This window comes from Bidens hawaiensis, unplaced genomic scaffold (genome assembly GCF_021521415.1).
Source record: "Bidens hawaiensis isolate Kalapana, Puna unplaced genomic scaffold, B.hawaiensis_p1.1 tig00005588_1, whole genome shotgun sequence".
Lineage (NCBI taxonomy): Eukaryota > Viridiplantae > Streptophyta > Magnoliopsida > Asterales > Asteraceae > Bidens > Bidens hawaiensis.
The window spans coordinates 546066-618154 of record NW_027491362.1 but is presented as its reverse complement, the minus strand read 5'-3'; the positions used below and the strand labels follow the sequence as shown (position 1 = coordinate 618154).

The 72089-nt window shown below is 36.2% G+C and overlaps 5 protein-coding genes and 2 pseudogenes across 7 annotated transcripts; 3 read left to right on the top strand and 4 right to left on the bottom strand.

Moving 5' to 3' along the window:
* Positions 1-16570: 16570 nt before the first annotated feature.
* On the bottom strand, positions 16571-18816 carry LOC143630237 (cation/calcium exchanger 4 pseudogene; annotated as a pseudogene).
* A 6153-nt stretch (positions 18817-24969) lies between these two features.
* On the top strand, positions 24970-27236 carry LOC143630182 (protein STRICTOSIDINE SYNTHASE-LIKE 4-like; annotated as a pseudogene). Its single transcript, XR_013153113.1, has 5 exons — positions 24970-25482; positions 25640-25835; positions 25925-26226; positions 26302-26434; positions 26503-27236. The product of XR_013153113.1 is annotated as a protein STRICTOSIDINE SYNTHASE-LIKE 4-like (transcript).
* A 935-nt stretch (positions 27237-28171) lies between these two features.
* Positions 28172-29699, top strand: LOC143630235 (protein STRICTOSIDINE SYNTHASE-LIKE 5-like). The gene is made up of 5 exons (XM_077099302.1): positions 28172-28423; positions 28512-28727; positions 28803-29110; positions 29197-29329; positions 29415-29699. The coding sequence occupies exons 1-5, from the start codon at positions 28271-28273 to the stop codon at positions 29676-29678; spliced, it is 1074 nt and encodes a 357-aa protein (XP_076955417.1). The 5' UTR covers positions 28172-28270; the 3' UTR covers positions 29679-29699.
* Positions 29700-29750: 51 nt separating this feature from the next.
* On the bottom strand, positions 29751-34119 carry LOC143630236 (ATP-dependent DNA helicase Q-like 3). Its single transcript, XM_077099303.1, has 18 exons — positions 33602-34119; positions 33404-33519; positions 33017-33100; positions 32784-32924; positions 32642-32676; positions 32474-32557; positions 32267-32355; positions 31957-32109; positions 31770-31866; positions 31608-31611; positions 31374-31523; positions 31206-31298; positions 31070-31135; positions 30863-30996; positions 30697-30785; positions 30420-30547; positions 30240-30346; positions 29751-30144 (listed from the first exon to the last, which is right to left on the bottom strand). Exons 1-18 carry the CDS (start codon positions 33747-33749, stop codon positions 29766-29768), a joined length of 2097 nt encoding a protein of 698 aa, XP_076955418.1. The 5' UTR covers positions 33750-34119; the 3' UTR covers positions 29751-29765.
* Positions 34120-37697: 3578 nt separating this feature from the next.
* Positions 37698-41890, top strand: LOC143630234 (uncharacterized). Its single transcript, XM_077099301.1, has 12 exons — positions 37698-37853; positions 37942-38154; positions 38255-38344; positions 38423-38539; positions 38611-38880; positions 38949-39108; positions 39174-39251; positions 39336-39427; positions 40616-40786; positions 40869-40943; positions 41029-41133; positions 41209-41890. The coding sequence occupies exons 2-12, from the start codon at positions 37993-37995 to the stop codon at positions 41524-41526; spliced, it is 1638 nt and encodes a 545-aa protein (XP_076955416.1). The 5' UTR covers positions 37698-37853; positions 37942-37992; the 3' UTR covers positions 41527-41890.
* Positions 41891-41970: 80 nt separating this feature from the next.
* Positions 41971-42688, bottom strand: LOC143630213 (uncharacterized). The gene is made up of 3 exons (XM_077099282.1): positions 42649-42688; positions 42241-42362; positions 41971-42177 (listed from the first exon to the last, which is right to left on the bottom strand). The coding sequence occupies exons 1-3, from the start codon at positions 42686-42688 to the stop codon at positions 41971-41973; spliced, it is 369 nt and encodes a 122-aa protein (XP_076955397.1).
* Positions 42689-45114: 2426 nt separating this feature from the next.
* Positions 45115-47440, bottom strand: LOC143630233 (photosystem I chlorophyll a/b-binding protein 6, chloroplastic-like). 2 transcript variants are annotated; one of them, XM_077099298.1, is made up of 5 exons: positions 47246-47307; positions 46995-47177; positions 46863-46900; positions 45355-45869; positions 45115-45265 (listed from the first exon to the last, which is right to left on the bottom strand). In XM_077099298.1, the coding sequence occupies exons 1-5, from the start codon at positions 47290-47292 to the stop codon at positions 45245-45247; spliced, it is 804 nt and encodes a 267-aa protein (XP_076955413.1). In that variant the 5' UTR covers positions 47293-47307; the 3' UTR covers positions 45115-45244. The 2 variants fall into 2 exon arrangements, with proteins under 2 accessions (XP_076955413.1, XP_076955415.1); XM_077099300.1 differs by lacking the exon at positions 45115-45265 and having other exon boundaries at positions 45322-45869; positions 47246-47440.
* Between the last annotated feature and the right edge of the window lie 24649 nt (positions 47441-72089).

Here is a 72089-nt window from a genome sequence, read left to right as displayed (position 1 = left end):
AAATGAGTAAATCAGTTATATGAAGGTTACCATCTAAGATCAAGAATCCACTTCATTCTTTCTTGATGATTATTAAGTAAACATGTGATAAACTTGCCCTAATAATATATGATAGAATAGCCCCTCATTTCTAAGTGAACATATTCTATGACATAAAAGAAAGTAGCATGCATATTTTCAAGTCCACCCTTGCTTAATCTCATACTACCACGAGAATGTCAATTTAAGTACGCAAGTAGTTTAGTAAAGTAGAAAGATTAAGATTGACTTCGATTTCTCAAATACCAATTCTAACAAATTCGGGTGGTTATAGTTTAGTCACACAACTAGATTTAATTAGGTTATAATTACACATTACATTAACATATGCTTTCTTTAACTAGCATGATAACCTAAGCAATCGTTTTAAAAATGTTATTTTAGAATTACCAAAACTAGAGAAATAGATCATAGCTTATATCTCAGCATTTCTAAGTGCAATATAAGGATCCATGTTTTATCTTAAATAAGTTATCAAGGTATTATTTTTACCATTTCTAGTCTCCAAAAACATGAGTGAATCATGAATGATTGTTAATCATCAACCATGATTTGTTGAGTTAAATTGATAAACATTTTACATCAAAGGATAATTGCAAGATAACCATGTACTTTACTAAACTAAATCACATATTTAAGATAATCATCAAGTAAAGCAAAGCTTCTTCATAGAAATTAGATAGTAAATGGAGTTTATATCACACCCCCATCTTAGGCCTAGGAGTGCGACCAACAGTTGGTACCACAATTGTAAATAAATCTGAGTTGCGTTTGTAAGCGGAAGTCTTATAAAACTTTAAGGATCAAAATGTAACATTTATATATACATTCAAAAGACGGGATTATAAAACACCAGTCAGAGTTGTTAACAAAACATTACTTGTTTATATTTACAAACCACCATATTCATATGTTAAGTTTACACAAAATAAATCCGAGCCATCGGATATCATAGTACTTCGTTCCAAGCTCTAACTTTGTTCACCTGCAAAATGTAAATAAAATACGTCAGCAACGAATGCTGGTGAACACGCTGACGCAAAAATAATTTCTTTTACTTTATCACCCCTCGAGACTACGCCTGCCTCGGCCCATCGTGGCTTAGGAATAACAAAGTCAAATGACACATTATAAACTTGAGCCTCTACTCTAGGTCAACTCAGCAAACACCGCAGCGTTTGACTTAGTTAAGTACCCGTAAATATACACATAAGGTCGTACTCCCTGCAGGAGAGCGTCCTACGACCAAGGGTGGTACGGCGTGCCCACCGCGTAGTACCACCTATGTAAGGATCCAGAAACATGTATACCACAGCCTAAGGGATAGGTTTATACCCTTATTTATAACGGTTTTAGGAACACGTGGTTCCTTGAAACAATTTCACATAACATGTTTGACTCGTTTTGAAAACAAGTTTGTAAAAGTTTGGGGGCGTATTCACCTTGTCGCTTTGGGATCGGCTTCACTCACCGTCCGAGGGTCTTTCCCTTATTTATCTCGCACCTATGGTACGAGTATAAACATTTGTTAGTCGGATACACGATCCGGCTTAAGACCTTTAGTCTTATTTTATATCTCAACCTCGATAAACCTTTAGTTCATTTTCTTTTACTTGAAAACCTTTATTTTAAAAGTAATTTATAAACCTTTAGTTTATATTTAGAAACAGACGTTTCTTCTTCTCTAAGAAACGTATTTTTTTTCTTTTATTATTTAAGAATACTCATTATTTCTTAAATAATAATTTCATATAAAGAATATACATATATACTTACACACATATATACGTATTTAATAACATCCATCATTCATTATTTCATTCATTTCTTTGTTATGTTTTCTTTTCTTTTCTTTTATCGAGGTATCGAGTATAACCTCGACTTAAGGCTTAAGCCTTGAATATAATATTGTATTATATTGATTTATTGTTACGCCTAACCTTATTGGCGTATTGGAAACCCAAGGAACTCGAGCAGCACTTCAACGCCGCTTCACTTCTCGATCAACTTTTGGTATGCCAACGACAATACCAATCTTTAACACTCGACGACACGCTTTACGAGATTCATCGTCATGACAAACGCCTTCTTGGTATATGGGTGGAGGGTGGCACAAACTTCAAGGAAACGTTGATACACAAGCGAGAAATCAGGATACGTTTATCGAGGAAACAAGGGACGAACTTCGAGGTATGTTAATAAGGCTAGAGAGATGTTAGAGAGAGAAAGGAAAGCTGATTTTGGTTTGCCTTGAATGAGATCCCGGACCTGCTATTTATCGACATCATTTTGGATCCCATCGCGGTACGCGATGGGTTCCTTGTCAAGCCCGTCGCGTACCGCGACGTAGGCTTGATGACGCACACAATAGGCCTGCCACGTGTCGACACGTGGCAGGCGTTGTGACGCATGGCACCACGTGGCGGCACGTGGCACACGTTGTGCCACCGCTTGCCACGTGGCACACTTGTCGCAACGTGTCAGGCCACGTCATCGCGTATCGCAATGACGTTGGTTCAACGGCGATCGCGTATCGCCGTTGACAACTTCTAGAACGTTTGACCAAGTCCCATCGCGGTATGCGATGGGCCTGTCATTTGTCCCGTCGCGTATCGCGAGAGGACAAGAAAACAGATTTTTCGCTTTAACCCCTATGGTTTGTAATTTGGCATATTTAGCCCTTATACTTTGGAAAATTGACATTTTGAACTCGAATTTTCCTCGATGTTACATCCTCCCCACCTTGAAACAAATCTCGTCCTCGAGATTGCTTTACAAGAACAAATGTGGGTATTTCTTTTTCATTTCCGATTCGAGTTCCCAAGTATATTCGGGCCCTCTACGCAAGTCCCATTTAACTTTCACAATTTTCAGCGTTCTTCTTTTTAATTTCTTTGTTTTTGAATCTTCTATTTGTATTGGTCTTTCAACATATTTTAAATTTTCATTTATTTCAACATCTTTTAATGGCATAACCAAAAATTCATCAGTCAAACACTTACGCAGATTCGAAACATGGAATATCGTGTATTCCTTGCATTTCCTCGGGCAGTCGCAATCGGTATACAACAGTGCCGATTCGTTCAAGCACCTCGAAGGGTCCAACGAATCGAGGACTCAATTTTCCTTTCTTACCGAAGCGAACTACGCCTTTCCAAGGCGAGACTTTTAATAAAACTTTGTTACCGATATTAAACTCTAACGGCTTACGACGGACATCGGCATAACTATTTTGGCGATCTCGTGCCGTCTTAAGTCGTTCTCGGATTTGGAGAATCTTATCAGTGGTTTCTTGGACTATCTCGGGTCCAGATAATTGATTATCTCCGGTTTCAGACCAACACACGGGCGTTCTACACTTTCGGCCATATAACGCCTCGAAAGGTGCGGCTTGAATACTTGTGTGATAACTATTATTGTACGAGAATTCCATTAGGGGTAAGTGGTCATCCCAACTTCCACCTAAATCAATCACACAAGCCCGAAGCATGTCTTCCAACGTTTGAATAGTCCTTTCACTCTGCCCATCAGTTTGCGGATGATAGGCAGTGCTAAGGTTAAGTTTCGTACCAAGAGCTTGTTGGAAGCTTTTCCAAAAGTGAGACGTAAATCGACTGTCTCGATCAGAAATTATTGACAGCGGTACTCCATGCAAAGCAACAATGTTGTTCACATAAATACGCGCTAATATATCCATTGAGTATGACTCATTGATGGGTATGAAGTGTGCGGATTTTGTCAATCGATCCACAATTACCCAGATAGTATTGTGTTGTCGAGTCGTTTTCGGGAGTTTGGTAATGAAATCCATAGTAATTAACTCCCACTTCCATACAGGAAGTTCGGGTTGCTGAAGCAATCCCGAAGACTTTTGGTGTTCAGCCTTGACTTGCAAACAAGTTAAGCATTTCGCCACATGCGAAGCGACATCCCTTTTCATCCCATTCCACCAATAGTTTGCTTTGAGCTTGTGATACATTTTGTTGCTCCCGGGATGCATCATTTATTTGGATTTGTGAGCTTCATTAAAAATTTTCTCACGCAAGTATCCAACGATTGGTACCCAAATCCTATTACCGAGTCTAAGGATACCATCGTCACCTTTGACTAACAAGTCAATGGTGTCGTTACATTTTTCATCGGCGATTTGGTTTTCATTGATTTCTTGAGTTTGAGCATATTTGATTTGTTCGAAAAGATCAACTTGAAGTTCTAGACGTAACGCTCGAACTCTTTTAGGTTTCTCATGTTCCTTGCGACTTAAGGCATCAGCCACGACGTTGGCTTTGCCTTCATGGTAAACAATCTCGCAATCATAGTCATTGAGCGTTTCCATCCATCGCCGTTGGCACATGTTAAGCTCTTTTTGATCAAATATGTGTTTCAAGCTTTTATGATCAGTGTACACGGTAAATCTTACTCCATAGAGATAGTGCCTCCATATCTTAAGTGCAAAGATTATGGCGCCTAACTCTAGATCGTGAGTCATATAATTCTTTTCGTGTACTTTGAGTTGACAAGAGGCGTAGGCGATTACTTTCTTACGTTGCATTAGTACACATCACAAACCGGAATGAGACGTGTCACTAAATACAACAAATTCTTCAGTACCTTCTGGCAAAGCCAGTATAGGTGCTTGAGTGAGCTTTTGTTTAAGTATATCGAACGCCTCTTGTTGCTTTGTTCCCCATTCATGTTTAATGTTCTTACGAGTTAAAGAGGTTAGGGGAACAGCGATTCGAGAAAAATTTTCAATGAACCTACTGTAATAGCCGGCCAAACCTAAGAAACTTCGAATTTCGGTTGGCGACTTTGGGACCTCCCACCTAGAGATAGCTTCAATCTTAGCAGGGTCCACTTGAATACCGTTGACGTTGATGATGTGACCAAGAAATTGTACCTCGTGTAACCAGAACTCGCATTTCGAGAACTTAGCGTACAACTTCTCGGTTCTGAGAATTTCAAGCAAAGTTCGAAGGTGGACTTCATGATCAGCCTTTGATCTAGAATAGATAAGTATGTCGTCGATGAAGACGATAACAAATTATCCAAGTAAGGCTTACAGATTCAGTTCATCATGTCCATAAACGCAGCTGGGGCATTAGTAAGTCCAAACGGCATGACCGTGAACTCATAATGTCCATACCTTGTTCGAAAAGCAGTTTTCGGAATATCCTCGGATTGAACTTTGAGTTGGTGATAGCCGGAACGAAGATCGATTTTAGAAAAGAAGCTAGCACCTTGAAGTTGATCAAAAAGATCATCGATTCGAGGGAGTGGGTAACGATTTTTTATTGTGACTTTATTCAACGCGCGATAATCGATACACATCCTCATGGATTCGTCCTTCTTCTTGACGAATAGAATTGGCGCTCTTCAAGGTGACGAACTCGGTCGAATGAAGCCTTTCTCAAGAAGCTCATCGAGTTGTTTCTTCAACTCCTTCATTTTAGTTGGCTCTAAGCGATATGGAGCTTTGGCGATCGGAGCAGTACCGGAAATAAGATCGATCCTAAACTCTACTTCACGATCGGGAGGAATTTTGGGGAGTTCATCATGTCCATGAACGCAGCTGGGGCATTAGTAAGTCCAAACGGCATGACCATGAACTCATAATGTCCATACCTTGTTCGAAAAGCAGTTTTCGGAATATCCTCGGATTGAACTTTGAGTTGGAGATAGCCAGAACGAAGATCGATTTTAGAAAAGAAGCTAGCACCTTGAAGTTGATCAAAAAGATCATCGATTCGAGGGAGTGGGTAACGATTTTTTATTGTGACTTTATTCAACGCACGATAATCGATACACATCCTCATGGATCCATCCTTCTTCTTGACGAATAGAATTGGCGCTCCCCAAGGTGACGAACTCGGTCGAATGAAGCCTTTCTCAAGAAGCTCATCGAGTTGTTTCTTCAACTCCTTCATTTTAGTTGGCGCTAAGCGATATGGAGCTTTGGCGATCGGAGCAGTACCGGAAATAAGATCGATCCTAAACTCTATTTCACGATCGGGAGGAATTCTGGGGAGTTCATCATGTCCATGAACGCAGCTGGGGCATTAGTAAGTCCAAACGGCATGACCGTGAACTCATAATGTCCATACCTTGTTCGAAAAGCAGTTTTCGGAATATCCTGGGATTGAACTTTGAGTTGGTGATAGCCGGAACGAAGATCGATTTTAGAAGAAGCTAGCACCTTGAAGTTGATCAAAAAGATCATCGATTCGAGGGAGTGGTTAACGATTTTTTATTGTGACTTTAGTCAACGCACGATAATCGATACACATCCTCATGGATCCGTCCTTCTTCTTGACGAATAGAATTGGCGCTCCTCAAGGTGACGAACTCGGTCGAATGAAGCCTTTCTCAAGAAGCTCATCGATTTGTTTCTTCAACTCCTTCATTTTAGTTGGCGCTAAGCGATATGGAGCTTTGGCGATCGTAGCAGTACCGGAAATAAGATCGATCCTAAACTCTACTTCACGATCGGGAGGAATTCTGGAGAGTTCATCAGGAAAGACATCAGAAAAGTCGGAGACTATAGGTACGTCCTTTATCTCCTTTGGCTTTGATTCTTCAGTGACGTGAGCCATGAATGCTAAGCATCCTTGATTTAGACATTTTTAGCTCTAATCATAGAAATTATGCTAACTTGGCCAGCGTCTTTGTCCCCTTCAATTCGAATAGTTCGTTTATCATGGGCTTGAAGTTCAACGGTATTGCTATTACAGATGATACGGGCATGGTTATCGGATAACCAATCCATACCAAGTACAATATCAAATCGAGCCAGACTCATGGGTAACAAACAAATAGGCAGAATGTAACCGGCTAACAAGATTTTTCAGTTTTCAAGGGCTTCGAAGATTTTAACGATTTCGCCACTAGCAGTCTCGACGCTTAAAGTTTTATCTAATTTTGTTAATGGTTCGTTTAATAGACTACAAAAACTATAATCTATAAAACTCAAATTGGCACCCGAATCAAATAAAACTCTAGCATAGGTATCGTTGACTAGAAACGTACCGGTGATGGTTTCCGGCATGTCAGCGGCTTTCTTTGTGTCGAGTACGAAGCCTCGAGCGTTTCCTTTCTTATCCTTGCCACTTCCACCCGCACCACCAGTAGCGGGTTTGTTCTTTGGGCACTCAAAACTCAGATGGCCCATCTCCTTGCAATTGTAGCAAGTCATCTTCTTTCTCCAGCAATCAGCAGCCGCAAGACCCGTACGGTTGCATGATTCACACACCTTCAGAGGCGGAGCAAAGTTGCATCGACCTTTGTGATACCTTCTATAGGTCTTGCATGGCGTAGCGTTTGAATTGAATTAGCTTTGGTTTATGCCTTTGCCTTTGTAGTTAGCGCCTCCACTTGTTCTCCCTTGAGTTGTTGTTGTCGAAACTTTCTTGTCCTCTTCTTTGTTTCGAACCATACCGCCCATCAGATAACCAGCTAACTCCATCGCAGAGTCAGCGGTTTGTGGTAAGTGTGACCTTACCATGTCGCGGATTTCCTACGGCAATCCCCAAATATATCGAGTGACTTTGCTGGACTCAGGGTTAACCAGATGGAGAACCAGAGGGCAGTATTCATGAAACTTGGTGTCGTATTCACGAAGGTTCGTCCCTACGACCTTAAGATTGAGAAATTTCGTTTGGATCTGGTCGGTTTCATTCATGGGACAAAATTTTGCCATCAATAATGCCTTGAACTCATCCCAAGTCAGGCCATACATCACTTCCCTCCCTTTGCTCATCAACAGAGCATTCCACCACTCGAGCGCTTCTCCTTTAAACATTAAGGCGGAATACTGAAGCTTCTCTTCATCAGTACACTTACTTGTTATCACTATTGTTTCAATCTCCACAAGCCACCTCACGGTTGAAATGGCACCTTTGTCACCATGAAACTCTTTCGGTCCATAGTTTTGAAGTCTTTGAATGAACAACCGCCGATTTTGAGTTTCTTGAACTCTTGACGAACGCCTCCATCAGCGTTTGACTCATGAACACTACCCTCATCATGAGAGGGTTTTGGACGGGATTTTAAATATTTTGAAGGATAAACGGATTGAGAGTGTTTGGTTTGTCTAGATTGAGAATGTCGAGATTGAGATCTAAAATCAGACTCTTCCCTAACCGCTTTCTTAATCATATTTTGAATTTGGTTTAAATATTTATCGGAAATGAGTTCTTCTTTTTCTTTCTCGGGGCCTTTCCCCTTGTCTTTTATTTCTCTCTCTTTTCGAGCATTCTCGTTGTTATTACTTTGCTCAGACATTTTTCTTTTTCTTTTTCAATTAAGTCTGAAAAATTTTAACAACACTTCTTTTATTACACACATGTTTTATTACACATATATATATCACAAGGATATATATATATATATATTTCATATTACACAAACGTATATATATATCGTTTCAACGATATATATAGATTATCCTATCTTTATTCTAAGAACGTTTCTACGTTCTTTATTACACATATTTCATATATCATACAAGCTATATTACACATAACTTCCCATAGCACACATCATTTTCAACCCTTCAAAAACTTCTTCACAACCTTCGTCATTTTGTTGCACTTACGAAGGAGTGTTTCTCCCACCTTCTTCTTTTTCTTCTCTTCCTCATCCACCTTCTTCCTTCAATCGTCGGTTTCGTGTAGAGCACGATCCAAATGTTATTCATACGACTGCGGGACTACGTTGGAGTATCCATACTGTGGAGGTGGGTCGCGGTAACCCAATGTCACCATCTCGTAGTGATTCCTCGGTTCTGTATACGGAACGTAAGTCATGTCGGATGCAAGGTAGAGATAGGTTTTAGCAGCACGGTTTTGCTCTCGGATTTCATCAGCTTGTTCTTCTTCTGCTGGGATCATACCTTGGAATGGTGGGAAGCTTGACGAAGCTTGGTTCTTGAGTTTCCCAAGGTATTGAACATATGGATCAACAGAACCGTAGCTTGGATTTTGGGAAGTGAGTAATCCATCCATTGATATCTCAAGATTATCGGGATGCTCTTCTTCTGGTTCCAACTCTACCTCAGGATTCTCCTCTTCTTCGGGGTCCTCCTCTTCCTCTTCAGGTTATTTCTCTTCTTCGGGCTCTTCTTCTTCAAGTCCATCTTCTTCCATGGGTTGTGTGGTTTCATTGTTTATTGGGGGCATCTGGAAAATTTCACAGGGCATCATTACCCTCATTTTAGGTTTGCGGGACGGTCCTTCACCATTGTTTGGTTGGGAATTGACTTCATTAAAAGTGGAGCTTCCAGTATGCCATTGTTGTTGGTCAGAGAGGTATTTCATCCAGTCGGAGGATGGGTGAGAGTTTGGTAGGTACCCGGTTGGATAGTATTGCGGTATCTCCGAGGGTTGGTAAGTGGGGATCTCTGTTGGATGGTACGTCGGTATTTCGGAGGGATTATACATCGGTATTGTTGGTGGATGTTAACTTGAGTGTCTTGGTGGTTCAATTCCTGTTTTGGTGGACTACCGGGAACGTCTATTGGGTAGTGTATACTTCCGGGTAATATACGGGTTTGGTCAAATCATGTTCCACATCTTGGTTGAAGTATGCTTCATAATAACCATCGCTCATGTTGTCTTCGGGATAAGGTTCGGCGATTCTGGCTTCTTTTGCCTTGCGTACAAAGTCTTCTGTATGAGCTTTGAATGACATCTAATATTATGGGTGGTTTAGAATGTAGAGAGGGAAAGAAAGGTTACCAGCCTATCTTATCCCTAAAACAATTAAACAATTATTTCCTATACTTGGATCGAAGCTTAGGTATTGTTTTATGATACCCAATTTGCTAAGATCGATGGCTCTGATACCAACCTGTCACACCCCCATCTTAGGCCTAGGAGTGCGACCAACAGTTGGTACCACAATTGTAAATAAATCAGAGTTGTGTTTGTAAGCGGAAGTCTTTTAAAACTTTAAGGATCAAAATGTAACATTTATATATACATTCAAAAGACGGGATTATAAAACACCCGTTAGAGTTGTTAACAAAACATTACTTGTTTATATTTACAAACCACCATTTTCATATGTTAAGTTTATACAGAATAAATCCGAGCCATCGGATATCATAGTACTTCGTCATTCCAAGCTCTAACTTTGTTCACCTGCAAAATGTAAATATAATACGTCAGCAACGAATGTTGGTGAACACGCTGACGCAAAAATAATTTCTTTTACTTTATCACCCCTCGAGACTACGCTTGCCTCGGCCCATCGTGGCTTAGGAATAACAAAGTCAAATAACACATTATAAACTTGAGCCTCTACTCTAGGTCACCTCAGCAAACACCGCAGCATTCGACTTAGTTAAGTATCCGTAAATATACACATAAGGTCGTACTCCCTGCAGGAGAGCGTCCTACGACCAAGGGTGGTGCGGCGTGCCCACCGCGTAGTACTACCTATGTAAGGATCCAGACACACGTATACCACAGCCTGAGGGCTAGGTTTATACCCTTATTTATAACGGTTTTAGGAACACGTAATTCCTTGTAAACAATTTCACATAACATGTTTGACTCGTTTTGAAAACAAGTTTGTAAAAGTTTGGGGGCGTATTCACCTTTTCGCTTTGGGATCGGCTTCACTCACCGTCCGAGGGTCTTTCCCTTATTTATCTCGCACCTATAGTACGAGTATAAACATTTGTTAGTCGGATACACGATCCGGCTTAAGACCTTTAGTCTTATTTTATATCTCAACCTCGATGAACCTTTAGTTCATTTTCTTTTACTTGAAAACCTTTAGTTTAAAAGTAATTTATAAACCTTTAGTTTATATTTAGAAACCCGACGTTTCTTCTTCTCTAAGAAACGTATTCTTTTTCTTTTATTATTTAAGAAAACTCATTATTGCTTAAAAAAATAATTTCATAACAAAGAATATACATATATACCTACACATATATATACGTATTTAATAACATCCGTTATTCATTCTTTCATTCATTTCTTTGTTATGTTTTCTTTTCTTTTCTTTTATCGAGGTATCGAGTATAACCTCGACTTAAGGCTTAAGCCTTGAATATAATATTGTATTATATTGATTTTTTGTTACGCCTAACCTTATTGGCGTATTGAAAACCCTAGGAACTCGAGCAACACTTCAACGCCGCTTCACTTCTCGATCAACTTTTGGTATGCCAACGACAATACCAATCTTTATCACTCGACGACACGCTTTACGAGGTTCATCGTCATGACAAACGCCTTCTTGGTATGTGGGTGGAGGGTGGCACAAAATTCAAGGAAACGTTGATACACAAGCGAGAGATCGGGACACGTTTATCGAGAAAACAAGGCACAAACTTCGAGGTATGTTAATATGGCTAGAGAGATGTTAGAGAGAGAAAGGAAAGCTGATTTTGGTGTGCCTTGAATGAGATCCCGGACTTGCTATTTATAGACATCATTTTGGATCCCATCGCGGTACGCGATGGGTTCCTTGTCAAGCCCGTCGCGTACCGCGACGTAGGCTTGATGACGCACACAATAGGCCTGCCACGTGTCGACACGTGGCAGGAGTTGTGACGCGTGGCACCACATGTCGGCACGTGGCACACGTTGTGCCACCGCTTGCCACGTGGCACACGTGTCACAATGTGTCAGGCCATGTCATCGCGTATCGCGATAACGTTGGTTCAACGACGATCGCGTATCGCCGTTGACAACTTCTTGAACGTTTGACCAGTCCCATCGCGGTACGCGATGGGCCTGTCATTTGTCCCGTCGCGTATCGCGAGAGGACAAGAAAACAGATTTTTCGTTTTAAACCCTATGGTTTGGAATTTGGCATATTTAGTCCTTATACTTTGGAAAATTGACATTTTGAACTCGAAATTTCCTCGATGTTACAGTTTAGCTCATAATGAGCATGGTTGTGAACATTAAAGAGATGAAGATACAAACGCATGATCAAACTAGAACAATCTAACCAATTGTGGATGAATCTTCCTTCTACAATGGTGACAGATGATGATGATGATAGCCTCCAAGCCTTCAAACTCTCAATAAGACCTTCAATATGAGTGTAAAGTGGGTGTTTTTATAAGAGAAACCCGTATAGAAGTTTTCTTCAAGCACACCAAATGAGTGTAACATGCTCCTCTATTTATAGGTTGTCTGGGTGATCAGGCACGACCCCGTGCTCCATGAGGCGCGCCCTCGTGTCCAAGTGTTCAGTTGCATTTAATGCTCTGTCAGATCGTACATGATGACTCACCACGGGGGCGTGCTTCCTAAGGCATGGTCCCATGTTTTTGGGTGTTTGTTATATCTTCTTTCGCCTTTTCTGAAAGTTGATCACAGCCCCGTGTTCTCTAAAGCACGGCCCGTGTCCAGCTGTCTAGTATTTTATCTTTTGCTGCAGATTTTTGTCTTTTCTGAAAGGTGAGCACAGCCCCGTGTTCTCTGAAGCACTGCCCCATGTTCTATAAAGCATGGGGGTGTGTTTTGCTGTTTTCTTTGGTTTTCTTTGATTTTTCTTTGTCTTTTCATTCGTTTCTTCATTTGAGGCTTGGATTCACCTGAAAATACATTTTAACAAGATAATTTGTTATTTTAACTATATTATACGATAACGCCCTGCTTGCGGTGCGCGCATATAGTGTATATATGTGTGAACCCTCGGGTGGGCAAAAGTAAAATTGCACTAATTTTGACGTTATTTTACTAATCTCGTGAAAATAACGTTAAAAGTGGCGGAAGGTTAATCAGGCATCATGTGGTGGCGTTGATAGCCGAAAGACAAGGGCACATGCACCGATCAGCCGGTGTCCCGATGATTGAGTGCTATGTGCCTTATGTCCAAGGCTTGATGCAAAACTACTATCGAGCCGGGGGTCTCACCGGAAGCAGCCTCTCAATCCCTATGGGATAGAGGTAAGGCTGTCTACATCTTACCCTCCTCAGACCCTACCATAGCATTGCTATTGGTGGGATATACTGAGTATAATGATGATGATGATGATGATGATGATGATGAACTATATTATACGATAGAAGTTGTAGTTTTCAGAGATTATTTGATGCTAAAAAGATGTATATTTTTATATACACCAATATCCATGATCCTAGTGATTTTTAAAACCAAAATAAAATTTTTTTATGATAAAGTATTATGGTCATGAAGAACAAATTATGAACATTCAACATAAAATCAAAACAAAAACTATAAAAATCACAAAATTTAATTGTAAATGCTTTCAATCTTAAGAAAATAGTGTATTGAAATATGAAAATTATAGAGGATTAGTCCTCCTTTTATATTGAATTTTTAGAGTAGTTATGTTTTATAGAATTTAAGAATTTAAATCATGTTTAATATAATTAAAACATAGATTTAAAATAATTTAATGGGGTTTTCAAAAGGTTTAACTCTTTTAATCAATTTTATTGAATTAAAACATTCATTAGTTTTTATTAGTTAAATAACATATGAAAAGATGATGATGATAATAATAATAATAATAATAATAGTAGTAGTAGTAGCGGTTCAAGAATAATTTAAGTAAATTGCATGAGATATGTACATAAATATATGATCTTTATTATGAATGTTTAGCATGAGCATGCAATACTAAAATGGTGATGAAAAATATAACTGCATAGAAATGATCACATGATTGAAAGGTGAATTACGAGTAAGTTCAAAATTGACGAATGTCACATACAATACATGAAATGAAACTTGAGATTAATTAATAACATTATAAAAATTATATATATAAATTAAAACAAAGCCAAAAGTTTTAAACGGATCGTATTTTCGGGTTTGAAAAGTAACGAATATTACAACACGTGTCCGTAACCATGAGTATAGGTATAGATATCGACCATGGACTATGTACGCACTCTTTGTGAGAATAGGATTGTACGGATGTGAATGTGCTTAGAATGTTGGCTGTGAATATTTAGTAAGTTGTGTTTGTATGTAAGAGCAGGTTGCATATGGTAAATGTTTCGTTAGATACGTATGTAAAATGTATGAATATGTAATAATGACCAACTGCTTATTAAATTATAACTCACTAAACTTAGCTGACTTTTTAGTATGCACACATATTGTTGATTAAAGAAAGTGAATGAGCTTGGAGTGCAAGTAGAGCTATCCACATAGTGTTGGCATTAGGCATCTAAAGTATTTGCTTTAAAAGAAACTTATATTTAATCGTTAATTTATTCCGCTATAGTTTTAAATAAACTCTGATTATTAAGCTATGTTTATATGTAAGTCCAATTAGTTAGGTGTTCGGGTTCGGGGCGTTACAATATATTTTTGAATTATTATGTAATCCTTTGTTATTATAATTAATTTTTTTATGTGAACGTATGTTTATATTTTCGAATTAATATGCAATCCTGTATGTTCCTTAGTGTTGTTTATGTTCGTTTGCATGTGAGGGCAAGATAAAGTTATTTATGGAGGCTGTTCAAAGTATGTGAAAAATACAAAAAAGCCTCTTAAAACTAAATTAACTATTGGTTGGTGGATGGTGTTAACGAGCTAGACTAAAATTGATAGTCAAATGGAAGTATTGTATCATAAAAGCATAAAATAAATTATCCACTAAAATTTATAACTTTAACAAATCACATGAACCAAATCGAAGTGGGCTCGTGGGCTATTTCCAGTTAATGGGTTTCTCTCAAGTTGAACTGCCGACTTCTCTTTATGTTCCACCGTTCCTCGTTCCATTTGATTTATCTTTCTTTCGCCAACCAAACAATTCAGTTTACTTTTATTTTCATCTCACATAAATAAATAGCCACGAGGAATTGAAGGCCCATTAATTCCTTTTTCTTTACGTTGAGCTCAAGATATTATTTTATCTCAAAGTTATTTAATTCAGCATGTTTATATTTTTTTCAACGACTTCATTGTTGACTTCAGTGTTGATTGTTGAGGAATTTTGAAAGGCTTCCCTTCCGCATACAATCCACCTTATCCGAGGAATAATCCTAAAATAGTGTTTTTTTCTATTAGTGGTATACATTTGGTTGGAATCAAACCGGGACCTCAGGATATTCCAATAAATTTTTTTCACATGCGTGATTCGAACCCAACTAGCATTTGACAATTGAACCAAGGATCATCTATATTCAGCATGTTTATATTTTCTTTTGCACTTCATGACCAAATAAATAACTCAATTTCCTTTTAGCCTAAATATATTTCTATATAGCCTATTTCTTTTGTTAACTAGAAAATATTAAAAATAATTTAAGTGATATTTATAATAATATGACGACAGTTATATGAAATAAAGTGTATCCAAAATTTATCGACCAGTTTTAGTTTTATGGTAATGATACACTTTTTTGGATGGGCGCTTGGTTATAAATATTATTATTTTATTTGAAAATGAAGAGAAGTGATGAATAGGTGACCATTTTCTTAATATTTTAAAAGAGAATGAAGTGAAGTGTGGTGTGATGTGTCGCTGATGTGGTACTGTAAAATTAGAAGTAAAATGACATCCATACCCATTAGCCTAAGCAATGCATAAGTGTGACAAATGTCATTCAAAAAAAGTGTGGCAAGTGGCACTAGCATAGAACAATGCTTGCTTTTATTGAAATGTGTGATACCATTTAATGAAATTTGGCTTTTGTTAAAAGAAAAAAAAAAGAGAGAAATGATTTTTTTTCTCTTTTTGTAACGACGGAATATTATTAAGATAACAAATGATGATAATTACAAGAATTTAAAGAGCTAAATACAATAACTGCCAATCTGCAATCCAGCGTAAAGTCTCTTATCCTTCAACTTTGGACAATATCAAACTCGATAATAATATTATATTCTCATTAATCAAAACTCGATGAATATGTTTTTTTAATCCTCATAATAAATCTCATTTGATTATTGATTGCAGCCTCTACACTCAATTAATTATTAACTACTCTTTTGTTTTTATTCTTTTTGTTTCATTTTGTATGCAGCTCCCAAAGAACTCTATGCGTGATGCGTCCATCTCCAAATTAACAATGACAAGGACACAATCTGTGAATAAAGGCTATTAAATGTTACGTCTGATTTTAGATTTGTGTATGTATAAAAATGAATTTAATTTTCACATATTAAATGATACTTAACCTTATCACTAAACGTAAGGGCGTGTTTGGGTCGGTTTTGAGCTAAATTCGAACCATGAATTGAAATTTTGGTTTTTAATCTTTTAAAAACTGCTTGGTTTTCTGTTTTGAGTTCAGTTTGGTGTTTTATGTTTTGCCTTTTGGGCCGAAAAAAATTGACTTAAAATAATGCATTTGGGTCTAAATCGTTTTTTGTTAAGTTCTTATGATAAGTTATCAAAAGATTTTTATATTTAACCCTTTGAATACCATTCAGGTGTCATCTTGTGATGTTACCAAATACAATAATTACACAAATTAATAATTTAACGAAATTATGCATTTGTTATCAGCTGATTTTCAAAGCAACCAGCAAACCAAATTGTTCACAGAGGGAAAAAAACAACCAATATGAAGATATAAAAAAAAACCTGCCACAAAACCAAACCGAAAACACCTCCTATTGAACCAAATAAAATTATATACCCGCTACTCGCTAGTTAAGACAATAATAGAAGTAAAACAACAGCAATCTATGATTAGATAAAACCATCCAATAACTATACAAATTAAAGTAACTACAAACATACTATGTGAGCATATATTATGTATACAAGCCTATACCCTATATCTACTCCTTCACCAAACCGTTAATAAGTTACGAGTTACAACCTGATCATGTACCATTGTCAAGTGATCCAGAACCTATAGACATCCCTAATCGTGTTCCTAGAAACATAATGTAAATCACCATAAGACCCATCCCAAACGACTTGGTTAACTGCATACCGTTTCTAGGCAACATTACCAGTGCCCAAAGCAAGCCGAGTATTAGAAACCCTATGTTAACAAAAAGCCCAACATCACCCGACATTGTATAAGATCCGGGCCTCTGTGACCATGATCCCCAAGCCAACAAGCGTGTTGAACATAGGACCCGCGTAGCATCCAGACACGGCTATCTGCGCACCTTCACCTCCATGGACCGCTAATGCCACATTTGACATTAAGTCACCCATTGAGTTACCCCATGCTAAAACCGTCAACCCAAGTATGATGGGTTGATCCCAAATATTAACCCAAACGCCACTAATAATGCTACTAACTCGTTAGCTATCATGTAGAACCAAACTATACTCATAAAGAAACCACCAAGAACCCATGGAAGCAACCACTTTTGAGGCGGCTGGTCCGATCGGGTGCATATGAATGCAACCCCGCCTAGCACGCACCCAAGAACCACAGCAGCTAAGTAGATAAGACCTATGACTAGTTGACTTTGACTCTCGTTGTGTTCGGTGTTCCAAAGAAACGCTAAAAGCAAAGGTGCAAATGTAACGCTGCCAACCGCATAACCTTTTGACCATCTTTCTTCTTCTATTATGGGAATCGTTAACCGTCTTGGAAGTGTTAGCGGTAACTCTAACCATGAAACCAACTTGGAACACGAAAAGGACGAATCTTTATCTTTATTTTCCCGAATCAACCCGTCATCATTCCATCCCCAAATATGGTTTGTGACATCTTCCGAACCTTGTCCAACAACTTCCGAATAGATTGCAACATTCGAACTCCACATCCAATGTGGAACCTTGGACTCAATCAAATGCGGCACGTCATCCGATTCCGCAACCGACACGATCCGATTCAAGATCCTTACTTTCAACATTTTCATCATCATCATCATCGACTTGCGTAACAGCCAACAACGGTACACAATTCTCCCCTTTCAAAACACCAACTCTTCGTCTAAAGAACTCGTTAGCAGCGACTAACGTAGCGTAAACAACATAAATCGAAACAAACGCGATCGCACCACCTATACTAACATCCCCAATAAGCAAGATGACAGCAAGAGACACAACAGCAAACAGAAGCACACAAACATCTCTAACAAAACACTTCTTATCAACACTCACAACCTGATCCGACACACAAACCGAAATCGTCCCAACAACGACACCCGTCACGAAAATCGCCCCACCGAGAATACTACTGAGACCAACATCACCATTATCCGTACCCGCAAAAGCGGCTATGCTAGCAAACACATCAGGAGCACCATTCCCTAATGGAAGCAAAGTCACCCCAGCTAAAGTAGGTGATAACCTCAACAAATTAGACAACTTTTCAAGAGAACAACAGAAATAATCAGCAGCAGTGTTACCCAACAGATAAAACAGAGCAGCTAACCACACAACAAGCACAATATACCCAACAGAATTATGGGTTTGACAAGAACAGTAAAAGAAACTCAAGTAATTAAAAAACCCATCTGAATTACATTGAGGGTAAGCCATCAAGAACTCACATTCACTTGCAAAACCCTCATGCTGATTCAGCCCAGTGCAATCAGGTGGGGTTGTGATGGACAGTTTATCCGTGGTAAGAAACCCGACCCGGGTTGAGGTCCGATCATGGGTCCGGGTGTGAAAGCAGAAAACAAGAAACACAAGGGTGAAAAGAACATGTAAAGATCCACGGATACGATCCATCAAGAACATAAACAATCAAACTTTTATGATCTTTCTTTCAATTTGGGGCAAAATCAACAAAACCCATGTGACAGGTTTCAAGATTATTATTATTAATGGGTAAAGAAGATGAAGAAAGAAAGAAAGATGATAAAAAGGGTTGTGATGGTTGGAAAGATGGCTTGTGTGTTTGGTTTTTGTAAGGAGTGTGAATGTGAATTGAATGAAGTAGTAGTTCACATATTTAGGGGGTGGGTGGGTTAGTGGGCTGTCATTTTCATGTAATTTGTGACAAAAGGTTACCGGCAAATGATTTATTAATCATATTTTGTTATAGGTGATTCTTCCGTATCTGATACGAACGAGTTTAGGGAATTTAATGATTAATTTTGTAGTTTATACACAAATGTATAAGTTGGTCTGGTTAAAATAATATGTAAGTTGGTATTATATGATGCTATATTTGGGAAACTAATGATTATGTCATTTGTATTTTATGTAAAATACAAGGATATTGTATAGTAAGTTATAAAAGATTATTAGTAACGGCACCTTTAATTACTTTCATTCACGTGTTTTGGTTTCATTTGACGTGCATAAACCTCCATCTCTTAATATACATGATTGTTGAGGAATTTCCGAATGAATTAACTGAACTGTTTTAGAGTTAGTTTGCATTTTCGGACCGAAAGTATTTGGTGGTTCTTTATATATATCAATTGGATAAAACTCAGAAGAGATCAAGAACTTTGTATGTGTTTTGAGAGTAAATTCTATGAACTAAAAGGAGAGCGTTCGACCAAATGAACGAAATATCCAGATTAAAGTTTGGTATGCCTTTAGTAGTTACCATTTTGAATTTCAAGTTCATTAAAATTAAACATTATTTTGACTTATAATAGCTTAACCCCGGCCAGGGGTGCTTCCCCTCAAACCCTGTCGGAGGTTGTCACCCCTTGGACCTTGCTATCATGGGTGTTCTCCCTTTGAACCCCCGTTTGTTATGGGTTTCACCCTTAACACCATAATGCACTAAAACAAGCTTACGTCCAGCATATCCTGACTTTTTGAATGTATATTATGATTAAATTGATAAACAAGTCAATCCAAATATACTAAAATATCCAACAATAATTAGGTTTTCCTCATATTATCGACACAATCCGTTTTAAATCTTCATCAAATCTCAAGACATCTTTGAAATGATGTGACAATTGAATAAGGTATTTAATTCGTTCACATGTTTAGAATCAGTTTTATTGACATATTTGTGTTGTTTTGGATATGAGTTTCATAGTTGTAGAAAAATTTCTTAAGGAACAAGTAAAGTAACGTGTCTACCAAATAGTTTATGGATGGATAGAAGACTCATGGTATATTAATATTCTTATTAAGTTGATAAAGTTTCAAGAATATTTTAACCCGAAGAAATGATTTATAAGCGTTTAGAACGCGTATTATGTCAAGCATCAATACTTTCTTAGCATGTTATTTTAATCATATAGGAAAAGGGAAAGATGAAATTATTTTTTTAATAGGTTGTCTTAATTACAAATATGTCCTTTACGTGTGCGCGTGGTTTTTTTATTTAAATCACTTTTTATATGTAACGCCATCTAGTTTGGATATGAGATCACAAGTTCTACTAGGGACTTGATCGATTTTTCATTTCAATTTTTTAACTAAGAGTGTACGTAATGTGGTTCGGTGCAGTTTTCGACTAGATACATACCAAAACTTCAGTTTTTGGAGTTTTTAAACCGTTTGGTTTCGGTTTTTTTGGTTTTTCGTCATTTGAGCCTGAAGATTTTAAGCCGAAATTTTTTTAGCAAAAATAAATTAATTTAGATATAAATAATTTTGTTAATTGTAAAATTATAGACTATTATATATTTGACAAAAATATTTTAGTTACATATTTATTAATTTCTTATAAATTACTTAATACAATATATAAAAAAATTATGAATTCGGTTCGGTTCGGTTCGGTTCGGTTCAGATTTTTCGGTTTTTAACATGAAAAACCAAAACCGAAACGTTATTTCGGTTTTTACAAAAACATAAAACCAAACCGTCGGTTTTTGTTTCGGTTTGGTTTTATCGATTTGAACTTTTCAATTTTTTCGGTTTCGAATCGGTTTTTACGGTTTCTTACATATCCTTGATTTTAATTTCATTTTACATATAATTTTTTTCTAGCAATATTTGATATTTAGTACATTAAAAATATAAAGTTAGATGGTGTTACTTAGTTAGCCGTTCAAAAAGATACCTAACTGGGTTCATGGGCTAATAGCCTAATACTAATAAATCATGATCCTTTTCGTTAATTGCATTTTTTTTCAAAGTTTTGTATATTATGAATTCTCTTTTCATTATATTTTTTAATGACAAAGAATCTCACGTATCCTCTGATACGCGGGAACCGGATGGAATCCGTAAACTCTCACCCTTTGTCGAGTTCGAACCCAAGATTAAAGCCACGATTCCTTCATTCACCCAGATGTCCTTTGAATTGACCAAAGTGAGAATCAAACTTACATCTCCACTAAGGGACCTCTTACCACTCTTTTCATTCGATATTTCAATATTACGAATTCTCTTTATAAACATTATTATTTTAAATAAATTAAATGAACTAAATAGAAAATATATGAATTTTGGTTATTATTAAGTGATAATTTTGTTTCCAAATTAACTTAAATTGGAAATTATGGAATTTTTTTTCAATATTACCTTTTACTTGAAGTTAAATTTGAAAGATTACTAAACAGTATCTATGGTCATATTACATATATGTTTCAATTAGACCACTTATGTTATAAAATCAAATCATAAGAATAGAACACCAAATAAAAATTGAGTGACATAAAAGAAAAAAAAAAGATTCGAGTAACTTTAATAGAAGGCGTATAAGTTTTTTCATTATAGTAATATCAAAGTCGTACTTCAAATAAAACGCAAAATCACAAATAAACAAATTATTTTTTCCTTGGTGAATAATATGGATCATGATGACAAGTTCGTAAGAATATGTAGTCGGTAGACTAAAGACAAAAATGGAAAAGGCTATTTTTGGTGGTAACCCATGAAAGCATGACATTGTTGTTTACTTACTCTTTTTTAGATACATGACATTATAAGTAACATTGAATGATTGAATTGTTAAATAGATTGAATCATTTGTTGGAACAAAAGTTTCTACTTATTTAATTATATTTCATGTTCCATGGATTAATATTTTTGGTTTTCATGACTCAACACGTACGTATTATTTATGTTGGTGGTTGAAGCACAAATCCTACATGATTCAACATGCTTTATATAGACAGTATGTTGGGGGGGGGGGGGTTCAAGCACACAAATCGTACTTGACTCAACACACAAATCTTACGTGAGAACAATTCATGACTGCGTGAATACATTAGTGCATGATATTATTGATCATGTGTTTCTCATTAAACAAAGATTCAATTACTAATTTTAATAATGTTATAAAGTTATATTATGTGGTAAGATATTTTGAATTATCTCAATGACACAATGCAAGGCATCCTCTATATGTAATCAAGTATTCAAAGATAGAAAGCTTCTAAAACCATCTATATATATTAACTAACTAACCACTTGGCTAACTACGAACACATTAATAAGCCCATCAACAAAGCTTCGGCCAAAGAATGTCAAAACAAGAAGATGACAATTCTTTGGTCAAAGAGTAGGTAGATAAGTTAGAGGTATATGTACGCAGCTTCTATATAATGTACATAATCCAAAGAAGTTATGCAACAACATAGGCAATAGCACGATACAAACTTGGTCCTAACGAGCAACAACATGCTATTTCTTGCTCCAACTTATGTGGTTGAGCCCAAGAGAAAAAAAATAGCCTATAGCATAACGACGATCAACAATAGGGATGAAATGTTTTGGGTGAATTAGAAATTCCAAATCCCATACCTAACTATAAAAGTTTGTTCCATGTCTGGCCCAGAACATGTCAAGTATATCTGTCAGGTGATCACCTATCTAGCATTGGACATACTCACAGGCATCAGACTTTTTAATATACCAGGTAGTTTATTATTATTATTATTTTTTAAATTAGAATTCAGTACGTAGTGACGTATACGGTATGCTTGGTGTTCGATTTGAACATTTGGATTTGGGAATTGGGATGCAAAATCGCAATTAGACGTATGGTAATGACTAGTAAAATAGTATATAAGTATTAATGTTTTATATTTTTATTGTATCTAGGAATATTAGAATATAATAAGATATACCAATAAGTGTAAATACATTTTTGTTTTATAAAAAAAAACATGTCAGGTTACCCGGGTTTACAATCAAGTATATATATATATATATATATATATATTATTGAGTAATCGGACCGGATAAACAGGTATGCCACACATATGTAATTAAAAAGGATATTGTGTACATATGTGTACCAAATATGGAACTAAAAGGAAAATAATAATGTAGAAAAAGAAAAAGAAAAAGAAAAAGATCTATAATAAAGTGATATGGTTCCAACCGGTACTCGATTGGTCAAAGAAGATTAGAGGAAAACCAGATTAGAATACTAGAAAGATAATCAGATAATTTTCATAATTTCATTCATACCCAAAACAAATGCTAACAATCTATAAATAACCTTACATAGTAACTACCCACTACTTAACAACTACCAACTAACTAAACAAATAACCTACCACTAATTTAATCAAAAGAAAATACATATAACCAAAACTACTAGAAACCCACTATGTGTTCATGTGCATGGATGTGACACATAACATAAAGTCGATTTTGTATATTAAAAAAGTGCTTTTGAGTGGTTCGCAATGGTTTTCACGGCACTTAATTTTCAAGACCACTACCTTACACACTAGGGATGGCAGTGAAACCCGAACCCGATGGGAATACCCAACATAATTGGGACGGGTCTTACCCGTCCCATTAGGGTATGGGACGGGTTTGGGATTATTTTTTAAATTTTTCGCGGGTCTGGGACGGGTCTGGGATTTCTAATATACCCGATTACCCGATAACATGGACCCGTTTACCCGATTATATACCCGACATAATTATATACACACACACACATAGTAACAATAAAAAAATGGTATTTGTGTTCAATTGTCCTTTGTGTATCCTACATGAATATTAAAATTATATATATATATATATATATATATATATATATATATATATGTGTGTGTGTGTGTGTGTGCGTGTGTGTGTGTGATTACATCCCGTCACTCACTCATCCTCTATAAACTACGTAGATATTTTTTATATATTTTTTGGTATAATTTTATCTTTTTGTTGAATTAAGTGTATCATGAAACTAGAAAAATAAATTTATTTGTGTTGTATTTTCAAAACCCGATAGAAACCTGATGGGATTTGAGTCAGACATACTCAACGAGTATTTCTAATAAACTAACGGGTATACCCGAAACCCGCGGGTAAACCCGATACCCGATGGGTATTTACCCGATAAATACCCGACGGGTCTGGGACGGGGTTTTATATTCGGGTCCGGGTCTGGGAATACCTAGACCCCTCCCAGACCGGACCCATTGCCATCCCTATTACACACACATCTCACGTGTTAATAAATATTAGGATTTTTTTAAATAAGTTTAAACATATTTTGACATGTCCCTTGTTAATTTAAACAAATTGGATCCACCGCCCCTTTCATTTTGCAATGGTGGTGATGAACCCTGCAGGTGTCAACTTGTGTAAAAATTGCTCGTGTTGCGGACTTCTTTCCGTCAAGAAAACTAGCTTGGGAAGGACAAAGACTCAGAGAGAATGAAGAGTGGGTGTATTTTATTTACTTATTTAAGCGTAAGACAAAATGATCATTTTACACAAACTTAATATAAATTTTTAACGTCATGTCAAGGATGATAAATGAGCATATGGAGTGACAAAGTAGGGACTATAGCCATAATTTCTTATAGTTAAGTACGAAAACTGAAAATTTTACATTAAATAAGAACAATCCGCCTAGGCGCCTAATATACCCTAAAGTTTACTATAAACATTTTTGTTCCTCTAAACAACGACACAAACACGTATAAATGTTTAATCAATCAACTGACTGTTTGAAAACAATAGTCACAACATATAATTAATTGTCTACATAATATGCCTCATGATGTTAACTTAAAGAGGCAAAGAAAGTGATTTACAAATGTTACTTTATATATAAAATATTAAACAGACAAAGAAAGTGATTTACAAATGTTACTTAATATAAACATGAAATACTGATCAATTTAGGCAAGAGCATGTGTACACTACACTCATGACACTGAGCTGAACTTCTTACATCTTACATTTGAATTTATTTTCGTTCAAACATTTTGTAATGAATTTGGGTCCACAAATTCAAAGTTCTGGCCACAACCTTAACCCGTAATCTTGACAAAAACCACTTGTTGCTATAACACTGACACGCATGCATGGGATATCTTGTAAGTTTTCAACAGTGGTCCATTCATGAAAGGTGATCTTTCAATCTTCTTTGAAAGTGAATGATCAATTGATCATCACTATTTTAAACCATTTTCTTTTAATTATATAACTAATCTAATATTCTCCCGCAAGCTAAGGACCGTTCGTTAATCACCAAGAGGCTTTTTATCTTATCACCTTACAGAAATAACCACCAAACTTCAGTTATGGAGTATAGTGTTATTACAGTAACCTTTTTACTTGTTTCTGCACTTGCAGTTATACTTCAAGTGTTCTTCTACTCTCCTATATCTCCAGACACACTTGAGTTACCACCAGAAAACTCGTCACACCTTTTCACCCCTAATAACCACTTACAGGTCAACTTCCTGATCAAATATTATTAAAAATTAATTACTGTGTGTTTTTTTTTTCATGTTATTAGTGTACATCGTACTCAGTATATCCCACCAATAGCAATGCTATGGTAGGGTCTGAGGAGGGTAAGATGTAGTTTTAAAGAATTAATCTTTACAGGATGTAATTAAGCTAGGGGAAGGAATACTGAACAAACCAAAACGGGATATTGTATACCGCCACAAGAGATGGATGGATTAAAAGATTGCATACGAATGGGACATGTGAAAATTGGAAGAAGATTCATGATAAAGATACTTTACTTGGATTGACGGTCACAAAAGCTGGCGATTTAGTCGTGTGCGACTCCGAAGAGGTAATCCTGTGAGTTGCTAATCTTTAAATTCTTTTAGTTCTTTGATCTAAAAAAGTTTGATTAGATGAAACTTTATGTGATGGTTTTAGGGTTTGATTAAGGTTAGTGAAGATGGTGTAGTGACAGCTTTAGCAACTCATATGAACGGTGAAAGTATAAAGTTTGCAGATGATATTGTTGAAGCAGGTGATGGGAGCTTATACTTAAGTGTAGCCAGCACTAAATTTGGGTTGCATAATTGGCATCTTGATATGTTGGAACCACATGGTCAGCTTCTGAAATATGATCCGGTTACAATGGAAACATCAGTGGTGCTTGATGGCCTTGGGTTTGCTAATGGTGTAGCTGTCTCTTCAGACCAAGAGTTTTTGGTAGTATGTGAAACATTTAAGTGAAAAAAGTTTAAAATAAATTAACTTACAAAATATTTATAGCTTGAAAAACATTTGGGTTGCTTCTGTATCAGATTTAGGTGCCTAAAGTACTGGTTAAAGGAGGAAATGAAAGGAAAAGTTGAAGTTTTTATCGACAATCTTCCCGGATCACCGGACAATATTAATCTAGCTCCTGATGGGTCATTTTGGATAGCTATACTTCAGGTAATTAGATACATGGTATCGTTATTGTGACAACATGAAAGCTGATTAAAAGAGTTTACATAATGCAGGTGATCTCAAGCAGGGTAAAATTTGTGCATTCTTCTAAAGCAATTAAACACATTTTGGCAACATTCCCAAAGGTGTTTGATCAAGTTAGAACAGTTGACAAAAGGGCAATGGCGATAAACGTGGGGAGTGATGGGAAGATTATCAAGAGGTTAGATGATCCTAATGGAGAAGTGATGGCATTTGTCACTTCAGTCCTGGAGCTTGATGGAAATCTTTACTTTGGAAGTTTGAAAAATAACTTTATTGGCAAGTTGCCTATAAAGACTTCAGCCTGAAGGCCTAAGTTTTTATTATGTTTGCAAAAAGATGACTTTAAGAAGATGATATGAATTACCATCCTTGTTTTAATCATGTTTCTTATTAAAACCATAATTTAAAAGTCTTGTTGGGGGTTTGTACAATGTTTTTAACCATGGAATGGAATCATGACAACATTCTAAGATGATCTAAAATCACCGTTAACGGCCCACGTGTGTTTTACTTGATAAACGAAAGATGTATATCTGAAAGTGTAAGGATCTTGGTGAATGAAAAAGATTAGCAAGGAACTAAGATGGTGTTTATCTACAACCATCCACGCCACAAAGCAAGTTTGTGGCAAACTAGCAAAGATGATGTGAGTTCATGTATGTTTAGCAAAATATGTGTCATTGTATGTTCAGTCATGGACATAAAGATCAACAATCTTCCGCTTACACGAGATTCAAATACAGACGGTGGATAATGTGTAACAACATTTCACTGCCCCAACAATATATAAACATGTGTGTCACTAATCGATACAAGTAGTGATATTGGCAAGTCATCAGTTAGCCCTTTGTTTATAATACTTCGTTCAACATAAACCATGGATCAAGACTGAAATTAATTAACCAACACCACTGATCGCTATCAATTTAGTTTTAACATGAATATACCACTCTCTAAAAAAATGTGAGGTACGAAACTCATCTTACACGTTCTGTAAGTCCTATGTCATAACCTGCGTACAATGACCTTTGTTGTTAAGACAACAATTTCACTCGACTCACCTAATCGATTTAACTTATAAATTGCAGCACTAGTGCAGAAAAATAAATTTAGTTAAAAGAGAGTACTAGTCAATATCACTGAACAAGGAAGTCTTCTGAGTGTATTTTCTATAAGCCCTTTACATAGTTTTATTCAACGGAATTGATTACTGTGTCAACATCAACATAATCTTTCTTTATTCAGCCACCGATAAGATTGACGTGATGTTATATGATGTAGGACGGTGTCGTGCACGGCTCCAGCTTTTTAAATGACAAATTAAAACTCTCACAATTTTACTATCTTTCAAACTTCATGTTATTTTCTAATAATAGTAGATCATACACCAACTGACAAAAGCAAAAGGTCCACTACCCAGCCTTGACCCGCAATCTTGATGTTGCTATATATTGAGCTGACATGCATGCAGATATTTTGGAAGTTTTCAAGAATAATCCAAAATAATGGAAAAATTGCTAGATACAGTTTGGGTCAAAACAAGTGATTTTAAAAATATTAATTTGGTTCTAAGTTAGCTGAATAACAGTCCATTTTGACCCATTAAACATATCCTATCCAATTTGGTTATGATAAATGATAATTACCCATAATAAACCAAAAAATGGGGGATTGTGTTTGTTTTGCCAGGTGTATGACCTAGTCATGAAAGATGATTCTTCAATCTCTATAAGATAGAATGAATCAACAGAAAGCTTGCTCTTATCACTTTTCAATAATAACCACCAAAGTTCAGTTATGGGATGTGGTGTTATTACAGTAAGCTTTTTTCTTGTTTCTGCGCTTGCAGTTGTACTTCAAGTATTCTTGTTCTCCCCAATATCTCCAGACGCACTTGAGTTTCCTCCGGAACCCTCCTCACACCTTTTCACCCCTAACAACCACTTACAGGTGATCAACTTCTGGATCAAAACTTACTGTGTACGTTCTTCATGTTATCGCATGTTTTTTTTTACAGTTTGTTCTTTAATCTTTACAGGGAGTAACTAAGCTAGGAGAAGGGATACTGAATAAACCAGAAGGTTTGTCTGTTGATCAAAAAGGAATTCTGTATACTGCTACCAGAGATGGGTGGATCAAAAGATTGCACACGAACGGGACATGGGAAAACTGGACGAAGATACATAACCGACATACTTTACTTGGTTTGGCCGTCACAAGAGCAGGTGATCTGGTCGTGTGTGACACCGAAGAGGTAATCTTGCTAATCTTTTAAACTCTTTGGGCTTGTAAAAAGTTAAGAGTAAAATAAGCTCTTGTGATCATGCAGGGTTTGATTAAGGTTAGTGAAGATGGTAAAGTGACAGCTTTGGCAACTCATTTGAATGGTGAAAAAATAAAGTTTGCAGACGATGTTGCTGAAGCAGGCAACGGGAGCCTATACTTTAGTGTTGCAAGCACTAAGTTTGGGTTGCATGAGGTATACCTGGATACCCTTGAGGCTAAACCACATGGGCAGCTTTTGAAATATGACCCGATTACAACGGAAACATCATTGGTGCTTGATGGGCTTGGGTTCGCTAATGGGGTGGCCATCTCTTCAGACCAAGAGTTTTTGGTTGTTTGTGAAACATGGAAGTAAGTGAAATTTGCAAATAAACCTAAAAATGATGTGTGTGTAAGATCTAAAAGTCAAAAACATCATGGATTTGCTTATGTATCAGATTTAGGTGCCTAAAGTATTGGCTTAAGGAAGAAAAGAAAGGAAAAGTCGATATTTTTATCGATAATCTTCCTGGTGCACCGGACAATATTAATCTAGCTCCTGATGGGTCATTTTGGATAGCTATACTTCAGGTATTAGAAAGTTTGCATCTTTAATGTAACAGCGCACAGAAATGATTATCATTTGATGCTAATTAAAAGAGTTTACTTGATACAGATTACCTCAAGCAGGATGAAATTTGTGCATTCTTCCAAAGCAATAAAACACCTTTTAGCAACATTTCCAAAGCTGTATAATCTAGTTGATGCGGTTGACAAAAGTGCAATGGCATTAAATGTGGGGAGTGATGGAAAGATTATCAAAAGGTTAGATGATCCTACTGGAGAAGTGATGGCATTTGTCACTTCAGTCCTGGAGTTTAATGGAAACCTTTACTTAGGAAGTTTAAAAAACGACTTTGTAGGCGTGTTACCAATATGAACCATTATGATTGTAATTCCGTCTTGTAAATGGATCTCTACATATAATAATATGCACTGTCATAACAAGATTAGAAACAGTTTCAGACTACTGAAGTCTGCTTCGTTTATCCGGTTTCCTTTTCTTGACAAACTCAGAGAAAGATGGAATGTGTGGCAACTTTATATCACTGGAAGTGGTCTGTGAAGGACTTGAAACATTTTCATGATCTTTCTCATTCATCATCTTTGTTACCTGATCAGAAACAGATGGTGATACTGAAACTAAAGGTTCCACTTTTGCCACAATATCTGAAGTAGAATTTCGATTGACGGTAGCAAGCCGAGATGTTAAGTCTGCAGTGTTAACTGTTGAAAGCCACCTCACGGTACTTGCCACTTGTGATAAGTAAAATGATTTTCCAGTTTTCCCATATTTTTTGAAGCACTCATTTTCAAAGAATATGGAGGATGTTTCAGGGTCTATCCTGTACATCAAGCATAAAAAAATCGGTTTTAAAACACTAAAAAGAAATTAAATTTGGCAGGAAACAGTAAAAACAAAGGTAGATGGTGCGCATACTGCAAGTTCTCGAGACGTTGCTGTGTTTGCTTTAGGGAATTGAGTAATCTTTGCTTGCAGGATTCCCGTGTGGTTTCGTTTATAGCATTTTTGTCAAGTTTATAGTTCTGTGAAAGGTCAAAGGTCAAAGGTCAAACTAGAGTCTACTATGGAACATATACATAGACAGACACAAATTACCTGTTTATCATGGTCTATTTTCTGATAATATTTTTCTTCTGCCCGTTGCAAAATATCCATCTTTTCACTAACTTTTGATTTTGAAGGTAAGGCTGACTGTGTAAGGCCTTCCACAACATCAATACCATCTGGAAGTTAAATTATTCGACTTCAGAAACATGAAGTGAAAGCATAAGTTAACAATAAAATGATCAATTATATATCCTAACAGCCTTATAGGCATAGAACTGAGATCTTTAACAATGTTGAATCTATAAAATTAAGACAAAAAGTTTACCATCATCATCAGATATATCATCCTCAGACGCTTCGTCATCACGAGACCAATACTCTGAGAAATCCACATCATTGACATGTTTTGAGGAGCTGAGATAAAAGACTTGTGAATCATTACATAACAATTATTAATAAAAGATATATAGCTTTATAAACAAAGCTATTACCTGCTTATAAATATCTTTGAGGATCCAATTCTATTACCAAGGGAACACATGGCTTTAAGCTCCTCCAAGTATTTCTCCACTACATTTGGATTTTTGCATGCATCACACGTTTTCTTACACAGTGATGTTGACACCTACTTTGTGTGAGTGACATGTATTACTAAACTTAATAGATATAAATAATGATACAAACTTAGATTTAGCTACCTGCTCCCCAAAACTGTCTAGAATCTTTTTCCTACGACAACCAGATGTTTCACAATACTCAACCATCTGCGTTTCAAAAATTATTTTTATAAGCAAATTGACGGCGTAATTTTATAGATAAGTTTTACGAGTTAACCAAATTAAAGTCAGCAATTGACTTCTTTGGGGGCCTGTCCTGCGGACTTGAGGACTGCGACTTCTTGTTGTCTTCATTATTCAATATAAATTGCTGCAAGTATCTTACATATTAGTGACTAATAATCAAAGGAATAATTAAAAAACCAAAAGAAGGGCAGTATCTAACCATTTTCTTGCGGTCATCGATTCCATAGTATAAAACACTTCTAGAAGGTTGTTGATCACGACCAGCTCTACCGGATTCTTGATAAAAGGATACCATTGATTTCGGAATATTGAAATGGCAAACAATCCTAACGTCTTTCCTATCTATACCCTGATATTGTTGTGCAAAATTGGTTACTTGATACATAAATTAAAATAAAAAAAAAGATAATTGATTATTAAGGAAGTAGAATACCATCCTGAAGGCACACCAATGTCTCAAACAGATTAGAATTGGAATGCACCATAAATGCTCCAGATGAGTGACCAACATGAAGAAAGAAAAAGGATTACACATGAATAAAAGCTACTGCTTATCTGTGTTATTACATTATAATAGTAAAATAATTAACCATACCCAAAAGCCACTGTAGCCACTACAACTTGTGTCTTGGCAGAAATCCAATCATCTAAAACAGAGGTCCGTAATTTATTGTTTAGCCCTGCATGATATGCTGAAAGCAAATCAAGAAAATAAACATATTTGTGAGAGACTGAGAGGCACCTCAAAATGAAGCCAAATAAAGATGAGAAAAACTAAGTACCAGCACAAGAAATGCCATTTGTTGATAAATGAGATGCCAGAACATCACACATTGAACGTTCAAGACAGTACACGATTCCACATACATCTCCACAAGATTTAATTAGATCAGCCAAATCAGCATGTGGGTCGGTTAGAAGATCCTTGAATCGAACTGTACAACATCATTAAATAATTTAGTCAGTGACATAACAGTTATTAAGATCATAGTTCTAGCTTGTTAATGAGTCAAAATGGCACAAATATATGTGCCTTAAACATAAAAAGAACATGCGTGTATTTTGGGAGCAAATCAAGCTGATCGAACCAACCTTCATAATAGATATTTGGGCGGTTAAATGATGATTTCAGGACCAGAGGATTCTCCATGTCCAAGGACTCTATCACATCCGCCTGAACCCTGCATATAGTAAACAATTTCTCTAAAAAAACACTCACTGTAGAGAAACAAATAAGATAACTCATTGAAAATTATGGGTATAAAAGTAACTGTACATAGTAAGACAAATAAGACTCACTTGGGAACAGCAGTAGCTGTTAATGCTAATACTGGAATGCCTGGCAGACGTTTCCTCAAAGAAGCTAATTTTCTGTAGCTAGGTCTGCATAATTATAGAAGCTAATACAAGTGTAATTTGAGCTTGTAAAAGCAAAGTATAGAACTAAATAAAAACTTGAAAAATCACCTAAAATCATGGCCCCATGTTGAGATGCAATGTGCCTAAAATGTGGAGGAAAAAGAAACATATATAACATTATAACCAGAACTCGTGATGAAACAATCAGATGTGTATAGTCAACGCTTGACCAACAAAAGTACATGCATACCTCATCTATTGCAATCAAGTTCAACAACCCTCTTGAATGAATCTTTGTCAGCTTTGCCATAAATCCGGTTGTCGCAATCAGTTCTGGCGTCACATAGAGCAACCTCAATCCCGGATTACCAGATTCTAGTTCTTCATAGATCTGAAAAAAAAGTCATCAAGTACTTTGGAGCGTTTAAAAATAACACAAGCTTCATAATTCAAGATACTAATGTTAAACATTCGTCACGGTACCTTATTCCTAACTTGTGAAGTCTGAGTTGATGAGAGATATTCCGCAGCAACCCCTTTTTCCTTCAACGCCATAACTTGATTTTCCTAATGCAACGTACCACAATAAACAGCATTAAAAGCATGTTTGGGATTGAGTTTCAAAACAGCTTATTGACTTATTGACTTTTTCAAAAAGCTACTTTGAAAAGCCAGGATTTGTGGCTTTTAGAAAACAGGTTTTTAACCATTTCAAAAGGCTAAAATAAAAAATATTTTTGAGATTGCCAAATATATTTTTAACTTATTGCTTTTTAAAAGAGCCAATAAGTTGTTTTCAAACTTAATCCCAAACATGCTCTAATTATCGCTTAACAAAGATAATATAATCAACGAAACAAACAAACTCACCATCAAGGCTACTAAAGGAGAAACAACAAGCACAATGCCTGGTTTAGCCAATGCAGGAATCTGATAACATATCGACTTCCCGCCACCAGTCGGCATCAAACAGAAACAGTCTCTTCCTGCATCAAAAACTAGGGCGCAATTACACATTACACAAACTTAAATAAAAAAAAACAGTTACTTGAACAAATTTCAACAAACCTGATAATACAGCTTCTATGGCTTCCAACTGCTTTCCACGGTACTCCGAGTGACCGAAATGCCATCGCAGGAGCTTCGTTAAAGCTTCTTTACCGGAAACATTCCTCTCGTTGCTGATGTTTTTCACAGGAAGCAGTGCCTTCTTCATTAATAATACTGTTGCAACAAATGGTTTGTGAAATTGTAATTAGTTTAATAAGGAATTAAACGTTTAATTAGGGCGAAAATATGTAATTTTGTTCGTGTCTGTGAGTTCAGTTTATTAATAATGGATTAGGTTAATTAATTGTAATTGTTGAATAAGATTATTTAAGTGGCACACGTTTACATGCAATGATTTGAAATTGGGAATTACGAGTTTGTGTGTGCGCGAGGGAGAAAACCTTATTGAATGATTGATTCAGAAGTCCGTCGCCGGAGATATGGAGGAAGTACGGCGGTCCGGTACGGAAGGTTTTTGTGTTTACGCCGGAAAATCCAAGTTCATATTGGGGTTGATTGTTTATGCTTTTATTTTTTTATTTTAAACTGATTTAGGGGTTAGGGCTTCAAAGCTTTTAACAAGTTGGATTAGCAAACTTTGGTTACATTTTTCATCTTGTACGTGCGGTAGAAAATTACACCTTTTGTTATTTGTACGTCTTTTACGATAAATGTTACTCGTACATTAATTCATTCATGTTACGTTTTCATTCAATATCTTGTAAAATTATTAAAATATCCATACTTTGAATAATAAAAATGTAAAAGATTATAGGCCCACTTTAAAAGATTAAAACCACCCCGAGTCTCCTTCTTAAGTTGTTATTTCTAATCCATCAACCAAATAAAAGAAAAAATCATCTTCCAATTACAACGTTTGTAAGCTAATTCTCTCTTCCTTCTTCTTTTCTCGCTACTTTGATCTTCCATTGTTAGGTCAAACAACCAAGCTTATTTAAGTAGCAGCTCGTCTTATTCATATCCAAACTTCCTCCACACTTATCATATTCACTGCTAATCATTTGATTAAACGTGCACATTGATCGTTGTAACATGTTATCCAACTAACTCCTTTGCATACCACCTCTACGCCACATGTTGGACACGTCAACGCTAAACTGCCTCCCTACCTTGTTTTTATTATGATACCACCAAGTTGACTAACTCAACCTCAATACTAGCTTGAAATACCCTCAATCAACAAGCAACACTACTACTAGTACTAAACGTAACAATCACCAATCATCAATTGTACTCTAATTGGTCATGGTATTTGATTTCCTCATTCAAAAGAAGAATAAAAAGGAAAATCACAACATTTTCAAGTGAAGCGTAAATTAAGACGGGTAGTTTTAAGAGATTTATAAATTTTCAAGTAAATGGCACAAGTATAAAGAAGGACAAAGTAGTCTTTCTAACATAAAAACCCACGTGCATTCCATATTTTTCCAAAATATTTACAACATTTACCCCTTAACTTTAGTTAATTTTTGTTAAATTAAATAATAGTTACAATTTTAATCCTTCATCTTTTATGCATATATTCTTTATATTTTCACTTTTAATCCAAATTCACCCGCGATTTTTAAACGGTCATAAATTTTTCGTACGTTAATAATTTTTTTTAAAAATTACACCATAAAAGCGAGCATTTAATTATCTTTAATTTGAGTATGATATTGTTATAGTTTTTTTTTCAGTTAAAAATAACATTTTACGTATATGTATTTGTGGTTCGGTTTTGATGGTTTTAAATTAAACTGTGAGCCAAACTGTTAATAACGCTTTTGTCGTCGAAAATTAAAACCGGACCGTTGAAAATTTAACTCAGCAAAACCAAACCATTAGCAATGGTTAGGTTCCGGTTTCGTTTGTACTTCGATACTAAATTGAATTTAAAATAAGAATTATTAATCTACCTATACCAATAAACGGTTTCACGGTTTAAAACGGAACACTGAACACCCATAAATCTATTACGTGATTATCAAGGTTTGTATTCCCCGTTGCATCGCACGGGCATTCGTCTAGTTATCTACAATGTCACATTCATAGTTTACTATGGATCTCAACAAGATAGGAAAATAACTAATCATGATGAAAGAGAATGAAAGCCTTTGTCACGTTTCGTTTAATTGCAAACTACCGGTACCTAAATATGTTACGTGTTACAACAAAAACTTTTTCAACAACATATTAACATATATGTCCTCTAGTTTCATACACCTTGGAATTAGCTAAGGGGTTGTTTGGTATGGTCTGAATCTGACCCATTAGGCAAACGTCTGAATCGATCCGATTCATAGCGTTTGGTTCAACTCTTCGATCTGATTCGGTCAGATAATTACCCTCTGAATGGCTCAGCATGAAATAGATGCTGAATGGAATCGTGGCCAAATTACCCCTCCCTAGTTCATCCTCAAGCAGTCGCACAGCCTTCTCTTCTGCTCTACTAGTGTCCGACGCACACCACCACCATGAAGAAGAACATCGGAAAACTCCTTGGATGTAGCGGTTGCGCCAAGGTCGACCACGCCAAACGCATCTTCAGCGGCCAAATTGCAACGAATATTGAACAAACTCCTGTCGCGATTCGAACGGCGGTTTTAACGAAGATGGTGATGAAATATTGAAGATGGAGAAAGTTAGGTTTATTGAGAGGCACAGGAGAAGACAACTCATAAGAGGAGTTAAATTAGAATTTTTAACTTTTATTTATAATATTTTAGATTTTAATATCCCGTATTTTGTTTAGAGAATTGAAAAAAAATTATAATTTTTTTCAATAATGAATCTAAATATGGTTTGTTTATAATCCTTTAGATCTTTTGAATGATACCAAATCTCGTAAATAGGCAAAATAGTAATATTACACAATTATTTAGATGTTTAACTAAACAGATACATTTCATTTAGTTCTTACTGGTTCAGATCATCTTACTCATTCAGCAGTTATTCATTTAGAGGTTTGCCAAATAGCCCCAGACTCAATTAGAGTTCCCCTATGCATCATAAAGCATAATATGATGAAGAAGAGTTCCCAAAGGGTATAGTAGGTTTTTATTTTCAACTAAGCCCGTAATTTTATTTTATTTTTTTATTATTTTAGGTAATGTCAGTTTAGTAATTTTACAAAACACTAACTCAAAATCAAACGTTGGTCAAAAATAAACATGGTAAGGACTAAATATGAGCATCTAGCATCAACTAAGGACTAGTACCGTAAACGTCCAAAATCCAGTTCGTTATTTTACGGTTAGAACAAAAACTGAAAAAAACACATCCGTATTCGTTTCCTGCATCACACTACACCGTTGGATCTCTTCTCCGGTGTAATTATTGCCGGCCAAAATAACCAATAAACCCGATTCTTCCCGCCATTAATAAACCCAACATTATTATTCAAAATGCACCACGACGACTTCACCTTGGGGGTCGAAGACGGCCTCCGGCTAATAAAACGTATATACTTCGGCAATGACCGCTCGGTGGCAGCCCCGAAACCCGTGACACAGATGGACAAGGCCACGCGATCTTTATACCCCACGTCTCCTATGGTTTATGCCGTGATTTCTAACCCAATGATTGTTGACAACCCTGACATGCCGAGTTACCAGCCTCATGTACACGGACGGTGTAATCCGCCTGCGTTGATCCCGCTTCAAATGAACGGGATATCGTTTGAGGTTGATTGCTATTTGGACACCGCGTTTGTCACGATGGATGGTTCCTGGCGGGTTCATTGTGTTATGGGAAATGCTAAGTGTAGTTGTCGTGTTGCGGTTCCTATGGGCGAAGAGGTAATATGTTTATTTTGAACTGGGTTAGTAACCTGTGCATTATGCATGTTAAACAAATGCTTTTGTTTTTTTTAAATATACGACCTTTGGTGTAATTATATTATTTAATAGGAGAGAGAGACAGAAAAACCATTTTTAGGTGGGCCTACTTAGCAGACATGTGTCCCGCATTTATTTTATAAAATACAGGACTTGACTTCAGTTTATGCATAAACATTAATTTTAACTATGAAACTGAATGACCTAACTACATTAAAAACATTTATTATTGATAAGTTTGTTTATTCTCAAACAATATTATATCATTTGGCTAACAGGGTTCAATTCTAGGTGCTGAGGTTGAAGTAGCCCGAAAAACATATACGACTCGATTATCTCTGATCGATGAAAACGAGGATGAAGAGAGTGTAACTGGGCTAAAAGATGGAGGTCTTCTGAAAGCCCATATTTTTAATTTCACAATACCACAGGTTAAAAGATGTATAATAAAGATCTCAAAGCTTTATGATTATTGCATAAATATATAATCAGGTTGAATATTGTTTTGACTTTTTGTAGGTTGATGGTGGTTCAAATCTTTCAATCAAAGTTAGATGGTCACAGAAGATAATGTATAAAGATGGTGAGTTCATATTGATTGTACCTTATAGCTTCCCGGAGTATGTCACACCTGCCTCAAAGAAACACCAAAAGATGGAAAAGATACAACTGAATGTTAACTCCGGTCTGACTACCGAAGTTCTTTGTAAGACAACTAGTCACCCTCTAAAGGTGTAATTTAGATCAGTGTTTTTAATTAATATCCTATAATCTTACAGTTGACAGGTTCTTGTTATCTTAATAACCGCGTTAAATACTTGCTGTATTCCAGGAACGAAAGCGAGAACCGGGAAAGTTGGATTTTGTATATGAAGCACAGGTTCTTAAATGGTCAAAAATAGATTTTATCGTCAAATACCACGTAAGATTATCATAAACATTTGTGTAGTAGACACTTTTATAAGTTGAACTGATAAAGGTATATATCAATATATTTCAGGCTTCTACAACTGGTCCTTTTGGTGGTGTCCTTTTGCAGTCTCCACCAACTTCAAGTATTGATCAAAGGGAGATGTTTGGCTTATATTTGTTTGCTGGACCCGATAACAGTACAAAGGTTGCTTTAAAATTTGTTAACAACACAAAGCCACTTATAGCTTTGTAAACTAAACTTAGAATTGTTGATAGGTGTTCAGGAAAGAGGTTGTTTTTGTGGTTGATATAAGTGAAAGCATGAACGGGAACATAATTGAGGTAACAAAGAACGCACTCATTGCAGCACTCTCGAAACTTGATCGAGAAGATTCTTTTGGTATAGTGGCATTCAACAATCGGATTTACTTGTATTCACCAACCTTAGAGTCAGCAACTAATGAATCAATAAAGGACGCAACCGAGTGGATTAAAACTAATTTCATTGCACTTGGTGGTACCGACATGCCAATTGCTCTAGATCAGGTTCAAGATTTTTGCATAACGTTCAACAAGATTTTTGCATTTTATAACTGTGATTGTATGTGTCTCAGGCACTAGACATGTTTTCTGGGACCAGTAAATCAATTCCAATGGTTTTCTTTATTACTGATGGATCTGTTGAAAATGAGAAACAAATGTGTGAGGATATACAGATACGATTACAAAATAAAGGGTCGGAACTGAGTCCACGTATCAACACGTTTGGTATAGGTAATGTTTATATAAAAATAATCTTGTTCTGAATTTTACCTGACTGCCTTCGTGTTTGTTTGCAGGTTCATTCTGCAATCACTACTTCTTAAAAATGCTTGCAATGATTGGAAAGGGTCATTATTATGCCTCTTATGATACCGGTAATTCATTTTTTGACATACATTTTTTGAACGGAATACATATGAAAAGTCACTTATTATGTTGTCTGATGTGTGTTTGATCAGATTCAATTGAAACCGCAATCCAAATATGGTTTTCTAAAGCTTCTTCTTCCATATTGACCAACATTGTAATTGATGGTCTAGATGATCTGGAAGTATGTATGGCTAAATTTTTTGTATTCTGTTCCTTCATAGATTAAAGATTTATATTATAGAGTTAAGTGTCATTTTAGTACCTGTGGTTTGAACAACTACGCAACTTTAATACATATTCTTTATTTTATGCAAACAGCTGCCTCAGTTTCCAAAGTCTTGCATTTTTAGTACCTTTTTTAGCCCCGTTAACTTTCATCCGTTAAGTCAGGGGTATTTGTGTAATTTTATTATTTAAATGAAGGATATTTGGATAATTTTACTATTATATTTTTCTTTTTCTTTTTCTTTTTCTTTTCTTGTTTTCTCTCTCCCGATTATTAACCCTTACCCCAATATCTTTCCCCCAAAATCATCAAAGGAACCCTAATTCTCCAAACTCACATAGGCCATGGAATTCGGGTAATATACGATCTCAATCATCAGATAATATTTTGGTACGTAATTATTTTAACAATTAATTACCTATTGATTGATCTAAAACATGGATACTGCAATATCATCTTGGTGTATTCGGTTAATATATGCCGGAACCGACGTGCAGAACATATATACGGTTACACAGCTAGTGAAGTTATTGGGAGAACTCCAACTGAACTGTTAGCAGAACCTAAAGACGCGGTATTTTCTGAAATGATCTTGGAACGAACGGTGAATGGTGAGAGCTGGACCTGAGTCGTTTGAGTACCGATTGACATGCATTACTTGGTACCAGTCGGGAATACTTCCGGCGAGTAAGACGGCGGCGACGGCGAGGATCTCGTTGACGCCGGGGAGGTCAGGGTTGAGGTGGTGGGCTTGGAGGGCGTATTTCCGGCAGTCGTCGAAATGGCGGCGACGGGGAGGTCAGTTTATTGACTACTGATGAGCTAAGTTGGGGAATCAATGGTCGATTAGGTTTATCAGTTTGATGTTTAGAGAATTAGGGTTATTAGGAATGAGTGAGGATATGATAATAATAAAATGGGGAAGGAAAATAAAAGATATAAACAAATAATAATAAAATTACACAAATACCTCTGACTTAACGGATGAAAATTAACGGGGTTAAAAAAGGTACTAAAAATGCAAGACTTTGGAAACTGAGGTAGCTGTTTGCATAAAATAAAGAATATGTAGTTGCGTAGTTGTCCAAACCACAGGTACTAAAATGGCACTTAACTCTATATTATATCTTGACTTTTTCACAGGTTTATCCTTCAACCATTCCAGACCTTTGTTCTGAAAGACCGTTGATCGTATCAGGTCGACACAAGGGTAATTTTCCTGAAAAACTTATAGTTAAGGGCATGAATGCTGATATGAGTAATTTCAGTATCGACATTGAAGTACAACACGCAAACGATATACCTCTTGAAAAGGTGCCATATAACCTTAAGTTCTTAGCTGAAATTGATTATTATTCAAAAGTCATGTTACTTGATGTTTAGTTTGATCAACCAGATCCTTGCAAAGACACAGATTGAATCGTACACGATACAGGCATGGTTTTCACAAGATCAAGACCTTGAGAAGAAGGTCGGTAACATATATGTGATCAACATTTAGAATCTTGATCTAATATGTTTAAATCAATTATGCTTATTTAATGTTTTATGGGCAGATAGCAAAGATAAGCCTAGAGACGGGTACCGTGTCTGAATATACACATATGACCTTGTGGAAGACAGAACCACAAGATAAACCTTCAAAATCTGGAAAAAAACAGGTAACTTGTTGCAACTTGCAAACTCGTTAATTTAAAATCAGTTTATATATTCAGATGTTCTATGAACTAATGTAGGGAAAAAAGGAAGGCGGTTTCCAAAGCATAGAAACCCTGAAAACCGAAATGATTAAAGTGTTGCACCACCTTGGGCTAGGATTTGGAAACGTGGTTGCAACGTCTGAAAACATCCCTCCGGGGTTTGAACAAAGGACACCCAACCAAACAGAAAAGCTTGTGAGAGTGGCTAGTGATTGTTGTGCAAATGTGTGTGGCAAATGCTGTTGCATGTGCTGCATTGAAGCTTGTTCAAAAATGAACAACCAATGTTCGGTTGTGTTGACTCAGTTGTGTGGTGCCGTGACCTGTTTAGGCTGCTTTGAATGTTGGGATTGAAACCATTGATGGATCGACATTTGAAGGTAACATGTGGTGTTGCGTGATGAAAACGCAGATGCTTAGATGAAATTGTATAAGAGAATACAGGATAGCATGTACAAAAAGCAGTGGGAGTTGATCAATAATGTATGTAATGTTGAAACGTATGAATAAAGGAATCGAAAACCGTACACCTTTTAAAACACATGATTTGAAAAATCATTAAACAGAATAAAAGTTACATTATTCATAATAATACAAGATAACACAAGCATAATTATAAGGTATGTAAAAACATGAACATGATCAAATAACGACTCATATCACAAGCACAATGAAGCATGGTTTTTATTCTTCAAATGCGATTAAAGACATGAGTGATTCATGAGCAGGAAAACGCTTAACGAGTTCAGACCGTTTAGCCAACACAAAGTCCTCAAACTGGAAAGCGGGTGCAACCGTTTATCCCACCAAGGAAAAATGTTCCTCAGCACCCCTCGGTGGCTTTTTCACTACAACATTATCTTTTGATATTTCATAGTCTTTGGTAGGAAACGCTCCAAACCATACATTTGGTGGCACTGTATACTGCAACAGTTGGTTTTCTCCGATATCTTGTCCAATGCATGTAAACTTCACACTCCCATCTTTATCATCTATTTCCAGTACCTGTTGATCAATAATATTAACACAAATAACAATGAATATATATAGATTATATAGATCAATTACCGTAAGAGGTTCGCCCAAATAGAAATGCCATGTTTCTGCACTTGGGATTCGGTGAAGGTGTGAAACACTCCCGGATGGAAGTAAGAAGTATATCGCAGTACTGATAGGACGATCGACCTTATCTGTTCATAGTAAATTCAGGAGCAGAAACAGAAAGGAAAAAAAAGAGCCCAAAAAATAAATAATGTTCTATAATGCAACAATTATAGAACTTAGTAGGTGGTGTTTGGCCCGTTTGGGATTTTGCTTATTTGAGGCTCCTTATAACTTATTAACTTTTCAAAAAGTTATATAAGTTGTTTGGCAAAGAAAAATGACTTATGGATTTTAACTTATCAACAAGGCAAAATAAGAAGGTTTTGATAAGTTGGGGAATTGTAACTTATTAACTTATTGTGTTTGATTTACCTATTACACCCCTTAAACCCTCAAAACTCATTACACTCATTTTTAAAAAGAGTGTCCTTTTTGGTCATTTTAGCTTTCCCGACCACCTAAGCTAATCCAAAAAAAATTTAAAATACATAAGTTAATAAGTCCTTTTTGACTTAAATAAGCAATCAAACACACCCTAATCAAGATGTCGAAAGTTGATTACAATCACATTAATACAGACAGCTAAGGCTTTATTAAAATTGTGAAGTATCTAGTTTCCACAAGATCTATCTAGTGAAGGGTCAAAATCAGTTGATAATTAAAATTTGTGAAAGAAATAATGAATGGTCAAAATTGATTCATCTAGGGCTTTTGAAAGTGGTGATAATTGATAATATTAACATATTTGATCAATAAATTGGGATTGAGATGTAATTATGTACTTAGATTGAGGTGGGAGTTGAGAAGTGGAGAGTGTGATGGAAGTGTCTCCGAGAAGAAGCCGCCTTCTGGGTGTGGCTTCAGATTCAACTTCAAGGCAACCTCGGATGCTGTTGGGATTGAACTACTAATTTCGTATTTTACTTCATAACCATCTTACCACTCCATCAAAATGGAAATCGCTAGCCCTATTCTAGATACAGTTAAATTATACACGAACCCATGCATCTAAATGAGTTAAAGTGGTTAACCGTGTCATGTTATAAAGGAGTGGTAATCTAAAAGTTTAAAATATTTAAAGACACGGTTGATAATCCTAATATCAAAATAAGCACAAGGTTATAAACCAAGCATATGAAATGAAATATTAAGAGCATTTCCAGCCCATTTTTTAAATTTGTCAAACCCGTATAATTTAAAGTAAATTTTGAGAAAACCATCAAAATCACATCTTCAATTCATTCCCTACTATATGGATGAGTTATATGGCAACTAATGTAAAAACCTAAATATAGGGCTTCACTTTTGATCCACACCATATAATATATCAACCATCTCTCAATCATCATATATTATATAACAAGACAAATAATAAAAAAAAGAATTTATGGATATGAATAGGGAATACTACGGAATAGAATGTGAAATTTTTTTGAAAGATAATAGATAAATTTATAGAATTGTGTTTTTAAGCTAAATTATAGAGAGAAATATATGAAATAAGCTGGGAATACTCTAACACAAACACAAATCAAAGCTAAATCTAAAATTGACCCCTCACCATATGAATCAAATATGAAATGAGAGCTAACACTAAATGTAACACCCACATTTTGAAATGAATATAGTTAAATATATATACTATTTAACTTGAACACACTCAAATTATAATTTTTACTTGGCGAAAGTCTTGTAAATAGGAATTCGTTTATAAATAAAGCCATATTTTTGTTATTTAAGTTGTGTTACACAAACATAGAGTGATACCTATAGTGGGGTGCAGTGGCGGACATATGATTTTTTGTCAATGGGGTCCTAATTTTTTCGGTTTACAAAATTTTTTAGGTCGGTCGTTATTCGGGTCGAGACGAGGAGCATAATAAAACACAGAACTATGGTGTCATTGGAAACGAGTAAGTAAAAAGAATCTAAATTACAAACTAGATGAAACATACACTTTTAATTCATACCCGAAAAACATGAACGTAATCTATATATATGGTCTTACATAATTGACCAAAACATGAAAAAATAACTCTAACACAAATAAATGATTAATTATAATATACATACACAAAGTAAATAATAAAAGAATATGCAAAATCGATGTTAATATTATATATGTTGCATGGTGATAATGACTATATGAGAGAAGTTAACAAAAAGCACAAATACCCTAACTGAATAACTAAGACTAAGATATTAAAAAAACAACAAAAAAGGAGTATGGTGGGGCTTGAACCTACAACCTCTCACAAGTAAAACAAGGGACTTTCCACTGTACCAGTTCAATCATAATAGTATGAGTTTCAAGTATTAATTTTTATGGGGTGCTTACAAAATTTAATATACCGTCTCTAAGTAATTTTTAAAAAACATCGGTATCCCGGGACCCCGATCGAATCTATGTGGGTCCGCCCCTGGTGGGGTGTCTCTTGTTCACCTCACCCCTAAAACGCCCAAACACCACTACAGACAGGTGAGGGCGTTTTTGAAGAATTTGAGCTGGGGCATCAAATTCAAGCCAGCCACGCAGGACGTTGCCATTTTATTTCATCATTTTCAGTTTGCATTCATTTTCTTTTAAATGTTTTATTTAACTTAAAAATTACTTTAACTAATGTTGTGAAGAGAAACCACTACGCACATAATTAGAAAAAAGGTCTCACTGCCTATGTGATGGTGGTTTAACCACTACAGATGCCCTTAAGGTTCATTATTGTTGAAAAGATGTGAAATCGCTCAATCGACACTACAGTTCAGCTATATTTTCATGTTATCAGTTTCAGCCTAAACTCTAGAGAAAGATATATTTCAATATTTCATGTTATCAAAGAATGAGATTTAAAATATCATTACATTATGATACGTCAGATGTATACATGTGCTCATAATTGGTACAAGCTCATAAAACCTCTAGTTGAAAGATCATGAACCCTTGTAACTTACCAAATCATGGCATCCATGATCATATTTGATTGCTGAAGGCCTGAAAACAATATAAAAAGTCGATTAGAAAGTAAAACCATTGATCTCACACTTATTTTAAAGTAGGAAAACATAATTGAAGGTATCTACCGAGAAAATGTTGACATGACCCGGATCCGCAAGGTGAGCCGATAAGTTCTCGAGGGGGCCTTGCCCTGTGTAAACGGCTTGGAACACAAACCCCAAAAACGCGAGCATGGCTAGACGCCCGTTCTTTATTTCCTTGGTCCTCAAAACCATCACCGGTTCGGGTGACCCTCTACCCCACATAAACGGGTCGAACCACAATCCACCCGGGTACCCAACATCGGGCTTTGGTTTCTTCTTGTTAGGGAGTTTAGGCTCAATGTCAACGCACCCCGGGTTGATCATGTCGGCCCATCTTCGACCCTCCACCCAGCCCATCAAGGCTAACTGCACCACAAACAAAGTGGTCGGGTCAGCAAAGTATTCTCTTGACCCGGCTTCGTACCATGAGAAATTGTCGATAAAGCCTAAACTTTCGAGCCATTCCGGGACCAAAATACCCGCAACTGCAAGCATGGCCCATCGGCTGTGCATCAACTCGGCTTGTGCAAACCATTTGAGTAACTCTGGATCAGATCCTGGTTAACAAAGAAAAAACTTTAATTACTTATGAGATGTGCATGAAATCGAAAAAACCAAACCGAAACAAAAGCCAACCGTTTGGTTTTGCTTTTTTCTAAACCAAACTTACTACTCTATTTTGGTTTTGCATATAACAGAAACTGAAAAAATCGAACCAAACCAAATTTCTAAATTCTCTTTTTTTATCGAGTAATTTATAAAAATTTAATAAATATGAAACTCAAACAATTTAGCACAAATATGTGATAATCAATAAGTTATTAATCAAGAAAATGATTTAAGCCTAAATTTATTATTTTGAGCCTTTTTTTCGGCCCAAAACTTTGAAGCTCAAATAGCAAAATTGAAACCGAACGATTTTTAAAAATATCCAAAAATCTAACGACAAAAACTAAACTTTGCACCATGGTCGGCTGAATAGTTATAGGAGCCCAAGCCCTAGCTTGAGGCCTCCATTATATTTAGGCCCCCATTTTTAAAAAAATAATTATATATTACTATTATATGTTTTTTTTATTTTGAGCATCTGCCTCTTTTATGTTAGATAAATAATAATACTATGGTTATGAAAATAAAAGAAAGTGTGATTTACTGCGTCGGCTACGTCTTTGGCTGTTGAGTGTCAACACATAATTCTGGCATTCTTCTAAGTATTGGTTAGTACTCTACTTCAATCTGATTGCCTTAGTTGATTTGTGGATTGAATTATATTTTAGTCTTTAGGTAATAAGTAATTACTTGTATTGTATTCTTGATTTGTTGATTGATAATTGATTTGGCAAATCGAATTCGAAACGTTTTAGTTTATTATTGTTAGTCCCAAGTCTGGGGAAAGAAGGAGGCTTTATATATCAAATCATTTTTTAAAAAAGGCCCCAACAGCTTAGTGAGCTTTAGGTCTCAAAAAACGTTGAGCCGGCACTGCTTTGCACACCCCCGCTTTGAAGATTTGGTAAAAGAAAGAATATAACCCATTAAAGTTTACGTACCTAATCCAAGTGGGTCAAAGCCAAAATCTCCTGGAAGGCTAATATTAATCAAGAAAATGGGGATTAGTTACTTATGTATCTTGATTATGCATGAACTATGAAGATGTACATGATAATGGAATAATAATGGACCTGCCATCGAGCCATTCGGGAGGTGAGGTACCAGGGAACCATACTGGTCTGTCAGCAGGAAGTGGTTCACACACACTTGATACTTCTTTTCCTGCTTTAAGCTTCCCTACATGGCTGCTTCTGAACATGTACCTTGGAGTACAACTTCTTTCAGCACATGGTGACTTTGTGGTGATTTCTCCCCTGTCATGATAAAGATTAAGTGAATGAATGAATGAATGTGTTTGAGAGAGAGATAGAGAGAGTAGTACCTGGTTGGGAGAGATGAATAAGAGGTTGAAGCAATAGTGAAAGCCATGGTTCATCAACAATGGTGGAAATGAATGAACAGAGTTTAAGTTAAATTTGCAGAGATTAAAGAAGAATAAGATGACCATTGGTGACACGTGTATGGATAAGTGGGACCCATCATCTGTGCTATCTCTCATGGGCTAGTTTTTCACGAATAGAAAGCCCATAAGGCTATATCCAAATATCCAATTATCCATTGCCTTTAGTCTATATAATTTTATACACATATGATAGAGGTGAAAAAAAACCCGAACTCGAAACCGCCCGAAAAAACCCTGTAATGTGGTCTTTTATACTCGGGCTTTTACTACCCGAACTTGCATTTAAGGTAAGGATATGATATGCATTTCGGTTCCAAAAACCATACGCGGAACTGGACCCAATCTGTACCCGGTAATACTCGAAAATCAGAACCGGGTTTTTCCAATACCCAAAACCTGGTTTTTCAAATATCCGATCTATACCCGAAAAGAACTTGAAAAATACCCCAAAAAAAACCCAATCTATATACGGTTTTCTCAAAACCCAGAAATTGGGTATTCAAATACGTGTTTTAGGATACCCGGTTCTATACCAGACCCGAACCCGGTGCATAGGGTATGGTTTTTAGAGACAATAACCAGACCAGAACCCGACCCCGACCCATGTATGACAAATACCCGATTTTATAATACCCGGTTACACCCGAACTTATATCCGAACCTGATTCCATACCTGAAATTGGGTATTAGAAACCTAATTTATGCACCTCAACATATGATGTGGTATTACAACAAATCCATAAACAAATATATTGTAGGTATTTTAAAATAACGTAGTGAGTGGTTAGCTGTCGAGACATTCGTTAATGAATGCGTAGAATATAAATCTTACAAATAAAATAACATAAGATTGAAAAATGAAAGATCATTTGATAATGTGACACTTGAATTGCACTCGTCCCCAACTCCCCATCCATATTTCAAATGTGACAACATACCATACATTGATCTAGACACCCTTACCAATAGTTGACTTTCATCTTTAAAAAATATTGAAATTTGTTTGATTCAATATGATTGTAAATAGATTAGGCCCGGTTGTTAGCTACTTGAGAATTGAGATTAACTCATTAAAACTTTTGAATTGATTTAGGCTTACACATGCAAAAGCATAAATTGATGCTCGTCTAATAAACGAGCTCGAGCCAAATTTTATACATAAAACTTGATTATGATTGTGAAGTTAAACAAGTCTATTATTTATACATAGAACTTGCAAAGTTTGATGTATAATTACAATGATTTTAACATCATTTATAAAATGTATTTCTCGTAACACTTTACCGGAAATCCGGAATGTATAAATATAAATATAACACATATTTTGTTAAGGATAGCAATTTTCAACTTTTGAACATATTCATTTATATAAATGAGCTTAAGTTTATGTTTCTCAAAACTCAAACTATCCCACAAAGTAAAAATACGTTTTGAAAGTACTTAACACACAAAAGTGGTATAGCAACTTTTAACTTTTGAACACAACATATGTGATATGCCTTACCTTTTTTTGGAGGGGACGGCACATATGACTTACCTGCAATGGTAAATAAGTTTTAGATGCAACAAAATAAATTGTTCAGAAAAGGAAAGTATTTCACTCACATAAAGTCTAAATTTCACATTTTTGTAAGTATAGTGAGGGTCGGTTGGTGTTTGTTAACCGCATTCTTTAGTTTCTAGAAAATGTGAATAGTGAATCATAAATATATAGTCATTGGTCCTTTCATTAATGTGATAGATGAATCGCCGTATTGCCTGAGTTTAACATGTGAATGTGACATCAATGTCCTTTCATTAATTCGGCACACTTTGATTCCCGAGCCCGAATATTTTCCTTCTTGGGGCTCTTGATTTACGTGGCGATCCATGAACAACTATTTCTAAAAACATATCCGCTTTACCGTGCAGACGTGAATGTTCTTTCACAACGAGATGCAATTCTTTACTCTTCAGTTCTTCAGATATCTCTTGTGATACCTCTATGAGATTTTGTTTCTTAACTGGCTCCCCGAATAACAAAACTTCAAGCTCTTCAAGATCTCTTTCGGGTTTAAAATCACTCTCATCCACATCGACTGAACCCACCAAATCTTCACCAAATTCATCCCTAAACTCGTATTCCCAAGAGGGAATACGATCCTCTGTCTTATTCTGCAACCCAACATCCTCAAACTTGATCGTCGGCTCATTAAATTGTATTTGACACTTTAAGCCTCGCCGAAAATCATCCATTATATCTGAAAGTGGTGCTTTCGGATTAATGCTATGGGTGACATGTAAAACATCGTATAATATCTCTTCTGGATGTGGTATATGATCCATCATTGCGCCAGATGAGTCTTTACAACCGATAATATTCCCCCATCCTATCATACACCACGTAGTATTTAGGCTGATAACTGTTTTTATCTAGGTGGTCCATAATTGCCTGTATTTCTGACTCCCATATGCTCAAACCTTTTTGATCTTTATGAGGATTTTCTTCAACTCTGGCCCCGTAGTAACAATCCATGAAGATCACTGCAAAGATAAACTTAAACAGAAAAGGATCACTAGCACCAAATAGTAGTAAAATAAAAAAATATATTAAAGAAAACTAAACTAATTAAAAGAAATTAAACTACACTATATTAACCTAACTCCTACGACTCAAAACAAACTATAAAAAAACAAAAATATAAAGAAAATTACTTAGACTCTAATGACTAAAAACAAAAAATAGCACGTATGTAGCAAGTAAGTCTAATCAAAACTAATAACGCAATCGCCAAGAGTCCCCGGAAACGGTGCTAAAAACTTGATGTGCTAAAAGTAGTTTAATTATTATTAACTAAATTACGTTAATCTAGACACTAAGTAATAAATTCTAGACTCTTAGACTCGACTAAACTACTAACCGGCAAGTGAACCGATCGACTCTAGTACACCTAAGTAAGTCCGGATATCGAACCCACGAGACTCTTTAAATTACGTAACTAACTAAATTAGACTCGACTTACTGAGACTATTTATTAATAATATTTGAGAGGGAATTTGATACTAATAATTAAAACTCTAAAAAATAATTAACTAATGATTACTTTAACTACACATAATGAACTAATTAAAACAAACCCTAATTAATAAAATAAGAATAAAACACAATCATTACTTTAAACTAATTAATTAATTAATTAATTAAAATTTAAACTCAATTACTTTTAAACTAATAAACAAGTAAGAAAACTTAAATTAATTCAGATGATAAAGATAACTACCCAGGCCAGAATCCTCAAAGTTACGGTTATTAATTAATTGAAAAAATCAAGTTATGGAACCGGGATCATAAAATAGACCCTTGATAGAAAACCCGAACAGGACCCTTGAGCTTCAAGAAGACGCCTATGGATTTCTAACAAGTTTTAAGACTCACCAGATTTATGAATTAAACTTCCTTACGGTTATTTAATAATTTATGTTCAAGTATCTTTATGACGAAAACCTACCTTACAACGCGGAATTCAAAGATAGCAGAGCATATTCAATTAATTTAATTGACTAAGCTGACAATCAAACATAGACGGACTCCTTACGAAGAACTAAATCTAGCAATCCTGACCAACAAAGATCTATCAATAGCCTATCACCTTACAGCTTTCTAGGCTGGCAGTTCACTTTTATCTATTTACTTGATTTTATTGTTTCTATGATTTTAATGCATATTAATCACAAACTAGTCAAGAACACATAGTAAATGACCTAACAAAACCCTATCATATGAAACAATCAACAAGGGCAATGTGAAACAATAAGTCCAAGTAAATAAAACCAAACAATCAGACGCATCAATTAAATCAAACTCAACAATTTACTTAGAACATAAAATCCATAACGAAACGAAATCCAAACATAAATCAAACCGAACTAAGGTTCATCACAAGCCTAGGCAGTCTAAGGGTTTAGTCAACAACCATACTCAAGAAAAAAAAAATAAATTGGTTCAAATAATGAATTCATAAAGGTAATAATAAATTCAAACCAATAGTAATGATGTTTGGGTGAGTAGGTGTTAAACCCGGACGATCTTTGCTCGAACCAACGGCTTCCTCTCTCTTTTGTTCTTTCCTCTCCGTTTCCGTGACCAGGGGTCTTCTATTTTCTCTTGCGTCTCACTTCGATTGATGGCTCGCTCTCCTCAAAAGAGAATAATGATCACAATATATTCTTTGTTTGTTCCTTCTGCCGACATAAAATATTGATTTTTAACCTCAGATGGTCGGCCCATGGTCATCAAATTCAATCCACCGTCACAAGAAATTAACTAGCCCGTTTAATTTATTTTAATCCGATCTTTGCACTTCTTATGTAACCTGCCTCAAATATTATAATACATTAATAATAAAACTAATAAATCAATCTTAAAAGCTGAAGTATAGCATCTACTCATCAAATCTCTTTATATATTAAAGCAAATAAAAAAACTAATCATTATTCATATGTAAAAATTTTACTATAAAGAGTATAAGTAAATATAACATTAGTTTGAAGATTTAAAGTTAAGTCTCAAGAGTGATAAAAGTACTCTATTTAAGTTCATTGTCTCTTTTGAAACTTAAAAACCACATATGAACCAATTACGAATAATATTCTATTGAAACCTAGCTCAGAGTACTAAAAAGTGTATGAACTATTTATAAAATAATATGTATATTTTAAACCAAATCAGACTACAAAAAAACTAAAAACCTAAAAATAAAAACTAAAGCAAAATAAAAAGTTAATAAGCTAGATAAAGGAAAAGACTTAGCTGGTAATATGCGAATGGAACATGATGCCAAAGTCTTCTTCCATGAATGCCCTCCCACTACGAACGTGCTCAACAATTGGTAACTCCTTTTCTCACGAACGTAAGCGGCAAAAATTCAACAAACAATATCTAAAAATGAATCTTATCATAATGATAGATATTAAGCAATTAAAGTACTTCAACAACCCAAAAATATATAAAACTTGAATAATGAGCAAATAATATTAAACATAAAGTATACGGCTCCACTACTACTCCATCCCCACACTTGTCTTTTTCATTAGATTCTTCATCGGGGATCGTCTCTCTAGCTCGTTCAATCTACAAACTAGCAAAATTTAAAAACATAAAAACAAAGAAAAAACTACAAAAAACTACGTTAGGGACTCAAAGAAAATAAAAATAAAAATAATAAAATGAAAGAAATTATACAAACTCTACACTTAAGTTTTAACTCAAAAACCCATGTTATGCGAATCACGTGGCGGACCGAGTGGAGCTTCCTCCACCTCGGTAGAACTCCAATGCCCTCAAAGATATCGAATCACGATCCGACCATTCATCAATCTTGGTCTTCTTCTTTCTAACTCCACGAAACTTTTCAAACTTACGCTTTCCTCCACCTCTTTCTCCAACACACTTTACCATTACCCGAGAACTCGAAACCTTTCGCTCCTTCCCCACACTTAAACTCACCGAACGGGACTCGTCAAGACTTGTATCCATGCCCGAGATAGATGATTCTATCAAGTAAACTGGGTGACATGGATCAATGAGACCGTCCTGACCACTAGGATGTCTCATGGACTTAGCCAAATAAGTGGCACTATCATCACCGGCTCTAAGAGTTATCTTGCCTTCAAACACATCGATGATTGCCCTAGAGGTACGTAAGAATGGACGACACAAAATGATAGGAACTCTCTCGTCGGCCTCCATATCTAAAACAACAAAATCTGCGGGAAAAACCAAATTATCTACCTTAACGAGCAAATTCTCCACGACACCCCTCGGATACTTAACGGAACGATCGGCTAAAGACAACGTCATACGAGTAGGGGTGAGCTCCCCTAGGCTTAGCTTTTCATATAAAGAATACGGCATGAGGTTTATACTAGCTCCAAGATCGGCCAATGCTTGAAACGTCGTATCACTTCCGAAAAGACATAGAATGGTAAAAACGCCGGGGTCGGGTAATTTTTCTGGTACTTTATTTAGAACTACTGCAGAACACTCTCCATTCAACGGTACAGTCACCAACTCCTCCAACTTCTCCTTCATTTTAAGAAGATCTTTAAAAAATTTGGCGTATTCAGGCATATGCTGGAGGACTTCGACGAACGGGAGGTTGACATTTAATTGGCTAAATATATTCAGAAAATGCCTGTAATCTTTCGTATACTGTTGATGTTTTAGACGAGCGGGATACGAGACATAGGCAGGGTTAATGATGTGTGGTGGTGGCCGGGCTCCAACCGGCTTCTTCTCGGTGTTTTTCTCAACTTGAGGCTCTATAATTGGTGTTGTACTTTATGAATTACCCGGAGCCTCCATTTCTATCTCTTCATCTATCAACTCATCTTCCACATCTTTCTCAACTTCTCTAGTAACTACCTCCGGACCGAAAACCCTACCACTACGAGTGGAGATGGCTTTCAATTGAGCAGCCGGATTTGTTTGAGGAATATCCGAAAACTGAACTGGGGACCTTTCTTCTAAACGACGAGTAATGTCACCAACAGTCATTTGAATATCGAAAATAGAAGATTGTTGGTTTTTGAAGAGTAAGTCATGGTCGGCGAACTTTTTCTGTGTTGCTTGATCTCTCTCCAAGATTAGCTTCATCATCTCTTCCAAACGCTCAATTCCACCGTTCGAATCCTACACATTATTTTGAACATTATTATTATTATTAGTATTATTATCATTAAAATACTGACCTTGTCTTGAAGAATAAGAATTTTGAAATCCGGGTGATGCGCCTGACGGACGCCAGTTGGAATTATTCTGATTCGGGTTTTTGTAGGTGTTCCAATTCTAATTATTGTTGCTGCAATTGTTGGGAAACCTGATCTGACCAGCGACAAAATCAACCTGTTGATTCATCACCGGGCACTCCAACGTACCATGTCCACCTTGATATAGATGTCGTGCTCTAATCAAAAACAAGTATTTATGAAGCTTAAATACCTATAACTAGTACGGGTAAGTAAGGTCGTCTCCACAGGGAATCAATGGAAAGTGCAAGTAAAGTTCATAATTATTAATTATTATATTAAGTGGACAAACGATGTCAAGCGATTTATAAAATATGATTTAGTAAAACACGATTAATTTAAGTGAACTGTAAACAATAATGAGAAAACGATTCACTTCAGGTTCAGGTAATGTGATGACCGACTAATCACAGATTTATAAGATTAATTGCGCATTAATTACTAAACCTAACAGTTGGGTTGTGAGGACAAACGATACCCTAACCGAATTGTTGACACAACTGAACCCCGGTTTACCCAATTACCGGTTTATTGAATGAAAACCAATTTTAAGCAATGACTAACGATTATTGGTTCAATGACATAAGTGCAAACCCTACATGTGATGAACACAACCAGATAAGTGATGCAAAGCTTGATAATCAAAATCATAAACTGTTTAAACAATCAATTCTAATGTAAAACAAGATTAAAACATTCAATAAAGTTCATACTCATTCAAAACATAGAATCTGATCAAAGTTGGATACACAAAACCCTAGCCTAAAGTGAATACAGTGGTTTAGCCTTGCCTCATGGAGATAGCAGCTTCAAATCTTGATTCGGTTGAAGGAAACATGATTAGAGAGGTGATTGGGATGATTAGGGAGGTCCAAAATCAGCCTTAGAAACCCCAAAAACTGCTAGGAAAAGGTCTCCCCCAAAACCCTAAAACATATGGCTTTTATAGTGAAATTTTCGGGCTTTTTCGCATCAGGCCGTCACTTGGCGTATGATATGCCAAGTCTGCCGTACGGTACGCTAACTCTGACAAAGCCATACTCCAAACTTTCTGCCATACTCTGATTTTAGCGTATGGTACGCCAACTCTTATTTGACCAAATTTCATCTATCTCCCTTGTACTGTATTCACGATCCTTCAGTCCATCTTAAAGCTTCCAAAACACATATTTAAGCTCCCGATTAGTTCCTTTAAGCTCCAAGCACCTACAATCATAAAACCAATCAAAGTAACCGTGTTCGATACATATAAAGAAGTAAAACACACGATATTAAACAGTATAAACACATTCTTTTACCCACACATCACATCCCCACACTTATCTTTTGCTTGCCCTCAAGCAAACTCTCATGCAACACATACACCTCGATCGATGGTTCATCAATTATCAGTATTAATACTAGTGAGTTATAAGGTCATACCCAATTCCCAAGAATTGACACTGTCAAGGTTGATAACCCATCAAATAATTTAATGATACATTTTAAAACTTTGAAACCGCCCAAACGAGTGTGCTTTGTTTCCGGTTAAGTCACACATGGTCATACCCCTCATAATATAACATCTCTCCTCTCGGTTTAATATCTGGACTAGCAAAAAATGTGCTAGTATCTCTCTGCTCTCAGTATCACTCATAAGCAAATATTCATCCACTAAGCTGTTTTGTCACAAATGCAAATCAAGAGGTATTAAAAGGGTTGTAACGGGACCAAGTGTAAGGGTATGGAAGGGAATTTGAAAGTAGCTCAAACGATCTGATCCAGCTTATTACAAACAACTAAATAACACTGACATAAACAACTGACCAATTTATTTCAACGACTAAACAACTAACAAACTCACTGACTTTCATTTACAACCAATACTGACTAGAACATTGACTCTTTTTGAGCTTTTTTTTGACTTTTTATTTTTTTTTTTATTTTTTTTCTCTTTTTTTTACATAAACGAACTACTGAATACATAACTGAATATACACAGACATATTTTTGGCTTTTTTTAAAGCATAATAACGTAATGCTTAATACAGGAACAAATACAGATACAAAATCAAAAACAAACACAATTACAAATAAACCTAGTAAGTCGGATCGTCTCGTAACATAATGTTGGGGTTAACCAAATGAAAAATAAGTCCAAGAAAGGTTTTCTAAGGGACCCAACCCCCCGCCCCTCACATTAACCATCCTCATATGTATAATGTATGAGGCCCCAACCCCCTAGTACCCACACTTTCGCTCATCCAGACGAGGCTTAACCTAATTGCCTCTATCACTTTTGCATTTTGCAAACTACGATCCCGAAATAACATCAATGAAAGCACTCAAATGACATGTGTGTACTATATATTATATGTGTATTATTTATATTTGGGTCAACTCACACACGTACCGGAGGAATAGGGCTGACGATATAAACATGTGTACCTGTCCCCATGACTCGTTATCCCCATCTAAACGGTTCATTTTAAATTTTCTATTTTTGAAAAACATTTGCATGGGAAGACTTTTCGAGAAGCTTAAAAATTGACCATGAACAAAGACCTCTACTTGGCATTAATACTAGCAATTAACAAGTTACAATTCCGGCTTTTGCGCACAATCAAGCTACTCTAAGGCTAAAAATTTTAATTTTACCTCATCCCCACACTTGAGGTTGACATTGTCCTCAATGTTTAAAATTTAGCATTAAAAATATATTATTGAGGACGGGGTTAAAATTGGCTAATTAAAAAAATTTCAAATCGGGTTTAATGTGATGGTCCAAAAAAATTATACAACTATACAATTACACTTTTAACAATAAAACTAATAAAACAAAAAGAATTATGTAAACGAAATCACCTGATAAGAAAAATAAGCCTCTTAAATATACTCTTGCTTGCGCTCAACAAACCCGGCTCCTCAATTCACTCAACAGTATCTGCAAACTCTCACACGTGTAGAAGCACGCTTCTCACAACTGTTAGGATAGGTCTTTCAAACCGTTTGCAAAATCGTTAATTTTAATTACCATGCCAAGTTGAAAAAATTTCATAATTAAATTTGTTAAACTAGTAAAATTGTTAAAAGACCTAACTCACTTTCATAGGAATCACGATTGCATTTAGCGTATGCAACAAGCTCTTTAAACCTCCCGGTAGCCCGGGTGGACGAGTGAGGTCTCGTGAGGGTTTATAGTGAACTACACCCACAAAGTTCGGATACAACAAAAATATACACGTACCTGAATCAACCGTAGCAAAAGGAATATGAACACACGTCGGATATCCAAAACCTCGTAACTTAAAATTCTTTCACCAAAACACTACAAAACTCCGACTTTTCCATGAGGCATCCCCACACTTGAATTTTGCTACAGTGGTACGCTTGAAATAAAACGGTTAAACAAACTAACAAAAAAAAAAAACAAAATAAAATAAAATACAAATTGAAAATAAAATCCGGGTTGCCTCCCGATCAGCGCTAAGTTTTTGTTAAGGTCTTCAGCCAGACCGTTACCTTATTTGACGGTTATGGTGGTCTAATGGAGTGCTTACCTTCATCCACCTCATTCTTCTTACTTCTCCAACACAATGGTAGCTCTAATGCTTCCCACCTGGGCCTAAAACATGCCAACCTCCTTTTTTCATTTTCGAATCCGGGTGGTTTCTTTACCTTCTCATTCTTTGGTGGTTTCTTCTTGTTTGGTCCATCCTTTTCCTCATCGACCACCACTTCCATCACCGTCTTAGTGTTGTTTGTTGAACTTACTCCACTTTTTACATCTACTGCATTTAACTCTTCCTTCTCTCGTTCATGCTTAGACCTGTCAAAAACAACACTTTTCTCTTTTTTGTTGTTATCCTCACATGTACTGGGAAGACACCCGTTAGTAGCACAAGACCTAGAATAATTATTTTCAAAAGAATAATCATATGAATTTGAAAATATACATAAAACTAACTTACGGTTACCGAAGGTCATGCAAACTGTTCCGTCTCGGCAGTTAATCTGAGCATTTGAAGTAGCCAAAAACGGTCTCCCCAATATCACACTGCGTTCTTCTTCCTTCTCAGCCGGTGCATAATCAAGTACCAAGAAATCCTCAGGGTAGTAAAAATCACCAACCTTTACCGCAACACCAATCAGTTTCCCACGGGGTCATCTTCGAGTGAAATCAGCTAACACCAAGGTGGTATCAACTTCTTGTAAAGGTCCAAAATCAAACCGGTCATACACACTCCCCGGTAGAACACTCACACTCGCACCATAATCAACAAGTGCCTTGGTGGTCTTGAACTCACCAATCTGAATAGAGATGAGTGCTGCCCCCGTTTCAAATTCGTCAACTTTATCATTCACCACCTCATCTTCAATAGTGATGGTACTGACGTGTGCATTTTTGAAGTTTGACGAATTACTACTTTGATGGCTCGGATTCTTCAAGGTGTCACTTGGTAATTTAGATGGATTTTGTTTGAAACTCGCCACTTCTTCAGCGAGTTGACTCACTTGTTTATCTCTTGCAACATTTGCTTTCTCTTGAAGCTCCAACCTCTGATTCAATGCCTTATTCTGAGTCTCTTGATCTGCCTTCATCTGTTTCAATAACTCCATCACATCCTTAAGTGATTCCTCTTTGTTCCCCGAAGAATTTCCTTGCCCCTGCTGACAACTCATAACCCTTATTGTAACCCCCAAAATCTCTTTGATTGTACCCACTCTGACCGTTTCCCGAACTATTACCATACTGTTTCTGGTTTGACTGATAACCTGTTTATGAGAACTGCCTTGAAAATTCGGGTTCTGTTGTGTGTTGGGGTTTCCATAGCTGAAATTTGGATGATTCTTGAGGCCCGGATGATAAATTTGAGTTCATATTATTGTATTTCCTTTCACCCTGCACATAGCTGACCTCTTCCTCTCCAGTTTCTTCATCTTGCACAACCCCACAACTCGCAACTTCGTGTCCTAATTCCCCACAACCTTCACATACCGGATATGTTTTTCCTGAATTTTCGGCTCCTTGTACACCTGCAACCAACAACCTATCCATCTTCTTTTCCAATCTATCCATTCTATCTTCTGACCCATGACCTTCAACTGCTTTGACCACTGATCTTTTTGACATCCTGTTCGACTGTGCTTGTCTCTTCGAATTACTCGCATGTCTCTCCAAATGCCCCCAATCCTCGTTTTCGTCATTTGCAAGAAAAGATCCATTCGTGGTAGCTTGGAGGTCACGAACATCATCATTTGAGAGACTATCGTGGAATGCCTTTATCAATTCCCATAAGGCAATCCTATGATGTGGACAAGTCCTCAACAATCGTTTAAACCTTTGGAATGATTCATAAAAAGTTTCACCGGTGATCTGCTGAAAGTTTCGAATGTTGTTGCGGGCCTCTGTGGTTCTTTGGGGAGTATAATACTCGTCTAAAAACTGTTGTGCCAAGTCTCCCCAAGTGAAAATAGTAGCTGACGACAACGATAGAAACCACTGCTTTGCCGCGTCTTTCAAACTGAACTGGAAAACTACCATCTTCACCTCTTCTGCAGTAAAACCTTGACTCGAGATGAGTGCGCATATCAAGTTGAAGTCACTTAAGTGTAAGTATGGTTCTTCTGTATCCTTTCCGTGAAATGTCGGTAATCTCGTTAAACTGTTCCGCCTTACCGAAAAAGTTCTTCCCCGTCTGACTGGAATGATGATTGGTAGAGTATTCGTAGCCACTTGTGGAATGAAGTGGCTTTGAACGCCTCTGACTGGTGGTGGAACAAATGCCCTTGGAACTCCGTCATCAAAATCATAGTACGGTTGTTCATAGTTTTGTTGCCGTCTTGGTGCTCGATCTCTCTGATTTTCTGGATGATTTTGTCTAATTTCTTGGTCATCACGAGGATCTTGTTGCTGATATCGACCCCCCTGTTCATCTCTACGCTCTTCCTCATCCTCAGAATCATAACCAAAATCGTCCCCTATGTGCCAATTTTCCACCCGTGCACGAGCACGATCAATCTCGGGTCTTTCCTCTCTCAAATCATTGTGTCTTTGACGGTTCACTAGAGCTGATATGATTGACAAGTGGTCATCCATGTTCCTGGGATTACGGTTAGCATTTATTTGGTTGAACAGATTGCGATTTCTGTCACGGTTAACGTTCTAGTTTTTTGGGATTGGTTGTTCTTGGTCATGTGGTTGGTAAACATTTGGGTCTCTTCGGTTTCGGTTACTCATAGTCTCTTCTTTTGGTGTTATGATTTCGGGTATTTGGTTTAGTATGGGATCTGAGCTGCTCGGTTTCTTCTTGGTGTTTTCTCAATTTCGGGGTCAAACTGAAGCGGCTCTTTCTCACGGGAATATCTCGTCTGCATCAACTTGTGAAGTTACCTGCACAAACACAAACACTAACACCCCGCGTAAAATCAACGAAGAAAAATTAAAAACAAAAACTAAAAATTAAGCTAAACTAGCACTAAGCGCGTTGATTCCCCAGCAGCGGCGCCATTTTGATATAGATGTCGTGCTCTAATCAAAAACAAGTATTTATAAAGCTTAAATACCTATAACCAGTACGGGTAAGTAAGGTCGTCTCCACAGGGAATCAGTGGAAAGTGCAAGTAAAGTTCATAACTATTAATTATTATATTAAGTGGACAAACGATGTCAAGCGATTTATAAAATATGATTTAGTAAAACACGATTAATTTAAGTGAACTGTAAACAATAATGAGAAAACGATTCACTTCAGGTTCAGGTAATGTGATGACCGACTAATCACAGATTCATAAGATTAATTGCGCATTAATTACTAAACCTAACATTTGGGTTGTGAGGATAAACGATATCTTAACCGAATTGTTGACACAACTGAACCCCGGTTTACCCAATTACCAGTTTATTGAATGAAAACCAATTTTAAGCAATGACTAACGATTATTGGTTCAATGACGTAAGTGCAAACCCTACATGTGATGAACACAACCAGATAAGTGATGCAAAGCTTGATAATCAAAATCATAAACTGTCTAAACAATCAATTCTAATGTAAAACAAGATTAAAACATTCAATCAAGTTCATACTCATTCAAAACATAGAATTTGATCAAAGTTGGATACACAAAACCCTAGCCTAAAGTGAATACAGTGGTTTAGCCTTGCCTCATGGAGATAGCAGCTTCAAATCTTGATTCGGTTGAAGGAAACATGATTAGAGAGGTGATTGAGATGATTAGGGAGGTCCAAAATCAGCCTTAGAAACCCCAAAAATGGCTAGGAAAAGGTCACCCCCAAAACCCTAAAACATATGGCTTTTATAGTGAAATTTTCGGGCTTTTTCGCATCAGGCCGTCACTTGGCGTATGATATGCCAAGTCTGCCGTACGGTACGCTAACTCTGACAAAGCCATACTCCAAACTTTCTGCCATACTCTGATTTTGGCGTATGGTACGCCAACTCTTATTTGACCAAATTTCATCTATCTCCCTTGTTCTGTATTCACGATCCTTCAGTCCATCTTAAAGCTTCCAAAACACATATTTAAGCTCCCGATTAGTTCCTTTAAGCTCCAAGCACCTACAATCATAAAACCAATCAAAGTAACCGTGTTCGATACATATAAATAAGTAAAACACACGATATTAAACAGTATAAACACATTCTTTTACCCACACATCACACCTCTACAAAACTCACACCTGTCCACCTTGGCCTTCAGCTCCTTAACCTCTCGAGTTAGTGATTCCAAAGCAGCAGCCACACTAGTATCCAGATTAACCTGGTGTACACCTCGAGCGGATGAGGATGTACTGCTAACGGGAGTGGAATTCCCGCGATGTGGCACTTTGGCAAGGTCCGATTGAGCAAAGCTCTTAAACATCTCGTTGCATTCGGCGACATTCTTCCTAGCCAGTAGACTTCCTCCCGCGGCCGTGTCGAACCGAACTTGGGTTTCGTAGTTCAACCCATTGTAAAACTTCTCCACGAGAGCCCATGGTGTGAGACCATTCTGTGAGCATTGAGACCACAAGCTCTGAAAGCGCTCCCAAGCATGACAATATTGTTCATCCGGCTCCATGTGAAACGAGTGAATTTGATCGCGAAGAATAGCCGCTTTAGCCGGTGAGGTATCTCTTGATAAATGCCGAACGTAGTGCTTCCCACGTAGTAAACGTGCCGCGCGGCTAAGTGTCAAGCTAAGTGGCTGCTTTACCTGCAAGTGAAAACGGAAATAAATGTAAGAAAATAGCATCTTCGGTAGCACCTTGTAAATTAAAAGTTTTAAGAACGCGGTAAAGTCGGTTAATGTGAGCCGGTGCATCCTCGTCATCACGCCCAGTAAATTGATTGGTTTGAACGATGTTGTTCATGACGTATGACGGGATCTGCCACGAGTTAGGATTTTCGATCGCTGGAACGACAATGCATGATTGGTTTCCGGTTAAGCCATCGAAGGCTTGAGCAGCAATTGTCCTATTGTCGGCCATTTGAACTTGTGGTTGGACTCTAGGACTTTCTAGTGGTGAACTGTGCGGTGACGACTTTGGTGTAGATGCGGGTTCTGACGGTTGTTTTTCTACTGACGAACTAGCCTCGGTCTTCAACGGAGAAGATCCAAGATTATCCAGCGGTGGTCCTTGCGAACGAAGATGTGGCATAAACCTGAAAACGCAAAAGACCAACTGAGAAGACTCAAACACTTAAAAATAAACTAAAATAAACTAAAACTTAAATAAGTTAGATCTGCTACATCCGTTTTCAAATTACAGGGTATACACTTGTTATCATGGGCTTGATTGTTTGATCATATGCTATGAATGTCAATTATCTACTGGGCGAGTTCACTTGGTGTTTACCCTCATTAAATTGTTGCAAAATCAATTTTCACAAGAGAACAATGAATGGATTTTATAAATAAATTTTGGGAGTGTGTGTTGGCTTTAAAAAAAACATCTCGTGAACCCTAAATGCTCTAAATGATATCGACACAACTACGGACATTACTTGCAAATTTTATGCAAATCATACCAAGTCCGAAAAGAAGGTTGCGATTATGCCCTAGCAACATATAGACAAGATTTTGCTTGTATTTTTAAGTAGTAGAAATCAATCAATCAATCATACCCAGTGAAGTCCCACCAATAGTATAGCTATAAGTAGGGTCTGGGGATGGTGGAATGTAGGCACACCGTACCTCTATCCATATGGATAGAGAGGTGGCTTCCAGAGAGACCCTCAGCTCTAAAATATATACAAAGGAGATCAGAGTTCAACAGTAATAATAATAATAATAATAATAATAATAATATTAACACTACTTATGTAGAGAGAATATTATTATAGTGTGTGCTTAAAATAAAGTAAATAGAGGTCTTAGGGTATTCTTTTCTTCATAAAAATCCTTAACTTTAATTCTACTTCTCTAAAAATTCATATCCTCAACCATGAAAATATCAGCCAAGTCTTTCCAAATGACAACCTACCTGTTCATGGTCCTAGATACCTAAAAAATAGACCACAAACAATTAATCAGATTATTATATCACCTTAAATGCAAAAAAAAAACTAATATTTGACTTTCTGGCACCCTATCCACACCAACTCCTTTTTTTCCATATTAAAATCAAACATTTAAATAATCCATTTGGTAACGACAGGTTTAGTGTTGAAGACTTAAATTGTGCAACAGCTTTTCCGAAATATGCGTTGAAATAATTAAAAGAAAAAATATTACTTTTTTTTTTCTTTTTTAATAGAATTAATTCTAATAAATGTATGGACCATATAAGTCCACGTCGTCATTATATGTAGGTTTGGGTCTTTTCCTTTGTCGAGGAATGGAATCGCAAGTCTCCTACTGCCGGCGAGTTTTGCACGAGGAGTCAAGGACATTAAATAATGCAAAATATTAGTTAAAATGAACGTGTTGCACAGGAGTGTATGGTACAGGTATTAAGTATTAATGTATTATAAAAATAAACTATAATATTATCGATTTTACAAGTTCTTTTTTATAATGACTGAACTTTTTATGTGTTAGGTCATCGCACTTTTTAAATTTGGAGAGTTTTATTGCTCTAGTTCAGTCAAACTATGTTATTTAAACCGGGCTCACGCTGGCTCTGGCTTGGGTTCCCTCGGGAAATTATATCGTCGACTGTCACTTGAAAGTTTTTGTGGAACCACAAGAGCAGAACTTTCTGGTGTAACACACGGTGGGAAAACCCGAGTGAGCTCGGGATTCGAACTGACAACCTTTCCACAATGCGTAACTCAAAACATTCATTGTCATAATCTACCAAAAGTGACACAACTTATTATTTCTGTGGTATAATGGTGATGAACTTCTTTACTTTTAATGAAGTGTTAATCGGGCCACTTTAAGAATGTCGGTTTTCCCAGTTCTTCGGCTGCCAACATCAACTTTTTTGGATGAATCTATCGAGTTCGGTTTTGTTGTATGTTTTGACGGGTCGATACCCGAACCCGATCCGAAACCGAAATGCAAAGAAACTAGGGACTGAATTCAAGCTTGTAAGTTTAGGGTCGGTTCGGGATCGTGTAAAATCGGTCCGGTTATTCGGGTTTTTTCGAGCCGACCCTAATGCTGCTCACCCCTAGACACAAGTGGGGGATTGACTTGGATCTGCACTAGAGAATCCAAGCATTCTACCAATAGGCCACAAGTGTGGATTTTATTGATTCTACAATTACATTTATCTTTCAATTGTTAATAAATAAATAACTACAAAATGTAATGAAAAAAAAGGCTAGACACCTGTTTAATCTAGTAGGCGTTTGGTTTCTGGTTGGAGCTACTTGTTTAATCTATGTTTAATCTAGTAGGCGTTTGGTTTTTAAAACATGGTCGAAGTTGTCTGTTTTTTTTATCGATATAATATAAATTAAAATCTTGGCAGCCCATTGAGAACATCGTTGTCAGCTGATCTGAAACAAGGTTGGCCGCCAGGAACATTGATGGTAGATAGTGTAGTGGGCTAAAGGTTGGGCGACAATTGGGCGTGAAGGGGCGCGAACATTGCCCCTGGGCGAAATTGGGGCGAAATTGGCGGGGGCGTTGGTTATTTCTCGCCGGAAGAAGATTGATTTTATTATTATTATAACACTAGTGTTATATATATATATATATATTATATTTGTAGCCTATGTGTGTGTATATATGTATATGTATATGTATATGTATATGTATATATATGTTGTGTGTGTATATATATGTATATGCAAAATGAATCCTAGAAACAACCCGAACCAACCGAACCACTCATTTCCTCCTTTCGGTCAACACCATGGTTCGCAAAACCAACCAAACGTGAACTTACAATGAAACCCGATGAACCTAAACCAACCGAGCTAACTGTTTCAATTTCCCGACCCGAACCTAAACATGTACGCCAACCGAGCTATATGTTTTTTCATATTTTTAGTTATGTATTTTTTTTGTATTTATTTTTAATTTTAATGCATTTTTATTTAATTATTTAAATAAATTGGTTTTTATTTGGTTAGTAATTATAAAAAGAAAATAATAAAAAAAGATACTATGAGCCCAACTTGTAGCCTCTACACCATTACACCCCAAAAACAAATTCGCCCCCTTTGCTGACTGGGGCTACAATTGGGGGCGAATTGTGACACGTGGCGCCCAGTCAACATGGAGTGGAAATTTGTTTTTGGGGTGTAATGGTGTAGGGGCTACAAATTGGGCCACAGTGTGTTTTTTTATTATTTTCTTTTTATAACTAAACTAATTAAATAAAAACCAATTTATTTAAATAATTAAATAAAAATGCATTAAAATTAAAAAAAATACAAAAAAAATAAAAAAACATAACTAATAATGCATTAAAATTAAAAAAAATACATAACTAAAAATATTAAAAAACATAACTAAATAACATACTAATATTCATAATATTTGCGCATTTTTTCAATTCGTTGTCGTTGCAATAATGCGGCCTCTTCGTGTGACCCAGCCGCTTTGAGGGATTAGTATTTTTCACTCAATTCCAACATTTGGTCAATCTTTTCGTTTTGTTGGTTTCGTTCATGACATCGTTGAGTTCCTCGACACATTTTTTTTGTTTTTTGATGATTTCTCTCATGGTAGCAGCGACTTCCACGAGTGTCGGTTGGTTCGGTTGGCTCGATTGCGAACCATACGCTTGACCGAAAGCAGGGAGTTGGTAGTTCGGTTGGTTCAGGTTGTTTCTAGGATTCATTTTGTTTATTTTTTGTAAGAAATTGGGTATGATTTGTGTATAAAATGGATATAAAATGGAGAAGAAGGGTGTATGTTTATATATATATATATATATATATTGTTTAATTTTTTTTTCTTTAAATTGACCGTTTGACAACGGTCATGTTATTAAATATTATTATTATTTATCTTCAACGGGCGACAAATATACCCCGCCCCGCCCCTTTTCGCCCAATTATCGCCGGGGGGCGGTGTTCCACCAAAAAATCGCCCCTTTTCGCCCCATATTACCGCCCATTACACTTAGCCTAACTATGCAAGTGATTCATTGTCTCAAATGAGGCCTACACCATTTCCAATTATTAGCTCTTCACCAAGTAATGAACTTCAATAATGTATTCAGTAATATGATTCTTATGAAGTATAAGCCAACTCATTCGCATACTCGTTGTGACTATTTGGTGTAATAAATTTTAAATCCTCAAATACCAACCTTAGGAGACTAGACATAGTTCACCAAATATTAAGCCACTTATAGCATATATGCATAATGTCTCACCCATGTTATGTTTACTCGCGACATGCATCCATAATATTACTTAATTTTAAACATGTATTACTTTCAATTTCAAACAATTTATCTCCCACCTTGACATCACAACATACCATTGTAATTCCTTATTATCCTGTGACTTTAAACACCTGTTGAATTAGGAACTTTTCACTACACCGTACGAGTATCAACAATATTTCACCTTTTTTAATACACCATTTGAATACTAGCAAATATTTCACCAAATCAAGTCACCCAGACTATTTATGTATACTTTCATGTTTGGTTTATGTAACACTCAATGTACTTGAAGCATCCTTTTAGCATTTGAATTATTTCTCATTGCACTTGAAGGATTCGTTTAGCGTTTGAATTCTTTCTCATTGTCACTAACTTCCTATATTATATCATTTACTTATCACTATTGACATATCATCATGATTTAACACGATCAAATCAATTTATCGAGTTACATCCTCGTCTCAACATAATCTTAGTAATACATATATAATCAGTTATGCACACATATGTGGTGATATATCTCTCTTTAGTTTACAAACATGTTAACCATTTTCAGACCCTTTACATATCCACATATTTAGTGCACACCCTAAGATGATGTTATATTCATCCGTATGCCTATTGTAGCATCTATAGGATCGTTTACCAACCCTTATACACCGTATACATGGATCAAATAAGACGTTACAACATATTCAATGCATTTTCACTTCTAACCCATCAAATACTTGATTTTGGTGTGTTTATAGTCATTCAAACTCGTTTATAACATCAAAACATATCACAAACGTTTTCAATTTCGATTATCACCAAAAACCATTAATTAGATCATTTTTTTAATAAAATATAATTAAAAAAACACTTACCTAAAGCTTGACGAATAAGAAGAAAATGATCTTGTAATTAGCTAGACACTCCTGGTTTGTCTGTTTGATCACACACATTTACCCAAAGGTCTTGGGTTATCTTCGTGATTTCAAAATATGCACCCATGGCCATGGAGATTAGCTACTAGAACAAAGTGTGGGCATCTCAATGAACTAGCATATTGTTTGTGTGATCTCATTAGTCATCAAGCAACTTACACAATACCTCAAGTTTGCTCAAGTTTAACATCTTGTAATTACCTCAGTCTTTATAACAAGCTTCATTTACTTTACCACACATTTATTTAGATCACCAATTTGTTTCTCTATTATAAACTTTATAAATCTAGATGTTTGAACATAAAACACAAAACGGGATGTCACGTTTCAAAAGGAAATTTAGACAGGGTTCAAGTGAATTTGATATGAAATCACCAAGCCACAATTACTCAGACTATTAAAATTACAATTATCAAGTATATTTAACCACCATTAGTGTTGGTTTTCATCGGTCCATCTGCCAAAAAAAAATGTGGGATGGACGAACAATCTGTTAAGACCACATACATAAGTACATAACTTGGTGTACTATCACCTCCTTTCATGTACTAGGAAGTACTTGACTCCATCAATTCTATGACGCCACCTACTAAATATTCTAAACTAGTATATCTGACTCCATTTCTTTTAAGTATTCTAAACCATTTTTTAAATTAAATAATAAACTATACATTAAAAACACAAATAAATAAACTTTCATAATTAAAAATTGCATATTACATTAATCAAACTAAAAAAACATAAAATTATCCAAAAACTAAAAAAAAAAAACATGCCGCCCCCTATCGCCGGGTGAGGGGGGGGGGGGGGTGTTCTTGCCCAACGTCGCCCCAAATCGCCCCTATTTGCACGCCCACTACTGACTACACTTGGCCTAACAGATACCCCATATTATTTATAGCAACCAAATGCTCAATGTACCAAAACCCGCAAAGTACAAGATCTAGGGGGGGGGGGGGGGGGGAGGGGGTGAATGTGATGCAATTTCTCATCACCAACCCCAAATCCATTACATTTTGATGAAATTTGGTAGGGGTGGTGGTGTGGTGTGTGATAGGAATATTTTTGTTTTTGTTTTGTTTAAACTTAGAAAAATAAAACAATATTTTACTAGAACTTAAAAAATAAAAACAATAATTTACTAGAACATAATTCAACTTAAAAATTAGAAATAAAAAATAAAAGTTACAATAAACGTCTACTCCTCGTCTGAATCCGGAAATTCCAAACCTAAAGAACCTATATGCTCAACTAGATCACATCTCAACCGATGATGAATATCTTCATCCCGCAAGTCTAATTGGACATCATCGGGAACGATAACTTGAGTCGGAGGATCCGGTACCCAATCTGAAGAAATTGCATTTCCATCTTCTTTTATTAACATATTGTGTAATATGATGCATGCATACACGTAGCTAGAGATCGTGGGTTTTTTCATTGCACGAATTGGTCGACTAAGTATGCACCATCTACCATTTAAAACACCGAAATCTCTCTCGACATCTTTTCTTGCCGATTCTTGCAACTTCTTGAACGCATTTTCATTGGTCTCGACAGGAAACGAAAAGGCTTTCACAAAAATAGATCATTGCAGGTAGATACCATCGACAAGATAGTAGCCACGTCTGTAATATCTCCCGTTGACAAAATACGGACATAAAGGTGCGGTGCCATATGTTACGCTCTGAAACAACGGTGATGTGTACAGAACAGTGATGTCATTGTTTGAGCCGGGAACACCAAAATAAGAATGCCAAAACCATAAATCATTTGACGCAACCGCTTCTAGGGAGATGGTCGGTCGTTTGATATCACCCTTAACATACGTCCCTCGCAACTCCCATGGACAATTCCTCCATTCGATATGTGTATAATCGATGCTACCGAGCATCCCTAGAAAATGCCATCTAGCCTCGTGCGCGGCGTAAAGACATGTAATGTCGTGTCTTGTTGGTTTTCATAGAAACTCTTTTCCATACAATTTTATAATCGCGTTACAAAAGAATTGTAGACATTCACGTGAAGTTCTCTCAGACATTTGTAAGTATTCATCGAATTGGTCGGGTGGGCTACCTGTCGCTAGTTGACGAACAGCGAATGTGCATTTTTGAAGTGTCGTAAAACTTCGTTAGCCCCTCGCGTCGTAAGATTCTTGAATACATTCTTCGTTTGCTTCGACGTCTGCTACAATCTTTAAAAATAAAGATTTCAGCAAACGAAAGCGTTCCCTAAACGTCTCGTCATTGTATTTCGGCTCCTCCACAAAATAGTCGTTCATTAGCACGTCGTGGGCATGTATACGATCACGCTCCACCACTTTTTTCTTTGGACGGCTCGAGCCTTCAAGTTCGTTATACAGCAACGGGAACCATTCGAGAATGTCATCGTCTGAAGACGAAGAGCTATCGGTGTCTAAGGGAAGCAAGTAATTCGGAAATGACATATTTTTTTGTTGTGAATGAAGAGGAAGTTTGAGAGTGTTTTTGAGTTAGATTTGGTTTATGTTTTGGTTTTATATTGGTTTTTTTAACCCCCCCCCCCCCCCCTCCCAACGGCTCCTTCACTCAACGGTCATTTTTTCTTGAGAAACAACCATCACTCAACCCAACCATCACTTGCGTGATAAACCACCGGCGACGGTGAACCCATCACGTGTGATGGGCCTTCCTCACGCAGTGCCCCGGGTGATCTAATGCAGATAAACCAAACTCCAACATACTCCACTTTTCCACACGTTTCACATTAGTTCTCACGTATAAGTCGGCAATCTAAAGTCCAAAAGCCTCAATGATCGAGGCATCTTTCCTTCCTTGCTTAATATAATAATATGAATTAGCATGTGTTTGCGCGTTGGTCCACACGTCTAGCGGGGCCATGTGTCAAGCCGTGGGTGGTCATGTCACTAGTTGATTTTTGGATGTAATTTAGGAACGTGTTTTGGACTTTTGGGCGTCACTTGGCATGTGCATACACATACATAGTGGGTAACGCCAACTTCCACTCTTTCCAACCACATTCTTTAATCCTTTTTTTGTGCATGTGTTTACCCCATCTTTACTATTTTTAATTTAAGTTAACGCTACCGCATTTTGACCCTTTCATAATATCATGTGTTATTTTAAAACTTAATTGTGTAACCAATCAAAAAAAGCGATGATTTTAGTTTATTTTGGAACTTATTTTATACATGAAGATTAAAAGGAATACATTTGATATCTATATTTAGATGGGTTGTATTGTTTCGATTACTTACATGTATTTCATACGTTATTTTTAAGTTATAACGTGCAAACTAAATAATGTAATTTTATAAAGAGAAAATGTTAGTACCTCATCTAATGATAACCAAGTTTTTTTTAGGTATTACATTTCGTTATACCTCTAAAGTGTTTCGACTTTAATTAGGTGATTTTATACATGTTAAAGAAAAAAACTAATGGAGACATATACGAATCATGACTAATATTTAATATTATTTTTTTTCAAATTAACTTGAAATCTAAGATAACTATAAAAAAATATTAAATAATAACCAAGTTTTAAAAGTGATCAATTTAAATTAAATTGATAAAAATAGCAACTAAGACTCATATATGTTACATTTGTCTTGATAACTTTTCAACAAAATTAATATGCGTGAAAACACATTTATAGGATTGAAACATTTAATAAAAGTTGAGTGACTTTAAATAGGAAAAAAAGCCTTCAATTTGTTTAGCAAAACACTTAAGAAACTTTATTATTATTCTGCAAAGAATCTCCTGATGTAAAAACATTTGTCAATCAAAACTAACTAATTTAACAAAAATGCATATTTTAAAATTATGTTTTATGTTTTTCACTATATAAATTAGTATTCTAAAAGTAGTTATATAACTTTTGACATTTTTTTTTTCTATTTTTGTACTTTTGGAATAAAAGTCACTAGAACATAACTTTTGACAATTTTTGAGTCGCCTCGCAAGCCTAAACAAACTTATCTTCTATATATTTTATTTGATACATTATGTAATTAAATAATGTAAATGTTTTATTTATAAATTATAATTTAAATAAAAAATTGTAAACGCTAAAACACTAATTAATTAATAAACAATAAAAGAGTAAATGTTGAGCTTGAAAAATTGCTCATGAAACCGAGCTTGAGCTTTACAAATAGAGCTCGAACCAAGCCTAGCTTGAGCTCGACTCTTGTAAGTTAAACAAGCTATGTCTATCATGTTTACACCATTCGTAAAAAATGCATATATGGCCTGATCAAATTATAACA

Excerpts from the sequence above, each read along its gene's own strand:
- LOC143630235 (XM_077099302.1), top strand. The coding sequence starts at position 28,271 with ATGGGATGTGGTGTTATTACAGTAAGCTTTTTTCTTGTTTCTGCGCTT. Across the intron at positions 28,424-28,511 it reads CCCCTAACAACCACTTACAG|GGAGTAACTAAGCTAGGAGA; the intron begins GTGATCAACTTC and ends TAATCTTTACAG. Across the intron at positions 29,111-29,196 it reads GTTGTTTGTGAAACATGGAA|ATTTAGGTGCCTAAAGTATT; the intron begins GTAAGTGAAATT and ends CTTATGTATCAG.
- LOC143630236 (XM_077099303.1), bottom strand. The coding sequence starts at position 33,749 with ATGAAGAAGGCACTGCTTCCTGTGAAAAACATCAGCAACGAGAGGAAT. Across the intron at positions 32,110-32,266 it reads CCCAAATATCTATTATGAAG|TTCGATTCAAGGATCTTCTA; the intron begins GTTGGTTCGATC and ends GATGTTGTACAG. Across the intron at positions 30,997-31,069 it reads TAGACAGTTTTGGGGAGCAG|GTGTCAACATCACTGTGTAA; the intron begins GTAGCTAAATCT and ends CACACAAAGTAG.
- LOC143630234 (XM_077099301.1), top strand. The coding sequence starts at position 37,993 with ATGTATAAAGATGGTGAGTTCATATTGATTGTACCTTATAGCTTCCCG. Across the intron at positions 38,155-38,254 it reads CAACTAGTCACCCTCTAAAG|GAACGAAAGCGAGAACCGGG; the intron begins GTGTAATTTAGA and ends GCTGTATTCCAG. Across the intron at positions 40,944-41,028 it reads ATCAAGACCTTGAGAAGAAG|ATAGCAAAGATAAGCCTAGA; the intron begins GTCGGTAACATA and ends TTTTATGGGCAG.
- LOC143630213 (XM_077099282.1), bottom strand. The coding sequence starts at position 42,688 with ATGAGTGTAATGAGTTTTGAGGGTTTAAGGGGTGTAATAG. Across the intron at positions 42,363-42,648 it reads GGGTTTAAGGGGTGTAATAG|ATAAGGTCGATCGTCCTATC; the intron begins GTAAATCAAACA and ends TACTATGAACAG. Across the intron at positions 42,178-42,240 it reads ATTTGGGCGAACCTCTTACG|GTACTGGAAATAGATGATAA; the intron begins GTAATTGATCTA and ends ATTGATCAACAG.
- LOC143630233 (XM_077099300.1), bottom strand. The coding sequence starts at position 47,292 with ATGGCTTTCACTATTGCTTCAACCTCTTATTCATCTCTCCCAACCAG. Across the intron at positions 47,178-47,245 it reads TATTCATCTCTCCCAACCAG|GGGAGAAATCACCACAAAGT; the intron begins GTACTACTCTCT and ends TTATCATGACAG. Across the intron at positions 46,901-46,994 it reads CCCGAATGGCTCGATGGCAG|CCTTCCAGGAGATTTTGGCT; the intron begins GTCCATTATTAT and ends GATTAATATTAG.